The following is a 60,948-nucleotide window of genomic DNA, read 5'->3' as shown; positions in this document are numbered from 1 at the left end:
CATATCCCCACTATGAAAAATTCCGTATCCGCGAACCTAACGCTCAACATCTTCATACTTTTCCTCCAACTCTCTTTTAAAATTTGGAATATAAAATCCCTCGTGTAGATTACTAATCCTCCTGGATTCCTAACACATCCCGCGATAATTCTTATTTCTTTACAGTAGCTTACAAACCCTTTAATTTCAAAAACCTCTCCTCCCGCCCCACTATCTCATGACCACACACAAAATCTAAGAAATCTTCCCAGAACCGTACCTTCAACAAAAACCTGCCACAATAAACGTGGCCTTTGTCGAGCTAGTTCTCCCTTATGCCCGCTATCACTCTGCCAGCTCGCAGGTTGTATTACCGACTGATCCCTTCTCTCGGTGGCAAGTTAATGTCTGTCATTCGCGTGTGATCAGCTGTTCTCGCCCCTCTCGCGCCTGCGTAGACAGTAAATCTGACGTTGAGATACGTCACAACAAGAGGGGAAGTGACCGCTGAATTAATCGTACTTTGCTATTCTCCTACTAGCTTAAACTTAAGAACGCCGTTAAAAAATAGAGGTGATGAGTGCGAAATGGATGGATGTGTGAAGCTGTTCGTCAAAAGATGGCAGGATAGACTCCAAAAAGCGTGACCTTGCTTCACGACAGCGCGCGTCACCACAAGCAACAGCCCGGGTCCTTTCTGTCTGTCTATTAGTAGCTTAACAAAATAGGGGGTCATCGCAGCCTCCTTCCGGAGGTTTCTTAGTCTTGAAGCGTGCATTTATGAGTAGTGAGTGACTAGCCTACTGTCTATGCACAATTTCTACTCAATCCTGACTTGACTGCTAGAGCCATCTACCAGTTAACCAGGAGACTTTTTGGGCGAGAAATGGCCGCTAGAATTTTGCTTACGAAACATCTCGTAAGGTTCTTTTACACGCCGTAAATCTACGAAATGGGACCGGCCGCTTTACTTCCACCTCCGAAGGAAGTTGTGCTACGGATTTTTATCACCCTTAAAAATTAATCGACCTCTGAGCCATGCCTCGTGGCTCGGAGTGACATATCTCCCGCATCTCCGCGATCTTTGGAGCCGCTGGCTACGATGCCATTACGAGTCAGTGCGACGGGCAGTCTGTGTGTGTCCGCCGCCGGAGAGAGAGGGCCTGAAGACAGCATTTTCCTGCCTGTTGTGAGCTACGTCTAGTCTTGCGTTCGGTTTTGGATATGTCGAAAGTTGCTGGTCGGTATCCCAGGCAGAGTGAGTTTTGTTTGGCTGTTGGTTTCGTTACTTGACTTCACTCGGTATGTACTTTTTAATTTATACTTTTAATATATTTTGATTATTTGGAACTGCTTTTATATTATTTTGGTTTTAACCTCTGTAATCCTACGGCCGTACCACCTCCCGGTCTCTGGGTGTTGCCACGATCGCCGGTAGGGCGCACCTTGGGTCCAGTGGCGAGCACGCAAACCACTAGTCCACCGAGGGCGACCACGGGTTCCTCTAAACGCCGTTGTTGTTTTGTGTGAATGAGTGTTATAGGTGCAGTGACGACCTGGTTAAAGGTGTTCCGCCAGGATTTCTTTGTGAAGGGCCTCAGTGCGCTGGATCAAGTTGTTGGACGGGGTTGGTGAATACGTAAACCCCTGAGACCGTCTATCCAGACTCTGCTTTCCACGGTTTTTCTCAGTTACTCCTGACATGTCGGAATAGCACCTTAAATTAGGTAAAAACGAATTTCTCCAGAATCCCTTCTAGTATGTCGATGATTGTATTATTCGACGCGACTTAATATTACACTTGAATTTTTTTTAAAAAAAATAAGAACTAAGCGTAATTGCAATTCATTAAGGATACAGGCAGTTTAATATGATTTAAATTATATCTGTGGTATCGTTATGAAATAATTAATGGGGCTTTTTGTCGACATTCTCCACATTATCCTGACATGACACTGAGATATATTTCGATTTACAGGTCTGGCTGTTCCTTGTTAAATTGTAGGTGTCTTCGGTCAGATGTATTTCTCACATCCATGAAATAAATGGACGTGTCTGTCCTTTTTATCTTACTGTCTTTGAATTATTAAGATTCGGATACGTTTTTGTGAGGTGTATTGAATTTTTCATGTTTTTTCGCCGCAGAGTAGTTGTGGGTGAATATTTTACATATTTGCCCTCAGGGGGCAGTTTCGTATTCGTTTGTTTCCACAGATTCAGAATGCGCTGTTCCAACAATGGAACCTGCCCCACGTCACGTTGCTCATTCACTCCGTTCGTCCACGTGGCGGCCTTCACCGTCACAGCCATCGCTGTTGAGAGACAGCGGGAAATTGTCAATCCTCTGAGGTAGGAAACAGCCACATTCAATGTCTGAAAGTGCTTTAGGCTAGGGACCCACTGGCGCGACTAGTCGCTCGCGGTTTATTAACTCGCGACTTTCACAAGGCGACTACGCGCGGCAAGCACAGTATAACCGCGCCGCGTCAGTGGGTTTCGCACCTATAAAAAGCAATACAAATAACAGTCGTGCGCGACAACACTATTTTATAAGTTTATAAGAACCTTTAAAGTTGGAATCCGCGAAATGTAAATAAAAACTTAACTGTGAATTTTCGGTGGGTCCCTGACACCAAGGCAAGGCGCGTCCTCCAGTTACGGAGGTTAGCTGCGAATGTATTGAATAAGCAGTCGCGGACAGCCGATAAGGGATGGTCTTCTAATTTGGGGGTTGGGTGTAGGGCTAACAACCCTTCGCAGTAAAAATGTTACGAAAACAACATCAAAGCCTTGGATTAGGATGGATTTTATGGAATTACGACGTAGGCCGTGTTTTATAGAGCCTGAGAATTGGAACGTGGAACGTGAGGAGCCTATATAGAACAGGGGCGTGGGTTATATTAGCTATGGAAGTAGGGAAATGTAGTTTGAATGTTGTAGGAATGCAGGAGTTGGGTGGCCTGATTACACCATGGAAAAGAGAATAAGAACCACGGCCTGGGAACTGTTTTTTTTGGTGAAAAGAGGTCTTCAGCCGGCAGTTAAAAAATTTGAAATTAAAGAATTTATTAATGACTTAATCATTCGTGGTCGATGGTGTGACATTATTCTTTGAAATGTGCATGCACAAACTGAAGATCAGGATGAAAATGTAAAAGACATCTTTTTATGGAGAATTAGAGCGTTTATTTCTACAGTTTATTAGATACCGCATAAAAATTCAGCCAAAATTGATCGGGAGGATATTTCTAGACCAAATATAGAGAGTGAGAATTTACATGAATTTGGTAATGACAATGGGGTGAGGTGAGATTAGTGAACTTTGCCACATCCAAATATGTGATTGTCAAAATCACAAAATTCCCACAACATGATGTCCATAAACACATTTGGACTTCCAGTGACGTGATGACCCATAATCAAATTGATCACGTTCTAATCCATCGGAGGAGACAATAAAACATCGTAGACGTGCGATCTTATTTTATTATTTCTTTTAGTGTTCTGTCTGACGACAGGTCCATATGAACAGGATCCTTCCATCCTTTTCTCGGACTGGGACCTGTTCATATACGTTCTTGGCAGATGATCCAGAAGTGGTTTGCCATTGCCTTCTTCTGTGTGTGAATGGAGTAATTGTAGGTATGCCACGGAGGAAAACTCCGTGTTGCCTAGACCACGGCCTTGCCCAACACAAGGTATAAATTCGGGCACCGCCGGGAATCGAACACGAGACCCCAGGATTACAAGGACAGCGTTCTAACCGCTAGACCACCACATACGACGAAATAAGTTGGCACGTGTCTCTTCACATATTTGAAGTTCCTCATGCTTCCAGCGTTGGAAGAAGGAAACCTGTAGAATTTGCCTAAGAACGGACTCCATTGTACATTTTTCTTTTCATGGCGCTAAACCTTACAGATGTCTTATGTTAAACGAGTAGGGCACAAATTATAAAGTTTCGCATTGTGAAGTTTCTGCCATCATCGTGTAGTCGTTACCGAAACTGTTATCGCATTTAATTATGCGAATGGAGACCCCTTCTTGGCTCGTGCTTTTATCGGAGTTTTACAGTTAGCATTTCATATTCTTCTCCGATCTGTGCACCAAATTTCTGAGAAATTTCATTTAAATTCAACCCCCCCCCCCCTTCCGCAGAGAAAAATACGTTTCTGTGTCTCTCCGTGAACGAGTGTTTAATTCCTCCTACGTAATTCACTTACCTTATAATTACAAGGAACTGGAATATATCACAAAGCTGCTATTCATTTAATTGTATCTAATTTACATCGTGCTAATTCCTCTTACGATAAAATGGAATACCCCGACTAATTAATTTGTTTCAGCTAAAAAATACGAAGGTCCACAAAACAGGTAAATAATGTTTCATGCATTTAAATTATCAATAATATAGCTAGAATAACATTATTAGTAATACGCATACAATGAATTATTACACAAACATTCTGCTATCAGAACTCAAATTTTTTCAGAGTATTATTTGACATTTGTTGTACTTAAAATAATATTGAATACATTATTTCATTTGAGGTGTAGTTTTTTACTCGTCAATTAAACATTTAAGTTTCAGCCACATGAATAATTCACTATATTCATTTTTAACATTAGGCCTCCGTGGGGCAGAATCCTTGAGAGACTGACAGTGAGCTCAGCTAGTCAAGATATTCTTGGCTTTCAATGGAACGCTCCCTGTTCCAATGCAAGGCCCACAATCGATTTTAGCTTTCTCACAAGTACACCAGAACCCTCCCAATGGTCTCTTGCTTTTAGATTGTAACCCAGAAATTTTATATACATTTTCACCTGACACATTCGCCCGCCTGTCTGGCCCTCATTAATTATATTACCAAATAAAATATGGGGAAGTATTCAGGATTTTAAAGTTCTTCGCATATAAATGTCCCAATCGTTACGAAAGAATTTTATTTCAAGAACTGAAGTACCGGATGTATTCCCAGGGGTATTTTGAAGAAATTTAATTTAATTTGCAGATGTGGTTTTGGGGTTGGAAAGAAAACCGGTTAGTATTCCATGTTTTAACCACTTAACCTCCAAACTGCTAGCTTCGCGTTTCTGTGCGTAGGTTTACTTACAAGCAGGCCGCTTGGGAGCGTTGCTGTGGCAATGGGACACGTTCAAGGTCTTCGCCTGCTCTGTATTAAAACAATGGACAGCTTATCAAATATGACCGGCAAATGTAATCGATTGCTTGGTTATTAAACAACATTTTTTAAACAGCTAAAGTTACTTTCCGTTGAATGTAGGGACATTTGTAGCATATTTTAGGATAATATTTCAACATTTTCGAAATGAACTGAGTAAAACCTCGAACTAAATCAGGGCTACCAGAGTTCATAGAATACAAAAGAGTTGGCGATGAACATTGGTTTTATGACTTAGTTATGAGACTTAAGTTGGTACAGTAATCATCCGCATTCACAATTACGTTATTAGATCGCATTTTATTCATTAAAAATAGAAGACATTTTAAGGAATGACTTGCAGTGCACACATCGTATTTCTACTATTGAGCTGTAAACGCTGTCTCCGTATCACATTTTATATTATCATAAACAAAAATCTGTCACTAATCGTAATTTAACTAATTTTGCTTTGTTACAGAAGAGTTTCAAACGCGATCTCCGTCTTCGACTTGGTGTCTCCCGGTCGCTGGAGGCGTCGTCGTAGAAATTCACAGACCCGTGAACTAAGAGGGGCGTAGAGTGTCCTCATAGCTGCGTCATCACGCACAATACCCACTATTTCCATTGAAATATTGTACATATCTCGAATTTGATGTTTAGTGAAATAGGCTTTTGTATATATTTCTTTTTCCGTCAAAGATTTGTACACTCTGTGAAGTCGTCGTCGACTCTATAGATGTCACTTTGATCTGTTGGTAAAACGTAAACACATAAGTTAACTGACTTTCTTTTAGGCCCTTGCGCCGTGTGGTCCTTGCCCCCTCTATCATGAGAGCCCCATGATGAAGCAGGGTTTGCCCCTAAAACTTGGGTAAACTTGTACCGGACTACACGGCACATCCTAAATGTGCACACAGATTCAGACATGTTATTTATGTAAGTTGATGTATTTTATTTTTGAAATAAATGTGGTCATTCTTAGTGTCATTATGTCTAGCCTATTTGTGTTTTCCATTAATGATTTCTTTGTTTCGTATATTATTCCTTTTGCCTCGACCTTTCAATGGAATATAACCAAAATATGCAAAACTGCAGCTGTTGGTCTCCTGAAATCCTTCTAAACAACGGACTCTTTACATGTTACGTAAATGCCTACGAAAGTCTTTGGGTGTGGCATTTCCAGGATGTGGGAATCCCCAACTAGCCGTGAAAGTGTGTGGGGAATCCTCCACAATAAAGCCATCTCACAGACAGACACTACACCCACGAAAAGGTTATTGACCTCATAAATATAACGTCACTGATTCAGTTCTAAAGTTTAACGTTGTGTAATAATTTTACACGACGTTACACTGAAAGTACGTCTTTGTCGAAAATTTAACGTTTCGAAATTCTTTTTATTGGTCGTGTATAATGTTCTAAAGGTGAATTAATGTGGAATTAGAACTCAGATCTGCATGTCGAGATATTTTACAACTGAACATTCGAACTAAACTTTGACACACCTTAATCAGCTTATAAAAAGGATAACTGTCTTCTGAGTTTAGTAGTCTGGTGGAGGTTTATCGACGTTTCAGAGGTACTTCATACCTTCGTTATAAGCGCGAAAATACACTTGAAGCTTAGAAAAGAATTACCATAATATTACAGTTTACTGTTTTCAGGCAATCCATTAAATAAAGTTTAATCCAGGTTGTTGCATATATTTTCATAGTCTTTTTCCGTCGAAAGATTTCGCAAAGGTTTAATTGGCATTTCTTTTTCATTATGAACAGACATAACTGTTAGGAGAACCCATAATAGTTTTTGAGTGAGGCTTACATCTTTCTCAGCGGCGGTGATTTGCAAATGTAATAATGTGTTCTGTTCGTGAAAACAGAATTGTCATTTCGATAAACTTCTAGTGGAAGGTAGTTCCGATGGAAACCACACAAGTCCACGACATTCACGTAAAGAAATAAAAAGAAGGCATGCTAGGAAGCTATTCCTCTTTCGCTTTGTTTACTTTTAACAGCGAATAAACGGAAATAACATAATTTTTAATGCAGTTAGTTCACCAACATCTTTTACATCTAGAGTTACAAACTAAATAAATTTTTGGACTAATGTTGTTTTTACTGGCCCTCTCGAAATGTTGAAGAAACACTACGTAACTTATGGGAAAGTGTTTTTCCACTGCTAAGGTGGCCAATTTAAATCGTAGTGGGCCTTAGCGGGTTATTTACGGGACAGAGCCTAAATTGTCATCCAGAAGACAAATGACAAGAGTCCACGACTCATGTTGTTTCATTAGGAAACAGATGTCATAAAAGGCTGTTGAAGCGCAGTGAGGACATGGACTGATGTGGGAAAAGGTGTATTTATTTACATCTGGTGTTACCATGGTAGCAGTATCTCAGTTCTCTCTATAAGTTATCTCGTGTGATTTTGCAAATTGCATATTCAGTTCTATTCTACCGTTGCAGCCCAAAATTTCTTAGTCTCCTGTAATCTGACACTAAAAACACGAACATTTGACGACAAAGAGCGAATGACTGCACTCTAACGTAATCTACACGGGAATTCTCTTTTAGCCTATTTCGTTATTCGGTTGCTGCGTAATCATGTCCTTGTGAGGGCGTATCTGTTCTCACTGTGGCAGTTATCCCCATTTTGCATGCTCAGGGTCTTTTAAGGACTTCAACCCCCCCTCCCTCTTAGAGCGGATGAAAGTCACCATCGCAGCGTTGCTAGCTTCCCTGTACTGCACAGTCAGAGCTTCCTTGCGCATGCGCCTTAGTGGCCAGCGCAGCGACCTGCGCGAAAATATCAAAATATTTGATCTCGGACTTTGGCCGCCGACCGCTTCGCTGTAACCTAGGACAGCGCCACACAAACAGCCAGTTTGATATTTCCGCTTCACCCACGCAACTCGCACCGCTCGCATTTAATCGCTCACGTAGGACACCGGGTCAGTGCGACCTATTAAACACTGCTGAAGAGCTAATAGCAGAGAGGATAGCTGATTTCTGATCTACGTTTCCACCGCAGGCTGGAGATTAAACGTGCATGTGTGGTCTGAACAGAAGTGCAAACTGATCGGGTAGGCACGGGGCTATGTCAATACGTCACGCTTTACAGCGTTAGTCAGTGCCAAACATGTAGGCCTCTGTGGCTCTCAAAACAATGTCTCGTTTCTAAAAAGAGGAACTTCAAACGAAGCTTCTCGCCTGCACATCATGACGGTAAGCTCCTTTTGAAAATACATACAGATACATCAACATTTATGCAAATTGAGGTCATCTGTGTTATTAAGCAGGACGAGATGGGCTAATCCCTCGACCAAGGAGTCCTACCAAAATGTCTATAGATCAAGCCAACGAAAGGTTGGGACCCGCAGTGCTCAGGCACTTGAAGAACGGGTCGTTCCCAGTATCACATCATAACAGTAAATTTGCCCTATCCGAAACGTTGGATTTTAACTTTACAACTTGGACAAATCATCGGCGGAGAAGAACGTGTCGTTACCTTGAAATTGTTCTAGAAGAAGCACTTGAAATTACTGAGCCATGCGCGATTTGTTGTAACGCGGATCGCATCGTATATTCGGTAGCTCAGTTGCCAAATCTGTATTATTTCTGATTTTCGTTATCAAGCACTGCACACTCACGTAGTAGGTCACGTGACGCCCAGTCCTACCCTCGCTTATTTCCGGTTTCTCTAGCCACAAGGTTCGATGCGGTTGGAGCAAGAGGAACGTACTGTGTCGTGCGTCTTCTGTTTTCAATAACGAGACTTCTGTTTACGACGTAAGCAGGGTTTTAGCCTGTCAGAAGCCGTCTTTTCAATCGATCAGGTATGATGATTTGTTTATTATTGTTGACAAGTTTTCCGGACTTGGTTACGAGTGTGTAATACCGACCGGTATATTTTCAGCCTGTTTTCTCCTTTTGTACGAATAATTGCAAAAGGCATCAAAACAACAAAGGAATTAGTCTTTCATTTATTGAACGTCTTCTGGGTTATTGAGAGTCCAGTTTGCAAAAGGAGGAACAGATGAGTTTATAATATTAAAATATGCTTAGGAGATAATGTCATTTAACTTTGATCTAACACGCTAAATATACTGTGCAGACGTTGAGAAGTTATTACTTTACTTTATATAATATTAAACTATCACTTTTGGATGTAATTATTTAAGTCTGTTTCCTTGTTCGGAGTACAAAATGCGTACAATGAGGAGTATTTATTGCCTTAAAGGTACATCGGGTGATAAATACAAAGAAAGTACTTGCATTCTTCAGTTAGAATTCAGTCTCCATGTTCTTCGTCCGACAGTCAAATTCTTTGAATCCCATTATAATTGTTACAACACTGGCATTCTCTCTTCCGACTGATCGCCGGTGCCAGTTGGCTCGCCTGTGCACTCGTACCAGTAGCAGAAATTCCTTACTCCAAACACAAGGGAGCTCTGTCAGCTGCTATCAGACAGACGTCTCCACTTCACTGCACTGCGTTTATTATTAAACCCTCTCATCTCATTCGAATTCAAACATCGTGGATAGGCTACAGTATGTCACGTGGCTGCACCAGCGAGCACACTTCTTCCACCAAATTAGTTATCTAATCGTATGGCGGTACATATGAGTCGGAATAGCTAAGCCATTATTGTGACTAGCTACAGGCTGGACGACTGGGGTTCGAACCCCGACGAGGGCAGAGGATTTTTCGTCTAGCCTCTGCGCCCGTACCTGCTCTGGGGCCCACCCAGCCTCCTATCCGGAGGTAAATCGCGGCCGGGGCGTGATGCTGACCACTCACCCCCATCTAATGGTTAAAGGTTAAGAATGAGTAGGAGCTATACCACTCTCCCGCCAAGCGCCAACTTGGCGTGTAGCGGGACTGCTTTACTTTGTTATATTCAACCTGGGGTACGCGTACCCCCGGGGTTACGCGAAGAGATCTTAGGGGGTACGTGAAATTTAAATATATATATTATTTTATGATAAACATTGAATAATCAGGGCCAGATTTAGGGTTAGCCACAGGAGAACCGGGCGTGAGGACATTCGATTTGGGAGATTATATACTATGTATTACTTGAATTATACACCAACAACTTTGGGGGTACAAAGTTAAAGAGAAATTATATCTGGGGGTACGCGAACAAAAAAGGTTGAATACCACTATTATAGACGATCCGACAAAGAAGTCATTAGCCACTCGAGTGGTCAAGAACTCACCCGCTTGTCTTGGAACACCAAGGTTCAATATTTATGAACCCGCCACGGGTACCTAATCCAAGAAAAGTAATTGTAGTCTACAGCTTAATAATATTATTTAATGATTCGTGTTAATATTATCACCCAATCTACATCTAGGTGTTACAAGTGGCTTTCTCTGTTTTGGGATTTTTGACGAAAATTTTCTAATGTTTCCAATGTGTGCTACATGTTTCACCAATCTTATCCTTCTTGCTTTGACCACCAGGACATGCGTGAACCTTCTGTTCACGCAAATTTTTCCAGCCCCCATAACGCAAGATGTCTTCAGTCCGCTTGTAGCCTGTGGAACATTTGTACATATCACGAGCCTTTTATAAATTGGAATATGATGGCAAGGTAAATTCTGTACCTGTTCGCTTGCCCGAAATTCCGTAACGCAGAATCTACATTAAACATTTTCCGGGAGCACCTCTTAGTCCGCATTGGTCCACAATAAAATTAAACTCAAATATTACTTCAACTTATGTTCGTAAAATGTATCGTCGTACAAGATATACATGGAATTAAAGTTTGTAAATATTGTTTGGTGTAGTTGAAGTTTCTACAACAGCGCTGTGCTTGAGGGGTGAAGGGAAGTCACATGATATTCGGTCTTGTGGTCGAAACCATGAATCTGGGTCCTCCGGGACACGAAGCAGGAGTACGTATTGCTAGGCCGCGACTCTCGGGCTTAAATTTAGTGAAAATCTTTTCGAATTCGTGTTTAGGCTAAATAATTAAACGGAAAGAAGAAATTATTATTCTGTGCAGTGCAGTATTTTAATACCGAACAGCTACTCCAATCAAAATAATCTCATTCTTGGTCGAAGGCCCACGTCATCAGGGGCTCACGTGTCTTGCCCTGTCAACGGTCACCAGAAGAATCACCTTCCGGCATTTTGCGATTTCATTTCACAATTATTATCTTAATAACGTTTTCTTGCCGACTGCTGTTGAATCCGCACGATCAAAAACATTTCTTTCTTGTGCAGATTCGTTTACGAAATCCTCTAGACATTTTTCGATTTGGATATTATAATCTTATTATATAAGCATTAGCACCATCACTATTGTCAATGTCGATATTATCTCACTGAATACGAAGGATATCGGATGTTAATTTTTGTTTACACTATTTATAAAAATTTCCACATTGAATTTCCCCAGTTCTCAGCAGAAAGTTACGAGTGACCTATTCTTCAAAGCCGACCTCATATAGTGAACCCAAAACTCAAGCTAATAACAAGCAGAAATCATTATCGAAAGACAGCGTGCGTTCTCAAACGAACACTTGATTAATAGAGCATGAACTGAGGAGGATGATATTATTATTATTTAGTGTTTTGTCTGACGACAGGTCCATATGAACAGGATCCTTCCATCCTTTTCTCGGACTGGGACCTGTTCATATACGTTCTTGGCAGATGATCCAGAAGTGGTTTGCCATTGCCTTCTTCTGTGTGTGAATGGAGTAATTGTTGGGATGCCACGGAGGAAAACTCCGTGTTGCCTAGACCACGGCCTTGCCCAACACAAGTTATAAATTCCGGCACCGCCGGGAATCGAACCCGAGACCCCAGGATTCCAAGGCCAGCGTTTTAACCGCTATCTGTAGGTGTCTTAAATTTGTCGTAAGCTGAAAATTCAGGGACACGTAATATGTAGACACTTTTGTAGGAGAGACTAATGTGCACATGACTAATATTTTTTGCAAGACGAATTCCAGGTAAATATTATACATCATTCATGTGACATACGTGTTCAAATTAGAACTGCCCTGAACATGGCAACAAATTCCACAACTCATAAATAAAACTCGGAGGAAATGTACCGTTGTAGAATTTTAACTCCTAACGGACTGTTTACTTGATGAAGTTCCTGTCTCTTACTGTAGAAATAAATGAACAAAGAACTTTGAATATTGTAAATATGACTTGACAAGATAAAGTATGGTAGTTGACACAATATAACGATTTTGAACAGAAATTTCAATAACGCAGAACGAAAATTTTGGCGGTACTTGTAGATGAGGTGAACAATATTAAAATGGGGCATAAAGAAGTTCGTGAGGGTGTGAACTACGCTCAGAGTGGAGTCTACTGGCAAAGTGACGCCAACATATTAATGAACATTTGGGAATCCTGAAGGCGGTAAATATCTTGAACAGTCATGCGGCTATTAACTTCTAAATACGACGTGGGTGTAGAAGTCAGAATAATTGAATTAACGTAACCTAACATAATTTTTATATACAGTAATTGATGTTCAGTGTAATAACACTATTGGTAATGAATTTATGTCGGGAAAATATAAACGCTGTCCTAATTAGTGACAGTCAATTAACTGTAAGGTCTTTAGACGCTCAGTAGAAATGAAGAGTTCTGTTCCGAACAGATACTTTTGCCTTTCTTGAAATTGTCATCATGAAAATCAGATCATTTTTCATGTTTATTTATATCAGTTAAATTAATTAAATGCGCGTGCCAAAGGTAGGTTCTGGTGTCACTTGAATTTTAGCGTAAAGAGGAGGGTAATTAATTACTAAATCTGCTTAATCGAAGTGTTACAACGTACGAGTAGCAGTACGGTCTCTATAAACCCTGAAGCACAGACTTTGTCTCCGTTGAAATGCTAGCGTGAAAATTTTGAACGTGTTTAATTTCACACTTATTTCCGAACTAGGTTTATTAGCGGAAGTTGCAGAACACGAGATTTAATTAAATTTTCGCAGGTCAAAAAGTGAAATATAATTTCAGGTCTACTTGAGATGCCCAGATGTTTTCTCGGCCTGATTTACTACACGATGTTGTAATGCCCCTGAAGGAAAGAGCGATTCGAATATTGCAAACCGAACAGTCAGTAGCTTAAAGGGTCTAGGCTACGGTCTGGACGAACGGAGTTCGATATCCGGCAGAGATACTTTTTCTTCGCCGCAAATTCCAGACCGTTCAACCTCCTATCCCGTGGGTAACGATGTCTAGTGCTTGGGAGCAAATCAGCTGGGACTATGAGTCAATCACTCACCTCCATTTAAGGTCAATTTTAAAACGCTTACAGCAGACCTACGCCCCCTTGCTTAGTTAACATCCGGGGATAAATTTCCCTCACGATTGCACAGATGCTCACTGAAGCACAAAGCGTACTTGTCTGCTTAGCATCTGTCATCTGTGGTACTACACACAGTGAAACAAAGCAGAACCGGTTAGATGAAATGCATCATTAGCCAGCTTCATCCAGCCAAGCGTTATGCCGGCTACCACCTGGCTGGAGTAGGTTAACGACGCATTTTGACTCATCATGTCGTGACATTTTCGGTGTATGGAGTATCGATACCTCGAGCCGGATTCGAGTCCAAGCTCCTTTTAACGTAGCGGTTAAGACCGGAACGTTAGACAGTGTGATGGGCGCTGAAAATGGTGCTTCGTGACAAGTTTCTTAAAATAAATTGCAAAATAACAAATATTTTCCCCTCATTTTCAAACGGCACGACACTGAATAAATGTTGTTATAAAGTTCAGTTGTGCTTTCGAAGACTTGAAAGCAAATAATGAATAGGAGAAACAAGGAAGCCGTGAGTATAAAGTAGCCTGGCATTCTGAGGAAGGGACTCAGGTGGAAAGGAGAATATTTATTATTTATTTATTTTCTTCTACAAATTATTGAAGCAGGTTTGTTAACTATTTCGGTACTTAGCCTCAAAATTGATCGTCGGTAATCAACTGAATGACCCACACTGACGTATTTGTCAAATATAACGTTTCAGAGGTGTTTATATCACACAAGGAGAACACGGGCGTTTCGAAAGTGCGTTATTTACCGACGCAAGTTGTAAATATTTAACCTGCACACACACACACACACGAAACGTCAGCATCTACCTACAAGTACTCATGGTTTTACTGTCCAGAACAGCATCATCGTCACATGACACATATGTCAATATTGCAGACAATTAATTGAAAGGAAGCCATCTTTTTCATAATTTTACAGAATCAAATCGCCCATTCTTGTCAACGAGGATTGCAGTGTTGACACACTGAAACGGCTTTTCTTAATTTTGTGATCGGCGTAACCGAAAATATATGGCAGTAGTTGAACTTAATATTTCTATTATACCTGCATTTTCTTTGGGAAATATACATAATGAATTAATCGTAAGTCGAATGTTAACTAAGTACTGTGGTATCGAACTTTATCAAATACTCGTAAGCATTTCTTGTTTCATACATTTGAATGTTACTCAATTGTAAAATGCAGGTAAGTTGCAAAGGAGTTCATTGCAGTGTAAAATATCCTGCAAAATATAAATAACATAAATAACATAACAAATATAATAAAATAAAAATAACTGCAGATTAAAACCAATAAAAACAAATTGTTACGAATTAATAGGAACACGTGCTAATTTCCGGGAGTTTCGTTTGAATATCTTCTCTCGCTCTCCTTTATATGTTATGGGCCTTACGTAACAAAATACATTCATTTTGTGGTGGGTCGGTCACTGAAACGGATTAGTCAGTCATTACAAAGTAAAGTGCCTTTATAAAACAGCTACTAACTTGAATAGAATAGTAAATCATTTATTTGTTTTGATGGGTTGTTAAAATAATCAGAGAAACGCAGTTTACTTCAACACCTCTGTCATTATCAGTTAAACAAGAAGGAACTTACCTTCTTCATCAAAACCCTTTTACATTTACCAACGTGTTTATTTAAATGACATTAATTGAAAGAAACTTATGTACAAAATAAATGTCATATACGAATTCAATGAGGAACTTAGTACCGCGCGACGGACGTTTGTCGATTTGATACGAACTGACGTTGAACTGCTTTAATTTGTTGGTGGACAGAAAGGAGAAAACGCAGAAGAACTGGGGTATAAACGAAAATGAAGGGCGAACACAGGCAAAGAAGTCCACCATCAGTCGAGAAATAAGTTTCAAAAAATTGTGTCGTTGAGACTAAGCGATTCGAGCCAAAAAATGTTTTCTTCTGTGCTTAACCACCTCTGTGCAAGGTTCTCGCACACAAAAATCAGTCACCGTGGGCAAAATTACACCTGCATTTCAAATTAATTCAGGCGGCATATATGACAGGATAATATTAAAATAGTTCTTATAAAGCGAGGTGTTATGATATGGGTAGTATTCATATGTCTTTGGTTACAGTCAATCGGTGAGCTGTTGTGAGCATGCTAATGAACTTTTGGAAATTTTCTTATTAACTGAGCGACCATTAGCTTTTTAATGATTACTGAATATTTTGCATTAAAGCGAGAACTTTAGTGCATAAGTGGAATAGCCTTTATGGCGTGTGTGGCCTCGTAATTACTTGCAGAAGCCTTGTAATTTCATTTCGTCGTCAGTTTGCTCGTGGATCAGGTAACCTATTGAAACAGAATGAAGCTCTGAATATATTGATTAAGAGGTCACACGGGCTGGAAATTTGTCCACCAGCCTGGGATTTTGCGGGAGCTTTACAATAACTCACTACAAAACAAAAGTCAGTAGCAAAGCCTGAACAGAAGACGTAATTCGGCAGAACTAGTCGTAGATGGAAGGATGGATGGTGACAAACAGGATGTGGGCTGATGCGACTCAGGATGGGGTCCAGCGCTGTACAGTTTTAAGCATTGCACAAAACTCCTGATTTTCTTAATGGGGTGAGAATTTTTTGAGTCACTCAGCGGATGTTTATTTCGTCTGAAGTTGCTCTCGGAAACTCTTAAAGTTTTAGCGTAGGAACAAAAGGCAGGGAGATTGGAAGCTTTTCAAAAATCGATGCATGCTTTAATGAAAATGCAAGTCGGAGAGACAAAGGGGGGTCATACAATGAAGACGTTGAAGCTTTGGAACTCCATGTCCTGTTTGTAACTTGTAATTTGAAGATTTCCGTCTTCTGGGTTGTTGCGTTGTGTAGTCTGGTCGATGTTAACCAACGTTTCAGAGGTCATACTGCCTCCATCATCAGGGAGATGAGTCTGAAGATTTCTGTCTTCTGGGTTGTTGCGCTGTGTAGTCTGGTCGATGTTAACCAACGTTTCAGAGGTCATACTGCCTCCATCATCAGGGAGATGAGTCTGAAGATTTCTGTCTTCTGGGTTGTTGCGCTGTGTAGTCTGGTCGATGTTAACCAACGTTTCAGAGGTCATACTGCCTCCATCATCAGGGAGATGAGTCTGAAGATTTCTGTCTTCTGGGTTGTTGCGCTGTGTAGTCTGGTCGATGATTACCAACGTTTCAGAGGTCATACTGCCTCCATCATCAGGAAGATGAGTCTGAAGATTTCTGTCTTCTGGGTTGTTGCGCTGTGTAGTCTGGTCGATGTTAACCAACGTTTCGGAGGTCATACTGCCTCCATCATCAGGGAGATGAGTCTGAAGATTTCCGTCTTCTGGGTTGTTGCGTTGTGTAGTCTGGTCGATGTTAACCAACGTTTCGGAGGTCATACTGCCTCCATCATCAGGGAGGTGAGTCTGAAGATTTCTGTCTTGTGGGTTGTTGCGCCGTGTAGTATGGTAGATGTTTACCAACGTTTCAGAGGTCATACTGCCTCCATCATCAGGGAGATGAGTCTGAAAATTTCTGTCTTCTGGGTTGTTGCGCTGTGTAGTCTGGTCGATGATTACCAACGTTTCAGAGGTCATACTGCCTCCATCATCAGGGAGATGAGTCTGAAGATTTCTGTCTTGTGGGTTGTTGCGCTGTGTAGTCTGGTAGATGATTACCAACGTTTCAAAGGTCATACTGCCTCCATCATCAGGGAGATGAGTCTGAAGATTTCTGTCTTGTGGGTTGTTGCGCTGTGTAGTCTGGTCGATGATTACCAACGTTTCAGAGGTCATACTGCCTCCATCATCAGGGAGATGAGTCTGAAGATTTCTGTCTTGTGGGTTGTTGCGCTGTGTAGTCTGGTCGATGATTACCAACGTTTCAGAGGTCATACTGCCTCCATCATCAGGGAGATGAGTCTGAAGATTTCTGTCTTCTGGGTTGTTGCGCTGTGTAGTCTGGTCGATGATTACCAACGTTTCAGAGGTCATACTGCCTCCATCATCAGGGAGATGAGTCTGAAGATTTCTGTCTTGTGGGTTGTTGCGCCGTGTAGTATGGTAGATGTTTACCAACGTTTCAGAGGTCATACTGCCTCCATCATCAGGGAGATGAGTCTGAAGATTTCTGTCTTCTGGGTTGTTGCGCTGTGTAGTCTGGTCGATGTTAACCAACGTTTCAGAGGTCATACTGCCTCCATCATCAGGGAGATGAGTCTGAAGATTTCTGTCTTGTGGGTTGTTGCGCCGTGTAGTATGGTAGATGTTTACCAACGTTTCAGAGGTCATACTGCCTCCATCATCAGGGAGATGAGTCTGAAGATTTCTGTCTTCTGGGTTGTTGCGCTGTGTAGTCTGGTCGATGATTACCAACGTTTCAGAGGTCATACTGCCTCCATCATCAGGGAGATGAGTCTGAAGATTTCTGTCTTCTGGGTTGTTGCGCTGTGTAGTCTGGTCGATGATTACCAACGTTTCAGAGGTCATACTGCCTCCATCATCAGGGAGATGAGTCTGAAGATTTCTGTCTTCTGGGTTGTTGCGCTGTGTAGTCTGGTCGATGATTACCAACGTTTCAGAGGTCATACTGCCTCCATCATCAGGGAGATGAGTCTGAAGATTTCTGTCTTCTGGGTTGTTGCGCTGTGTAGTCTGGTCGATGATTACCAACGTTTCAGAGGTCATACTGCCTCCATCATCAGGGAGATGAGTCTGAAGATTTCTGTCTTGTGGGTTGTTGCGCCGTGTAGTATGGTAGATGTTTACCAATGTTTCAGAGGTCATACTGCCTCCATCATCAGGGAGATGAGTCTGAAGATTTCTGTCTTCTGGGTTGTTGCGCTGTATAGTCCGGTCGATGTTAACCGACGTTTCGGAGGTTATACTGCCTCCGTCATCAGGGCGATCAGTATGAAGATTTCTGTCTTCTGGGTTGTTGGGCTGTGTAGTCTGGTCGATGTTTACCAACGTTTCGGAGGTCATACTGCCTCCGTCATCAGGGCAATCGCCCTGATGACTGAGGCACAACAACCCAGAAGACAGAAATCTTCATACTCACCGCTATGAAAACCTCAAATCTTACAACTTGTAATTTTGTTCAATATTTTCTTGTTCCCCATGAACTGGAAATTTTATATCCCCTAACAAATACATTTAGACTGTTCACACGCTGTTTTCGTTAGACTCGGTTCAAGCTACAGATGATAATTAATAAGAAATCAGCCAAGTCTGCAGAGCGACGAAATCTGTAATTGTCCGCACAATCACGTGCCTTGGCGTGTTCATACAGCATGGAAATAATTACGTTTAGCAACCAAGAATTTTCCTTTACCCCTTTTAGAATATTATTCTAACCCAGACGTTTTCAACGCAGAGAAAACACGTGCACGAATATTTTAAATTAATCACATTAAAAAAGACGTACTTTTTAACTGGATTTTGTTCAGCTTGAAAATTTTCGTTTTGAAGGTAGTTTACAGAATAAAAGTAGTAAAAATCGAATATTAATTGAGTAGTCAAATAGATTATTGTACGACAACTTAGTTAACTGATATGAAGTGACTGAATGGTTATTAGACTATTTAATGATTAGTTATCAACTGTTGAGTGTGCGTATGCTTCGTCAATGATTAAGTGCTTATTACATTATTTTACGATGCCGTATCACCTGCATCAATTGAATATATTTTCTAGCTGATCAATCATCGACCATCTTGTAATTCGACGCCAGTCTGAAACACTAACAAGACGTTAAATAAAAATAAAATTGTTTTGGTGTAGGTAAGTGGTAGAATTAACGACCACTCTCTGTTGATTGTGTTCGTGAATTTAAGTTCAGTAACACCACGAAATTAAGAAGGAAGAAAGCAGTACAGGTTGTTTAGAAATGAAATCAACAGGAACTGCAAAGCACCAAAAGAGAAATGACTGAGAAAGTAGTGTGTAGAAGTTGAAAAAGAAATGCTTTTAAGTAAGATTGATGTAGTATACAGGAAGATCAAAAAGAATTTCGGAAAAATGAAAAGTAAGTGTGTTAACGTCAGAAGTGGGGATGGAAAACCACTGTTAAGCACAGAAGAAAGAGCAGATCGATGGAAAGAATACATTGAAGGCCTGTATCAGGGGGAAACATTGTCCAAGTGTGATTGAGGAAGTGATGGAGGTTGATATGGAGGAAATAGGGGATCCAGCACACGATATGAATTTGACAGAGCTCTGAAAGACTTAGGCTCAAACGAGGCAGTGGGAGTAGATGAGATACCTTCAGAATTATTGCAATCTATGGGGGATGAAGGAACTAGAAGGTTATTCAATCTGGTGCCCAAAATCTATGAGTCCGGAGAAATACCATCAGACTTCCAAAAGAGCATTAACTTCGCACTACCCAAGAAAGCGAGAGCAGACAAATGTGAGAACTACTGCACAATTAGCTTGATATCTCACGCATCAAAATTATTAACTAGAATAATACGAGGTGCGATCGGAAAGTTTCAAGACTGCGCGTATAAAAACCCGTACACTTATCTCAGGTATTAAATTCATCCATCACCCTCGAAGTAGTTCCCCTGGGAGTGAACACAACGATCCCAGCGCCGCTGCCAAGCCTGGAAGCATCCATGGAAATCTTTCTTTGTCAGCCTGTCAAGCACCATCTGCGATTCTGCCTGAATCTCTTGCCAAAGACTCGCCAAAACGGCTACGGAAACCTATGAAATGCTAAAGCAAGCATTTGGGGAGTCCGCAATGGGTCGTGCACAAACTTTTGTGTGGCATTCACGTTTTAAAAATGGCCGAACCTCTGTCGATGATGACGAGCGTTCTGGACGACTATCTTCGAGCACAACGCCCGAAAATGTTACGAAGATTCGGCAGGCCATTCACGAAGATCGACGTCGTACCATCAACGACTTGTGCGACATTGTCGGGATAGGCTATGGGACCTGTCAGCTGATTCTAAAGGAAGAATTCCACATGCGACGCATCATGACAACGCGCCAGCGCACACCGCCCTCAAAGTTCGGCAGTTTTTGGCCTCAAACACCATGGCCGTCATCCCGCACCCTCCTTATTCGCCGGATTTAGCTCCGTGTGACTTCTTCCTCTTCCCAAAGATGAAAATTCAGCTAAAGGGAAGGAGATTTGAGACGATAGAAGAGATTCAGGCAGAATCGCAGATGGTGCTTGACAGGCTGACAAAGAAAGATTTCCAGGGATGCTTGCAGGCTTGGCAGCGGCGCTGGGATCGTTGTGTTCACTCCCAGGGGAACTACTTCGAGGGTGATGGATGAATTTAATAACCGAGATAAGTGTACGGGTTTTTATAGGCGCAATTTGGAAACTTTCCGATCGCACCTCATATACAGAAGAATAGAAAGGAAAGTTGAAGAGGCAATAGATGAGGATCAGTTTGGTTTTAGAAAAAGTATGGGTACTCGAGAGGCAATTCTGACCTTACGTTTAATTATAGAAGGACGGATTAAGAAAAATAAAGATACAATTATGGTATTTGTAGACTTGGTGAAGGCTTTAGACAACGTAAAGTGGAATAAGATGTTTGAAATCTTGAGTAAGATAGGGCTGAAGTATAAAGATAGACGAGTTATTTACAATATACAGTGTGTCCGTAAAATAATGGTGGGGTAACAAACAGTCATAGTTTTGGAACAGAGCAAGATAGAAACATGAAATAAACGTTAAAATAAAGAGAAACTCTCCAAGTTTTCGATATATAAACAGGTTCTAGTGCTAGTGCATTCGTGCTGTGTTATAAGGTCAATAGATCATGATGGGGAATTTTTAGACAAGTTTATGTTCAGTGATGAGGCCACGTTTCATGTTTCGGGACGAGTCCATCTGCATAATGTTAAAATATGGGATAATGAACCTCCATGTGGCATTATGGAACATGAACGTGATAGCCCAAAAGTTAATGTGAGGTGCGCAATTGGGCGAGACAGAGTTATTGGCCCCTTCTTTTTTGCTGAACAAATTGTGACGGGAAAGAACTTCCTGGATACGTTAGAAGGGTATGCAGTGCCCCAAATACCGGAGAAGTTCATTCTCCAGTTAGATGGAGCACCTCCACATTCGTGCGGGATTACCTAAACCAAACATTTCCTCAGCGATGGGTCGGACGAGGAGGGTGGATAGCCTGGTTTCCACGCTCTCCAGATCTTACCCTTATGGATTTTTATTTGTGGGGTTATGTGAAGCAACAAGTGTTCTCTGTCCAAATAACAAATTTGGACCATTTCAAAGAACGGATCACTGAAACTGTTTCATCTATTACACCGGATGTGCTCGGTTGTGTATGACAAGAGCTCGAATATTGTCTTGATGTATGCAGGGCAACTAAAGGAGCGCATATCGAAATCTACTGAACAAGTAGGATTCTTGGAGAATTTCTCTTTATTTTGACGTTTATTTCATGTTTCTATCTTGCTCTGTTCCAAAACTATGACTGTTTGTTACCCCACCATTATTTTACGGACACACTGTATATAAGCATCAGGTGGCCAAAATAAAGCGGAGAATAGGAATAAAAGAGAAGTCTACTGATGTCAAACATTGACCTGAAATTAAGAAAGATTTTTCTGAAGTTATATGTTTGGAGCACAGCGCTATACGGAAGCGAAACATGGTCAGTAGGAAAGGCAGAAAGAAGGAGGGTAGAAGCATTTGAAATGTTGAAAATTAAGTGGACTGATAAAGTACGAAATGAGCTGATCTTTGACAGGATAGGCGAAGGAAGAAATCTATGGGAAAATCTTACGAGACGAAAAGATGGGATGGCGGGACACATTCCGAGGCACCCAGGATTGGTTAATTTGGTAATGGAAGGGGAAAATTATAAGGGGAATATGTGACGCAGATTTTTTAGGATGTGGGTTGCAAAAAATGTGGAAATGAAGAGATTGGCGCGAGATAGTCGAAAATGGAGGACCGCATCATTCAAGTCTAAAGACTGATGACAAACAAACAATAAAAACTGAGAAAAAGAACTAAAAGATGAAAGCAGAAGGTCCAAGGCCGGTTCGCTGCCATTCATGATTCAGACGCCTTTTGTCTGTCGCGGTTTGTCAGTAGACCGGCAATTACGTCTTTACGTTTGTGACAACTTAATGACAGTGGTTACGCGGTCTTATACTGAGATTAAGAATGCGTGGTGAGTTAACTCCCTTATATATATAATATTTATAATAATCGGCATTAATTTGTGAGTACGTCGACTAATACACATTTTCCTTGGCAAGTTGGCATGCGTAATATATATTTCTATAACTTTCAAACGTTTAACGCTCATAAAAGCAAAGTTTACATTGCTAACAACATGGACGATCAGAGTGAAGAACAGAATACATCCTTTTGTTGTTAAAACGTGGGCTACCGCGTCTACTGATCTTTGTTGGAATAAATGTATGATAAAATAGTCCCATTAAGAGTAATAAAAAGGCAGACACAATTACTTCTAATGCTGGGACTTGATTTTGTGAGAATAATCTTCCTAGCCATCTGTTATTTGTAATAATATAATAAAGTCGAGCGCTAGGAAGCTACAACCAAAGTCCTTTGCTGGTTATTGTTCTGTAAGTTCCAATTTCCCAGACATTTTACAAAGACCGTTCACGTGGAATTATTAAATTTTAGATATTATTATTTTCCAAGGCGAATGTCGTGCTCCAACATTTTAATGCTTACACAATAAGCTGTTCCGAATTGTATTCCAACCAATTGTATTACAAAGGTTCCAAAGCGGAGAGGCCGCAGGATTTATTCATTTTGTGCAGATTTCGAATGGCCCAGTTGTATTTTCATTACTAAAGTTCTCTTTCAGTAACCATTGCTTTTGAATTCAGATGTTATAAAGAAACCTTGCAGAAATGGTAAGTCAGTGTAATGATGCTACAGATTTCACATGGTTTTATTTTGTCCATATACGAGGTGCGATCGGAAAGTTTCCAGACTGCGCGTATAAAAACCCGTACACTTATCTCAGGTATTAAATTCATCCATCACCCTCGACGTAGTTCCCCTGGGAGTGAACACAACGATCCCAGCGCCGCTGCCAAGCCTGGAAGCATCCCTGGAAATCTTTCTTTGTCAGCCTGTCAAGCACCATCTGCAATTATGCCTGAATCTCTTCTATCGTCTCAAATCTCCTTCCCTTCAGCTGAATTTTCATATTTGGCAAGAGGAAGAAGTCACACGGAGCTAAGGATGGTGCGGGATGACGGCCATGGTGTTTGAGGCCAAAAACTGCCGAACTTTGAGGGCGGTGTGCGCTGGCGCGTTGTCATGATGCGTCGCATGTGGAGTTCTTCCTTTAGAATCAGCTGACAGATCCCATAGCCTATCCCAACAATGTCGCACAAGTCGTTGATGGTACGACGTCGATCTTCGTGAATGGCCTGCTGAATCTTCGTAACATTTTCGGGCGTTGTGCTCGAAGATGGTCGTCCAGAACGCTCGTCATCATCGACAGAGGTTCGGCCATTTTTAAAACGTGAATGCCACACAAAAGTTTGTGCACGACCCATTGCGGACTCCCCAAATGCTTGCTTTAGCATTTCATAGGTTTCCGTAGCCGTTTTGGCGAGTCTTTGGCAAAATTTGATGCACACGCCATTCCGAAATCGCAGGAGGGTCGGTGTAATGCACTACCAAAACGCCCGTAACTAAGCAACAAATGCTAATTCGATGATGCCGGCTGGCACACTGATTCACTATGAATGTAGGCCGCACCTCCTAGCGGCAGAAGCTCGTACTACATCCGGTTCGCCCTCTATTGACACAGTCTTGAAACTTTCCGATCGCACCTCGTATTTTGATTAAATTCTAAATTTATGTGTTTTCTTGCTATAGTGTTACCATATATTGTCTGACATTTCATGATCTCAAGGCGGCGACTATGAAGATGCCTGTCTTCTGTGTTATTGAAACTTTTCGTCTGATAGAAACTTACCGACGTATTGGCCGCAGACAGTTTTGCAGGTAAATTCTTACATATAGCCACGGTGGTCCAGCGGTTAGAACGCTGGCCTTGTAATCCTGGGGTCTCGGGGTCGATTCCCGGCGGTGCCCGAATTTATACCTTGTGTTGGGCAAGGCCGTGGTCTAGGCAACACGGAGTTTTCCTCCGGGGGCTTCCCCGGTTTCTCCGTGGCATCCCAACAATTACTCCATTCACACACAGAAGAAGGCAATGGCAAACCACTTCTACATCATCTGCCAAGAGCGTATATGAACAGGTCCCAGTCCGAGAAAAGGGTGGAAGGATCCTGTTCATATGGACCTGTCGTCAGACAGAACACTTAAAGAAATTTCTTACAAGAATAATATTGGAGCATTAAAAAGGTCCTTAAAGGAATAATTCTGCAACAGTTGAACTGGATATTGATAATGATCTTACTGAATAACGAGGGAAATGAAGTTTGGAACCCGTGACAGGATTTTGCGAACAAGACAATACAACCTCAGATTCCTCCAAAAGCCACAAATCTCTTCGCGACATTGGTGACTGTTGGACTTTCAGAAAGGAACATTGCCCGTGGATTTTGTCATAATAGAAAAAAAGTACTGTACTTGAACAAAAGCCAATAGCTCGCGGCAGATCTGATCAATTAATTTAAAGTTGATTCAACTGCACGTTGTCATTAACGAAACTAGTATTTCGAGTTATAAGTTAACTTACTCTTCAGTAGCAATACTTCGAATTCTTCGTTAATTTCACAGTGGCAGTTTTAATTTCACTGCATTGGGCATAGGCAACCACGAGAAGCTGTCGGTCAGTCCACTATGTCGAAATTTCCAGTGTCTTATGGTAACCAAAGTTTACAGTTTTATGAAAGGGACACCACAGGCCCGTATTCTGACTCGTGCCAGTTAAATCCAATCCATACAGCATTTAAAAAACACATTCAAATTATGTTTCCATATATGCCTAGGATTTCCATGCTGTGTTCCATTCTAATTTTACAAAAGAAAAATTGCCACAAGTCATTCTCATTGCGTCGAGTAGTTTTACGTCGTGAAGGAAACAGAAATTAATGGTTTCTAAAACAGTGGACGAAGGAAGTGTCCAAGACTACGCGTCAATTTTTTACCTTTTTGTCATTTGTTTCATCTGCCTGTGCATGATACATGACCGGCCTACCTCATTTTCCCAGATTTGTTTATCTCCTCACGATGCTAAATTCTCTTTTCTTGTTCTTTCTCAAAAGCACTCTCCTATTCTCAAACACATCCAACCTGTGTTCTTCTCTTCATGTGGGTCGCTACCTTTCATGTTGTCGGGCAGGCAGGAGTACACTGACCTAGACAAGACTTTGAGACTCGGTGTAAACCACCAGTTTTGAAAACTGATATTTTCATTATCAACGTTTGTTTTCGCCGTGTAAAACTGAAATATTTCCATTCTAACCTGTTAAAACAAAATGCTTAACTGTATTCACCACCTGTCGTACGTTCAGTAACCCAGTTTTTTGTCCACAAAGTTCATTTATGGGATCGTGGTTATTATTTTAAAAAGAATTAACAGTTTGATCTTTGTAATAGAAACGCGTTGGGTATTATTTAAAGTATAAATTTAAGTTCTAAATATTTTTAGTCGAGTCCTGGTCTTCAAAGGTTAAACAATCTGGTTTTTAAACTCATCACTTTGATGGTTTTCTATTTCGGAAATCATCTGCATCTATGCGCAGGAAGCAAATGATTTGTCTTTTCTTGTTCGTACTTTGTTCTTAACGATGGCTTTTTCTCTCGGTTGTTACTCCTTTTAATCTCGTAGAAAGTACTGATCAATGGTTCAGAAGAACCTACTGTTTCAGTTATCTGGGTATTTTCCCTGATGGTGGAAAAAGTCAGTTCCTCTGAAACGTCGATCACTTTCTCCGAGACAGCTCTCTTGATCTCGTGTGAAAATCCGAATTAGCACGACTCCGTTCATATTTTACGTATTTATAAAGATGACTTACGTTACGTTACTTACGTAATTAAAGTACATTTCTTTCAGTGACGTAAGTCTAATTGTGAAATGTTCTAGTCTATTGTGCCTCTCTGTTTAAGAATCGTCTCTAAAATTAATTCTAACCCCGTTATATCTCATTGTTTATATTTTATGGAAATATTCGGGACTGCTATTTTATAAATGTATGTTCCCAAAACCCGAAAGTGGTTTGTTTCAGAAGTCACACATAACCAGAACAATTAAAAATGCACAAAACTGTCGATGAAATAAATGTATAAGGATTGTTTGTTGTATAAAGTTGTTCCACGACGCTCGTTGCACGAAGATACGACGTAGTTTTGGGGCTTAAAAAGATCTACAAGAAGGTGTACAGGTTGGTGCTATCTGAAAATGTGTATACAGAGTTCTTCATAAATTTTCTGACGCTGGAAATGTTTTATTCAGAGAATATTTGACATTTTCCCTGATACGTTAATTTACCGGTGCCGGGGTAAAGGAATATAAGTCCTAAAAGTTCAATAAACGAGAATCATTTCCAGTTAAATTCACACAAATAATATTTATTTGTTTTTGTTAAAAAAAAATCACAGGTAGTATAAAATTGACACATTACCTTGAAGCTGTATATGGTGGTTTTGTTAAATTACACGTAATGCGAGACAATGCTGTAGAACAGACATATCCGATTACCTGACACTGGGAAATACACAAAGAGAGATTTGATGTAAGCAAGCTGTGCTACAGGCACTGTATTTCATTTGTTTGCGTGTACTTTGCCGTCAACAGCAGAAATTATAGAGCTCTTCATTGTGCAAATTTCTGTCTGTCCTCTCACTTCACTCCTCTTAGGTTTAAATATTCGGTCGAGCACGATGTTCTCAAACACCTCCAGTGGCTGCTCGCCTTTGACGTCAGTTCCCAAATTTTACGGCCTTAGAAATGAAGACTATGAACTGCGTAGTAACAGGTACTCCACCACGTATTATCAGGGTATCCAAATGAAAGATAAGTAGATGGTGAAGGCATGTAGCATGCACATAGGAAATAGTGTGCAAAAGTATTAATTGGACAAAGTAATGGGTTTTCTGGTTCCATAAAAGGTAGGAAATTTCTTAGCCAGCTGAGCGACCATTATTAACTCAAGGATTGTGTTTCATGTTTCTGTATATGTACATTATCACTTGTGTGTAGATGTGTTAGCGATGAGATGGACAAGACTGAAGAATCAGGAAGCTAAATCACAAAAGATGGACGAAGCAAAGAAGACATTAAAAGCTGATTAGCACAAGCGAAAAGAGCCTTCTTCAAAAAGAGAAGTCTACTAGTGTCAAACATTGACTTGGAATTAAGAAAGATTTTTCTGAAGTTATATGTTTGGAGCAAAGTTCTATACGAAAGCGAAACATGGTCAGTGGGAAAGGCAGAAAGAAGGAGGGTAGAAGCATTTGAAATGTTGAAAATTAAGTGGACTGATAAAGTACGAAATGAGCTGGTCTTTTACAGGATAGGCGAAGGAAGAAATCTATGGGAAAATCTTACGAGAAGAAGAGATGGGATGGCGGGACACATTCTGAGGCACACAGGATTGGTTAATTTGGTAATGGAAGGAACAGCTGGAGGGAAAAATTGTAAGGGGAGACAAAGATTGGAATTTTTGAGGATGTGGGCTGTAAAAAATATGTATAAATGAAGAGATTGGAGCAAGATAGGCGAAAATGGAGGATTGCACCAAACCAGTCGGAAGACTGATGACAAACAAACAAACAAACAAACAAACAAACAAACAAACAAACAACCTTAACTCTGTGTATGTTACGTATCTGCACGATTCTAACCAGAGTACCAGTTCGCAGTGGCCACTTGTTGCTCTCGGGCCACAATTTGTATGGATCTCTTTCAGCGTATATCGAAATTGCGTAATAATTAATGAGAAAATAAAATTGTAATTTATTCTTCGATCAGTTAATTAATAATGGAGTGATTAACTTATTGTCGTATGCATTGAGTTAGTTGGTAAGAACTTCTCTGTAGACGTTTCGAGAATCTGTAAGAAAAGGCACGTATATGACATTAAGACCAACGTCTGGCACTAAATATCATCTCAGCTACAGATTTTGATTTCAATTCTTCTCTGGCGCGCAGGAAATAACTCCCAAATATCTCTCTCTCGCTCTCACACACACACACAAAATTAACTTTACTTATGTTGAAAAGGCAACACTTGAGAAGTTTTTTGGGCGTAGAATTTCTCTTTCTCTTACTACGATCCTGTCCGTCTTTTGTTCAAACTCTTCTCTCCCCGAAAAGTATTTTAAACGATGCGCTCCAAATGAGCGCATAAACGCATGTAGGCTTCATATTTTCTTATTTTTGTTATAATATTTAATGTTGTTTAATTTCTCAGATTATATGGCGTCGAATGGAATGTTAGAATGATTAGTAAATATTCAAGAGGGAAGCATATGGAATAAAGCGGAATTGTCGTATTTAAGGTACTACATCGGCATTTGTCTGGAGGGACAGAGAAAAATCACGAAACGCCTCGATTTCAACGTTGAGATTTGAACTGGGAACCTTTCAAGGACGACTCTGGTGTGCTAGTGATTTGGTCGCTACGTTTGGTCTGTGAGTCTTCATGTAAAGTGCCCATTACTGTCCGATTTTAACCAAAATTGGGATGTGTTAACTACTCCTAAAAAAACTCCCCAATATCAAGTTTAATAAAAACTATTTAAATGTCGACAGACGGACTGACGTACGAACAAAGCGACGCGGCGAAGCTAAAAAAAGCACATTTTTACAGCTTTCTTGCTAACAGCAACAAAACGCAATTTGGTAATGTCGCCATTTTCAAAAATAAGATTAATTTACAGAGAGTTCGGAGTGTGGTGTACACTGTTATTTACCAGTTACGCTGACCACCATGTATTAAGCACGCACGTCCTTCGGACAATCAAAGCCTGGGATAACGGATCTGAATGCAGAGCATGTATGTATGTTCGTGTCCCTTGAGTGAAGCTGTTTCAAGTCCACATTAAACAAATTTTGCATATTCTAATTACGAACTATAATACACGTTTCAATAGAGAGAATTTATGCTCCGTGGGTCTCGGTAATTTCCATAATCATGAGCCTTTAACTTTTCAAATTTGGTACGCCATGAAAGTCTAAAACATTCTTCATTTGTGTTCTTATTAAAAAATCATTAGACATTACGCAACACAGCGAAAACCTTCACTTCTCACACGTTATTATCACAGGAATAAGAGTAACACGAAGATGTTTCCACTCTGACAAGTATCCATCTGTGGCTCGTGACATCGACTTGTGTTTCTAATACGAAACCATATTTGATAGGCAATGAAACAAGTCCATAAAATGACAAATAATTATGTTTATAATTCCTCGAACATCCTTAGATACTTTCTTCTACTTACTGAATGTAAAGCAGCGTTTATAGTATAATTTTTTCGTCCATTTACAACATTATTAAAATCATTATGTAGTAAATAATATATATTGTAACGTGGGTCGGGTTTGCGACCTTGGAATGTCAACCCTGATTTATTCACGTCAAATTAAATCACTTACAGTGGTCTGCACATACAGTCAACTCTCTACAACAATACACTCGAGTCTTTGTGCACACACACACACACACACACATTCTCTCGCACTGTCCATCGAGTCTATCTGGTCCCCGAGCTCCGCTCTTCACACTCTTCTCTTACACGTCGGCCCGTAGCACCCCACTGGACACACGCTGACTCCTCGGCCGCCCCGGTCCACGTACCCGGTGCCTGCTCACGCAGCCGACCGTCCATACTCGTCGTCGACCCCACTGGACTCTCGCTGGCTCCTCAGCCGCCCCGGTCCACGTACCCGGTGCTCGCTCACGTAGCCGACCGTCCATACTCGTCGTCGGCCCGTAGCACCCCACTGGACTCTCGCTGGCTCCTCAGCCGCCCCGGTCCACGTACCCGGTGCTCGCTCACGTAGCCGACCCGTCCTTACTCGGCGTCGGCCCGTAGCACCCCACTGGACACACGCTGGCTCCTCAGCCGCCCCGGTCCACGTACCCGGTGCTCGCTCACGTAGCCGACCCGTCCTTACTCGGCGTCGGCCCGTAGCACCCCACTGGACTCTGGCTGGCTCCTCAGCCGCCCCGGTCCACGTACCCGGTGCTCGCTCACGTAGCCGACCCGTCCTTACTCGGCGTCGGCCCGTAGCACCCCACTGGACTCTCGCTGGCTCCTCAGCCGCCCCGGTCCACGTACCCGGTGCTCGCTCACGTAGCCGACCCGTCCTTACTCGGCGCCACACCAGACCTCTCGTTGACTCCACTCACTCGCAACAGCATATCGCTTGCAACTCACTTCTACATCCTGACTCACACTCTCCTCAACAGTCTCCTCACAATCACTCTACTCTACAACACTCTCCCTTTCTTACTCTACTCTCAAAGCAACCAACCAACCAAAGAAGCTAACTGAGGGCAGAGGCCTGCGCAAGCGCAAGCATCGTCCCTACCTAGGTGAAACCATTCCTGCGCACGAGACGCATTGCTGGAAATGGTAAACGGTCGTAATATAAGAACGGAAATTTTGCTAACGCTAACGGGGTTTCGTCGTGGCGGGAGCCTCGACCATTCAAACTGGGATTTGTTGCTGCTGATGGGAGGTTATCCTGTCAGGCAAGTTGTCGAAGGAATTTGGTTGGTTGGGTCTCTGGGGTATGAACCCAGAGAGGGAGGGGCCGTTTCGGCTGAAGGCCTCTGCGGCATGGGGGGAAGATCACTTCAGCTGATGGCCTCCATGATCGGGGGGAAGGGTGGCGGGCCGTGCCCCTATTAAGTTATACCCTGGCATTCGCCTTACAACTGAGGAAAGCACGGAAAACCTCAGTCAGGGTAGCCGAGTAGTCTAACCACTCGTTGTGCTGACTTGGCCGTCTTTTGGGGATGGCTTCGGCTGGCCTGCTGAACATCAGTCGCCCTTGGTTGCCCTTGGGTGAACTCTGGCAGCCCTCATTCGGCACGAGTGTCTTCCGAGTTGCCGAACTAAGGGGTTCCCCACACCAGCTAACCTCGAGTCAAACCTCTCAGTTAGTGCTCTGATGTGGTCGGCAAAGAAAGGGACCCCCAGATCCTCATGTATTTGCCTGTTACTAACGTACCAGGGCGCGTTAGTAACAATTCGAAGACACTTGGATTGCAGAACTTGCAGCTTCTGGACGTGGCTGTGGGCAGCTGACCTCCAGATCGGGCATGCGTAATCCATTATGGGACGGATGAGCTGCTTATAGAGTAGTACACCGTTCCTGATTGACAGGCCACTTCTCCTATTGATAAGCGGGCCTAGCACACCTAATCGTTGCGCTGCCTTCTTTCCCACTTGGTTGACGTGCGCCGACCAAGTAAGCCCGGCGTCAAGGGTGACCCCCAGATACTGCGCTGTTTTGACCCATTGGATCGGCTGTCCGAGGAACTGCACTGCTCGGGGCTGTTGGATGCGTCTTCTCGCCGAAACGAAGAGAACCGCGGTGCTCTTCGAGACGTTGATAGCAATCCTCCAGGCCCTGAGCCAGAGCTCAAGTCTACTGAGGTAGGTCTCCAGATACCTGACGAGAAGCGTTGGGCTACGGGACGTGACTACTAGAGCCGTGTCGTCCGCGTATTGTGCTAACTCGACGTGGCGGGACGGTGTGGGTATGTCGTTGACATACAGACTGAAGAGCACAGGGGAGAGAATTCCGCCCTGCACAACTCCAGCCCGCATGGTACGACGTGTGGACGTGGCCGACTGGAAGGATGTCTGGAATGTCCGGTCAGCGAGGTAGGAAGAGATGGTTTTTACCAAGTACGACGGGAAGTTGAGGACGGTCAGTTTGTATAGGAGGCCTTGGACCCAGACTGTGTCGAAGGCTTTGGCCACGTCCAGGAAAACCGCGCCGGTTAGCCGCTTCTCATCAAGGTTTCTGTTGACCCTTTCGACGAGGCGAGCCAGCTGTAACGATGTGCTGTGTCTGGGTCGAAACCCAAACTGCTCGTCGCGCAGCAGCCCGCGTTCACTGACCTCGTGTAGGACCCTCGTTAGTAGGATTTTCTCGCAGAGTTTGCCGACCGTGTCGAGAAGACTGATGGGTCTATAGGAAGAAGGTAGCGTGGGGTCCTTCCCCGGCTTCAGTATGGACACCACTCGAGCGTGTTTCCATGCCGAGGGGAAGTGTTGCCTGCGAAGGACCGCGTTGAACACTTTCGTGAGAAAGGTTACCGCGCGTCGTGGAAGATGTTTCAGGACCCTGTTCGGTATACCGTTGGGGCCCGGAGCCTTGCCAAGCTTGAGTCCCTTGATGGCCTGGGCGACCTCCGATGGACTGGTTAATTTTGGTTCATTTACAGGGGCATACTCGTATGCTCGCATCGCCTCGTTAACCATGTCAATTGTAGTCAGGTCCGACGGGTAGTCTACCGGCTGGAACTGGACCTCAAGGCTGTCGGCTAGGGCTTCTGCCTTCTCGAGGTTCGAGAGAGCCAGTCCTCCCATCACTAAGAAGGGGGGCGACGGAGTGGGGACTCGCATCACACGCTTGGTCATTTTCCAAAGCGACTGGTCCTCGCAGTCCAAGGATTCGAGCGTGTCGCTCCACTGTTCGTTCCGCCACTCGTTGAGACGATAGGTCACCGATCTCTGGAGTCGATTGACCTGGGTCTTAAGAGCGGGGTCTCTTGTGACCTGCCATCGCCTCCTCAGCCGGTTCTTCAGGCGTATTTCATCTCGAATACTAGCGGGTAGAAGCGGTCGCCTGTCAATGCGGGGTCGAAGCTTGGGAGCGGACGCTGCTGTGGCTTCCAGGATAGCACTGGTCAGCTCCTCGACGCACTTGTCAATTTCTTCCTCGTCGTTTACCACGGGGTTCCCCGGTAGTCTGCTTTCGAGGCAAGCCTGGAATGCAGACCAGTCCATTCTCGCGAAGTCCGGGCGATCAGGCATGTTTTGAAAGGACGATCGGCACGTGGTGTCGACGAGGACGGGCAGGTGATCTGAGCTGAGTGCGGGGCAGACAGTCAGGTGCACCGGTAGGACGAAGTCCTTGATGAGGACAATATCAAGGACGTCAGGTGTGGCGTTGTGTGTGTAGGGAGCCGTGGTTGGAGAATCCGGCCCGTAGATGAAGCAGGAATTTCTGTTGGCGTAATCACGCAGGAATACAACAATGTCATTAAACAGACACAACAATGCCAGACACAATAATGTCTAACGCAACAATGGCTATAAACAAATAAAACAATGCCAAATACAACAATGCCAAATACAACAATGCCAAATACAACAATGTCTATAAACGGTTACAACAATGCCAGACGCGACAATGTCAATAAACAGACAACTAAACTGTTTATTGACATTGTTATGCTGCTCTCAAGGCAACACGTCACACTATTTTCACGAAACGTCAATTAATTTTATCTTAGCGCCTTGTAGGGTCTCGTAAACATTCTGATTTGTTACACGTAAACAAACACAGAAGCAAGCAGAATATGTTCTGTAACATAAATGACACACATGGCGATTGTGGAAAATTTAAAACAATCCAATCACTTAAAATTATTCATAGTCAGGACTTTTTCCAACGAATGTTCTTTAAAACCACGACGTTTCGGAGACTGGTTCTGTCTCCGTCTTCAAATGAGAGGTACTTACTCTGTTGGGTCCCGTAGTCTCTATGAGTGACAGAGACTAGCAACTATAAAATTAAAAGGTATCTAGTTTTGACTTTGAACTCGATTGATTGGTTATTAAGAACGGGCTAGGTGACGGCTTCATAATTACATTCAAGTTGTTTAACGCACGCTTTTCTGTTGTTGTCTGTTCTGTTTGTTTGTTTGTTTGTTTGTTATGTGTCTGTGATTGGTCGGAAGTTCCACAAGAGGCAGTGCAGGGAAGATCGTTTGCAGTGAAAGTTACAGGGTGTTACGCGAAGCCATTCTCACACAAGTAAAGGGGTTAAATTGTAACACCCTGTGCCACTTCGCGGGAAGATTTACTTTAAATGTTCTCCCATTACAATTGGTTTATGATTCCAGTTACAAAGATTACAGTGGAGAAAATAAATAGGTTGGTTGTCTAGCAGTCAATGTAACGACGCTGTATCACCTGCTGATGTTAAATATCAGCAAAAGATGAACTAGTCACGATGACTGGGTCGATACGATTATCTCGTTAAATTACTCGTGCGTAATTCGTTTGATCACTTGGCTGAACGACATGTCGAGTCGATATCAATACAGTATTTCTCGGTTAATCTTAAAGTATAAAAACAAATAATAACCGGAATTTGCTTCGATTATTTGGGACGCCATGCCGTTTAATCGGGACAGTGAGTGCTAGATGGTGTGCGTGTGGCGTGGAGGAGTCAGTGAGTCATCGCTGATTCACTCAGTAACGAACAGTGTAGCAATAAGCAGCAAGACTGCTTTGCTCACTGTGATCTTAAGCATTCAGGTTTGGAGATGCCAGGTACGACCGAAAATGACGCCATTTTGCAAGTGCAACACGTCAGAAACTACGAAGAGTTTGCATGCATCAACAATAGTCTTCAATGTTACAATGAAAATGAAGATTATGAGGACGGAGTTGTTGAACAAATTGCAGGAAAACACCAGAAGACATCACAAAACAAGGAAAGTGATGGGGATGACACACCTGAGCTTGAGCGATGACTAACCAGGATGCCAGGACATTTGTTGCTGGATTACGACGCTACTTTGTGCAGGAAGACGATGAAGACAATCCTATATCTGCACCAGATATTGTTCACTTGCAGTCAATGAAGAGAACACTGCAGGGTACACTCGGCAAATTCCTCCAACATCATTAATTGTTACGAACTACATACATGCGTGTTTATTGCATACGTTAAATGGAAATTGTTTTAGCTTAAATATTTTTGTCTGATCTGTACAATTTGTTCCAGAATTCGTATACAGTATTTTTGTTACTCAATAAATCATCTCAACAAACGAGAGTTTGTCTTTTGTTTTAAACATTTTTAACTTTTAACGTGGAACCTCGCATAATTGGGGCAGTCGCTTAACTGGGCCAAAGTGTTCTAGTCCCGATGTGTCCCAATTAATCGGAATCCACTGTATTCTTGTCAAGATTGAATTTATTAATCCCTTGTGTTCATGTGAGAACTGTTGCAACCAAACTAACATATGCTCTTTGTAAGTCTTTTTCTACCCACATGTACTGACATGTCGTATTTAACTTCCAGGTTTATTAACGTTGTCAAGTGCATAGCGCATATCAGTGTTCCGAAAAAATATTTTCGCCCGTAGCAGGCCCTAATTTGTCAAAGGCACATTACGGCAGACCACAACAATTTCGTCTCGCGAAAAAGGAGTACGAAACAACACGGTCGTAAATATGTTTCAACATAACATTTCTTCCGCTACAAGAATTCCGGTGTACGAAAACAAAATCGGCGCCATTTTTCCAACATCATGTGCTCACTTCGTGTCTCTATGTCACATTTTGGTAATTCTCGCATTGTTTTTCTTTAGACATAATGCTATTGCACACTTAATAGACTACAATATAGTGTAAACATAACTTTTATATGCACCGGGAAACCAAACATTCGTGTGACTCGCTTTATTGCGTTAATCTGGAACCTAATCCGCAATATCTCCGAGGTATCCCTATATAACACATGTTGAAAGACATTATCGATTGTACACTTGCGTGTATCTATATGCATCTAATATTATTATTATTATTATGGAAGATAAATCTTCTGTCCTTCGTGGAGGGCAGACGTGTTCGCTCCGTGCTCCGCTACCTGCTGTCTGTGGTATTCTGTGGTGTACTCTTTCCAGTGCGGATTTAGTCTTCCTTCAGCATCAGCTTTTATTTGCTGGCATGACTGCCAGCAAAGATACGTGTGACATTTGTAAGAAGTCGTTTTATGGGAAACAGACGTTTCTCCGTTGTAGTGGGCCTTGCTCTGCAAGATTTCATCTGTCGTGCCTGCGAGTGAGTGATGCAGAATATTCCTGCTACACTTTAAACGGCGAGTCTACCTATAAGTGCGACACTTGCGATAGGAAATTGCGTTCAGTGAGGTCCGAAAATACTCCTGTTCGCTCTCTTAGGTCCGTATCGGCCTCTGAAACTGGCGGAAAAATGGCGACCGCTGTTAAGGAAGCTGCTTCCCAGCGTAACGCCAATGACGCTCTGAGTGCGCAACTCGAGGCTGTTCGGATTAATGGTGTATACACCAACAGCAAAATCGAGAACCTAATTGAGATAGTTCTCAAGCTGACTGACGAAGTCGGCCAACTACGCAAGGAAAATGAATCGATTAAACTCATGATTGATACCATGCATATGGCGGCACAACCTAGGGATCCATCTGTGCAGGATTTGTTGCCTCGGCGGGACGTGACGTCATTGGAAGGTCCCAAGCTCAAGGCACCCAAATCCTACAAGGATGCGCTGTCGGGTAGTGTCTCTACTGCTATTGTGTCGCCTAAGACCACCATAAATGAAGTTCGTTCTGAGGGGACCGTTGTACCTGGACTTCCCGTTACTTCAGCTCGAGGTCCTGGGTCTGCCGACGATGGCTTTATAACTGTTACTAGGAAGAAGAGAGTTGAACCTCCTGGGTCGGCTAACTCTTCCAAGAAGGTGAGGCCCACAATGATTGGAGTGAGGAGCTCTTCTTCGCTGTCTGTCATAGCGAAAAGGGTGAGAATGAAGTCGCTGTTCGTCTCTCGCTTCTCCCCGGACGTCACTTCCGCAGATATAGAAGACTCACTTAAAGACCAATTAAAACTGACGTCGCTTACCTGCACCAGGTTAAAGACAAAATTTAACTCGTACGCGTCATTCCACATTTCAGTCGTAGAGGATGACTTCCATCTTGTAAACAATATCGGTGTCTGGCCTAGTGGGTGTTTAATTGCTCCTTCTTTCGGTCGTCTTACTCCTGAACAAATTTATTCCCCTCCGACTCTTTCATCTCGTCCGTCCTCCCCTGGTGCAGAGGTTTCAGCTCTAGGTGTCGCACCTTCAGATCAATTAGGTGCAAATGCCATTTCTGAGGAACCTCTGGAGGATGTGTCTACTTCACTCAGATAAATGGCTCTCACCGGTGATGTCAACACGGGTGGTTTTTCCATGTCTACTAGAAAACAGCATTTAAATTCTTTGGACATTTATTACCAAAACGTCAGAGGTCTCAGAACCAAGCAACTCGAATTCTACTATAGCGTCTGGTCCTCTGGTCATAGTATCTTATGTTTAACTGAGACATGGCTAAACGACTCGTGTTACGATCACAATTTATTTCCGGACGGTTACACTGTTTTCCGTTCTGACAGAATATGCACAAATAAGACGCGTGGAGGTGGAGTGTTAATAGCTTTATCCCCCGGAATACATGCCTGTAAACGCAGGCACGACTTAGAATCTTTCGAAGAATGTGTATGGGTTGAAATCCCCTCTTTTGATGGTCTAAATCTACTCATTGGCAACCATTACTTTCCGCCTGATGTTAAACCTGAAGTTGTTGCTAATTACTTTCGATTTCTAGAAAACAATTTGGACACAAAATTTTCGGGTTATTCTCATGGGTGATTTTAACACCCCTCGTTTTGACTGGAAGCGCGGTCTCCCTCTGGCTAAGTGCCATTATTATTCGAAACTCAGGGGAGATGCCATCTACACCTCCGCGTGTCTTCTCGACCTCAGACAATGCATGGAAACTGTTGGCAGCAGTGGTCTCCTAGACCTTGTATTTACGAACTTCAGTGAGTTGGGTACTAGCTTTATTGATACTTTTATTGTAAAGCCGGATGTTTACCACCCACCTTTTGTTATTAATGTCCCATTGTCCCTGGAAACAGGTATATGAAATTCCGAACTTTCCTACCGTAAATTTGCATCTGGGGATTACACCCTGTTGTATAGCATTCTCTCGAGTTATGACTGGTCATATATGTACAGTATCACCGCTGTCGATGATGCTGTCGCTAGCCTGAGCTCGGTTGTTTTAAATGCTATAGATAAGGCTGTTCCCCGCGGGTTTACAAGAAAATCAAAATTCCCCCACTGGTTTTCGAGTGCCTTACGGTACTACATCTGGAAGAAAGATTTCTTTTACAGACGTTTTAAAAAGAACAACTCTGATTATTTTTATAGTAAATTTTCCTTCTATCGCAAGCTAGTGAAGGCTACAATCAAGTCTGACAGGCATATTTGGTTGAAGTCGATTGACGACAATTTAAAGTCGCAACCCAAGCAATTTTGGAAATACGTGGCGTCACGTAGAAAAAGAAATTCCACCTGTACTCAGCTTGAGGTTAACGGAACTCATTTGGCTGAACCCCAGTCTGTTGCCGATGCATTTGCTAAGCATTTTCAGTCGGTCTACAGTACCTCTTTAGGCGTATCCCCTTCCCCTGTGGAGTCCTCTGACTTCTTGTCTTTAGCCCCTATCTCCGAATTGGACATTTGTAAAGCAATTCGTCGTCTGAGACCTTCCAAATCTGTCGGACTTGATGACATTCCTAGCTTTGTTATAAAGGGTTGTTCGGAGATCTTTGTTCCTGTTCTCAAGCACATCTTTAATCTAAGTTTAGCACAGAATTATTTCCCTATTTTATGGAAACAGGCAGCAGTAGTTCCTGTTTTTAAAAAAGGTAACTCGGCCACTGTTAGTAACTACCGACCCATTTCTATACTTAATACTTTTTCCAAATTATTTGAACTTGTTATTTATGGTCATATCTCACATTACATAAAGTCGAAATTAAATCCTTGTCAGCATGGTTTTACTAAATCTAAATCTACAGTTACTAATCTCGTAACTTATCTTGATTTTATTAACCCAATAGTTGGCTCCCAGGGTCAAGCTGATGCTGTTTATTTTGATCTTAGCAGTGCATTTGATCTTGTCCCTCATAATCTATTACTCAACAAGCTCAGTGCTTTTGGTTATGTACACTGGTTTCGTAGTTACTTAACCAACAGACAATCCCAGGTTAGCGTTTCTGGAACTCTTTCGTCTCCTTTTGTAGTCCTCTCTGGAGTTCCACAGGGATCTGTTTTGGGTCCTCTACTTTTCAACTTGTTTATTGATGACATATGCCAAGTAATTAATCATTCTAAATGCCTTCTTTTCGCTGATGATATCAAAATTTTTCGTGCCATTAAATCTCCCAACGACTGCAATCAACTTCAAACTGACATTGACTCGGTACAAGGTTGGTGCACTGCTAACTTCATGAAACTCAATATTAGTAAAACTACAGTAATTTCCTTCTCCAGGAAAACCACTACTTTGATCTTTGATTACAAACTTTTTCATTCCTCCATAACACGTACCGATACCATTAAAGACCTGGGAATATTTATCGACTCCAAGCTCCGATTTCACAACCATGTTGACCACATATTTTCACATTGTATTAAGTTGCTGGGTCTTGTTCGCACATTAACCTTTTCGTTCTCTTCTCTCGATTGCCTGTATATGTTATATGTAACCTTAGTTAGATCTAAGCTTGAGTACGCCTCGGTCGTTTGGAATTCTATTACGACTACTGATGCCAACAAACTGGAACGTATTCAGCAGAAGTTTGCAGCCCTTTGCTACTATCGTTTCCTCCCCCAAGTTCATTACAGCTACGCTGATGCTTTAGAGTATTTAAAACTCCATACCCTGCGTAAGAGAAGGCATTGCAGTGATGCACTGTGCCTTGCGCAGGTTTACCGCGGTTTTAAATGCTGTCCTTCCCTTCTGGAAGCTGTCGGTCTCCGCATCCCTGCTCGGAATCTGAGAGATTTTTCTATGTTCAGTTTTAGCCCCTTGTTCAAAAACAGTCCTTCTGCTAGATGCGCATCAGCTGCTAATGTTGTCTGCAGGGATTTGGACATATTCGAGACGAAAATTGTCACACTTAATCATATTCTATAATAGCATAATTTACTTAATTGATGCATGTTATTTTACAAATATCCTAATGTAGTTAGTAGTAATTTTTTGTGTACTTTCAGTGTCAATGTATTTTATATATTGCTTGTTTTACCTTTTATGTTTCACTGTATTTGTGAGTTTATCTCTGTGCTGTATCTGTAATTGGCCACCAGGCTGTTGATACAGCACACAAATAATAAAGAATTGAATTGAATTGAATTATTCGTGCTCTTTCCGACCTTATTATTTCGTTTATGTATTGCTTTCCGTGTGTTCATTTATCTAGCTTACATTTTAGCCTTGAATTTACAAATAATTATGCTGAAACCTGCGATTCATGCAAGATGGTTATAAAACTCTCTTCATTTCTCTTATCATTCGCGACATCCTGCAGCTAACAAAACTAACCAGACGCCATATCGCATCTCTGTCTAACTCGTTACACTGAACTTCATTTCCCACTCTGAGGGATCAGCACATTTCTAAGCTGTTAGAGGACGCAATCGAAAAAGTGACAATATTTGGAGTATAAGAGACAACTGAAAGAATTATAAAATATCTTAACCTGGGCTTTATAAATCATATTTCTTTACCTAATAATATAAGGCAATTGAAATGTTTGCGATGCACAGAATATGTAGCACGCATAGGAAATATGAGATAGTCATAAAATCTAAAGGAGAAAGACCACTTGGAATAATCATGCATAGATTGGAAGGTAAGATTAAAATGAAGATGGATGTCTTCTGAGATATTGGGTTGTAGGCAGGAAGGACCGCTGAAATATTATTTAGTAACTATCAGATTATCATCCATTGGTATCTATCAGTGCAACATCTCAGAAAGCTGTCTTCATATTTGTCGCCTTGAGAACCCTAAATCCCAAACAAATTAAAATGTGCTTCGGATGAATCAAATTTTGAGGAATAGAATGGATTGAATTGGCGCATATTGGGTCCAATGGCAGGATTTTATGAATGCAGCAATGAGTAATTTTCTGATCAGCCGAATGATTGTAAACATCGCAAGTAAGATCCTGAAATACGGTATTAGTTAGTTACTTGCTTCCGTAACGACTTGTGTGTGCAACTAATCAATTAATTATCCACTAGGTCGAGTAATCGAACAAGCATATCGCTATCCAGGTCGACCAGATCAGGTATAAAACTGCACCGTTGCCAAAACATCCACGACGTCATTCTCAGTACACTGTACGCCAGGTTTCAACGGTGGAATAGAGCAGTCGTTCCTTAAGGAAGTCAGGGAATCCCAGAGCCAAACGCTGCGTTCGAACTTCTCCTCAGCGGTTCCCAGATTCAGTGTAACAGAACTCGACCCTGAATCTCTCTACCAAGCCTGCGTGTATTCCTTCAACCACAGGGGGCCGCAGTGAGCCCGTTGTTGTCCAGGCACCAGCAGTAAGACTTCCAGAGAAACAGCTCATCGCACAGAAAGGTACGTAACTATTTGGTAAATTTGTTTCTTGTTTATCCTCAATTTATTTCTCTCTCTTACATCGTTCATGCCTTGCATAGCTCGTAAGGAAGGAACTTTACCCCCTTCTTCAATTTAAATATGTCTTGAGCACCTGTTTTATTGTGCGTTGTACATTAAATGTTTAGCCATCTCTTATTTCTGATTGATTCAACACTGAATCCAGATAAGGCTTCAGGTACTTGTTGAAGTTTCTAACTCCAGTTCGGCCTCCAGCAGCATGCGGCCCCCTTGTGTCTTGTGCTGTCTCCAGAATTCCAGTGGCCTCAGCCTACCTCAATCTCCTTAAAGACTTTTGACCGAAAACCGCCCACCCCATTAACATCGTTTTGCAAGAGCAAGTCGACAGAAGAGGCTCCGAGTGACAGCTATCATCAACAATCATAATTACCCATTATGAGGGTCAGAGGTAAAATTTCCCTTCAGGGCAGGAAAGGAAAGTTAATAAACATCAGGTCTGATAGAGATACAATGATTTAGATTGTAGCAGTATTAGCTGTTTAATTGTGTAAATTCTGCAGAAATATGTAAACTTGCCTGTATTGTACATGGTGATATTCTCCCTGCTGCTGAATTTAGTTATAATGAGTTTGTGTAACTTCATTAACATTATTCAGTGGTCATCTGCTCACGTGTATCGTAATTGTTCTGCTGGTAAAATGTTTTATGCCTGAATTGATTTAAGAGAAGACCGAATTGGCGTGAGAAAATTCTTTTCTGACACACATATATATATATATATTATATATATCAAAAGTGTGTCTGTGTGTCTTGTGGAAATGTACTTGAATGAAATAGGAACCTAATGAGTTAGGACGAAATTACATGTTCAGTTGTTGGGTTTTAAAAGCAGGAGCGCTGTATGTAAGTCTTCATTGTGACAGTATTTGGATTCAGAAACATAGAAAATTATGATTTCTATCTCAGTCTCCTTTAAAGAGATTTATGAACCAGCCTCAGATGCAAATCCATTGCCGTTAGTATCTTTGTAAATCCGTGTCTCGTGGAGTTCTTCGCTGGCCTCATACCACGAGACTGAGTCGTAAGATATTGTCCTTCATTATTTCTTGACATTTCTTCGAGTTATGAATTAATTAGTACTCCCGTGGATTGGTTCCCAGCGAGTGGAAGGGCAAGTCCAACATCAGTGTTGCTGCCTTCCGGCCTCTTGACACGCGATATGAGATGGTATTTCCCCAACCTCGATGGATGGGTATACCGCCATGACTACAATTTAAAAATAAGGAGCCATTTAAGTCTCCTTCGTGACAGGGATTAGAAACAACATGAGATAATTAGGATTTCAGTCGCACATTCCTTCCTTGAAAAGAGAGACCAGACAACATCAGATGCAAATACCTTACAATTGTCTACAAAAGGACCAGGAAATCACGCGGCCCCCCGAAACATGTTCTCTGGCCCAGGGGCGATGGACTCAACAGCGCCCATTACTTCGAAAATATCAAGTTAAAAATCAACCAAGCAAAATAAAACCCGACGTTAATTTTAAAGGAGGACAAATTAAATTGCAATTTTATCTTCACTCCTCATTATTTATAAATTTATTTCATTCTTATAGAGAAAACATTTAATATTAAGTATTTATTTCTTACATTTACGATGGAATCTGACCAAATTGAAGTAATTATCTTTTTATTTCAACTACCAAAAATGTGCAAATATGGACCGACAATGTTAAACTTTTACGTGAACACCTGCGTGCATAACAATGCAAGAAAAGTATTGGAATTTCTAACCCACACCTCAACAATCTTGGCTGAGAATGCCGTAAGGCTCTTTTCTCGTAACTTATGCATGCAGTATAATAGCCTGAATGAACCGTATTGCACTCTATTCTTTTAAATAAGAAACTAATTGTTACGTCAACTGTTTACTCGGCATTGTTGTATTACATTATCGCCGTCAACAATCCGCTTTCGTTATTGTGGAAAGAGCTTTGCTGTGAATCGCTTGTAGAAGAAGTGCGTCGTGGACTAGACAATTTTGTGCTGGTAAAATCCTTTTAGAATATCTCAAGTTCTTATCGTATATAAGAATTATTAAGAAATCTGTGATACTCCGTTTTAGTTTTGATTAAATTGATAATTGCCGGTGGACGTCGAGGTCTCTTACAATTGAACAAAGTTTGAGGTAAGGGATTCCTATTTATTATTATTGTTCATTACATTTAATGTTTTCATCTGCATTTGTGAACTCGTGTAAGAGAATTAGGCTTGTCTTTTTTTAACACATTTTCAAGTAATATCAGATTGACTTCTGTTTGTTCACGGCAACATTGATAGTAAAATAATAATCCTGTAGGAAATTATCATTTTAAAGGAATAAAACGTGTTTAGTGGCAACTTAATAAAAATATGTGGATGCTAAGAAGTGGGTTATATATTCTGAATAATAATTCTAACACTTTACATTTCTTGATACATCGACATTATTAAAGCGTTTTAGAGAACTGTGAATAATTTTTATTTCGGATTTACAAGCCTAATTATCGACGATTCTCTCTGCATCAGCAGATTAAATCCCGGGAATGTTTGCTGTTATTGAGTGCAAAGTATTTATGGGTGTAAAACTTGGTCTTTCACTTTGAGGGAGGAACTTAGACTGAGGGCCTCTGAGAACAGAGAGTTGAGGAAGATGTTTGGACCCAAATCGGGAGTGGGATAGATAATAGAGAAAATGCATGACGAGCTCCTCACACGATGTTGTTAGGGGGGGGTGGGCTGGGAGGGCTGTTTACAAGACCTGAAGGGAGGAGACTTCTGGGAAGACCTCGGCGTAGGTGGCAGGATAACATTAAGATGGATCTTAGGGAAATGGGACTCGATGGAGCGAATTGAATGCAACTGGTTCAGGATAGACCCCGGTGGCGGGCTTTTGTGCACACGATGATGAATCTTCTGGTTCAGTAAAGGAAGTGGGATGTTCTTTGACGAGTCGAGTACCAGTGGACTTTTCACAGAATGTCTTGCACATTGCAGTGTGTGAGTAGCGTGATTTAGGCCTGATCTGCGCATGCGTTAGAACAACTCAGAGCTTTTGTGACTGTTCCCAACTGTAATTCTCGCGTTCGTTTGATAAACTTAAATGACGTACTGTGCTCGTGGTTTATATAAATGTGTAACTTAGGCAGGAAAGTCCTTAGTCATTTAAGCTCTTACGCACTTTTAGTTCTACAGAGAGAGAAGAACTCGAAAATTCTATGCTTATGAAAAAACGTAGCATTCTTTTTCCAAAATTTATTTCTTAACTGTCTGGTTCAGCATCAAAGGTCACGCAATTTCAATGGCATATTCTTTTCGTAAATTTTTAAAATCGGTTCACCAGTGTAGAAGCATATAAGACTTTATAGATTACATTGATATTTTATAAGCAAGGTCTACATAGTTTACATATCATAAGATTTAAATTTATGCGAGTAATGACAAACACGCGGCATGACTTAATATTGCCTAAATCAGTCACATCTTCAGGGTGATTAAGTCGAGAAGAATGAGATGGGCGGGGCATGTGGAGTGCATGGATGGGGCGAGATGTGTGCACTGGGTATTTTTGGAAAGCCTGAGGAGAAGAGGCCGCTGGGGAGACCTAGATGTAGATGGGAGGATAATCTCAGGCGGGATCTACGGGAGAAAGGATGTTGAAGGAGACTGGATTTTGTTGGCCCAGGACAGGGTCCGGTATAGGGCTTTGGTTAATTCGGTGATGAAACTTCGTATTCCGTAAGCCGTCTAGTTAGATAGTTAGTTAGTTAGTTAGTTATATATCACATTTAGAGCTTTGTCATTTTGTGTCGGATCTCAACAGCCATTTCTATAACAAAGAAACAAACTGAATCTATGGAGCTGAAGACCTGCTTGAGAATCTAACAGTAGCCTACGTAATCAAATGCCTTGCCTTTTAAGAAACATAAAGTTTCATGTCCGTGTTTACAAGACCCCGCCTCTAAGCCACATCCACAAGCAGATGTAGAAAATCCACAACTTCATTCCCCACCTCCCTAAGATCCATTTTAGTATTATCCCAGCAACTTATAGGACTGTCAACTGACCTTTTCTTTTCAGGTCTTCCGATTAAAAAGTTCCACTTCTTGTATCTGCCATGTGTTCTACATGCCCCGCCCATCTCATCACTCTTGATCTGACAGCCTACAATTTATTAATTAGTGAAGAGATCTATAAATCTCCATATTACGCAGTTTTCGCCATTCCCTTGTCAGTAACTCTCTCGCAGGACCAAATAGTCTTCTCAGTATCGTGTTCCCTCTCAGTCACTCTCAGTTGATGTGCACACGCGTCGGTATGAAGAAAAATCTGTAACAGCGATGACTGTTTTTCAGGAGATGGACTCAAACCAAATTCTGACCGAAGCATCGATCAACCTGAATAAGCTGAGAGAGGAGAACCTCTTGTGTGACGCGGTGTTGAGGTCGGACGACGGCGGCGTCTTCCGAGTCCACAGAGTGATTCTGTCGATGCGCAGCGAATATTTCAGGTTTGTTTATTTACTGACGTGCTTTATTAACACGTGAAATAAGGACATGATAAAAGTCAATTCGTATGTGATATGTTTCATCCCCTTTGATGCAGAAACCTGTATTTTTATAAGGCTGATTGTCTTTTGTTATTTGTTCATTGTCATGAAATCACACGGCGGAGAGGAAGAAGAAGAAGAATATCTTCTGGGCGTTGCGCCGTAGAAACTGAGTGGCATTTCAGACGTACTTAATGCATTTTTTAATTGATGGAGGCAGAAGCACCTCTGAAACGTCCGATAATTTCTACGAGACAACATCCCAGAAGACGTGGGTGGTTTTTGTACTAATTCTTAAGTGCGGTTGTACCAAGGTGACAGTCAATCGATCTGGAGGGAGAAATAGAAACAATCCATTTCTAAAACGACTCCGTCTTAATACATAAAGATGACCGACAAGGTCCAGAAGAAATGCCCGGAACATTGAAAGCAGCTGTGAGTCGCTCTGTCTGAAGTATAATGAACTGTGGGAAGGAACTTCGCAGTAAATGTAAGACTTGAGGTTCTCACAGCGGTGAGTCTGAAGATTTCTGTCTTCTGGGTTGTTGCGTCGTGTAGTCTGGTCGATGTTAACCAACTTTTCAGAGGTCATACTGCCTCCATCATCAGGGCGATGAGTATGAAGATTTCTGTCTTCTGGGTTGTTGCGCTGTGTAGTCTGGTCGATGTTAACCAACGTTTCAGAGTTCATACTGCCTCCGTCATCAGGGCGATGAGTATGAAGATTTCTGTCTTCTGAGTTGTTGCGCTGTGTAGTCTGGTCGATGTTAACCGACGTTTCAGAGGTCATACTGCCTCTGTCATCAGGGCGATGAGTATGAAGATTTCTGTCTTCTGGGTTGTTGCGCTGTGTAGTCTGGTCGATGTTAACCGACGTTTCAGAGGTCATACTGCCTCTGTCATCAGGGCGATGAGTATGAAGATTTCTGTCTTCTGGGTTGTTGCGCTGTGTAGTCTGGTCGATGTAAACCGACGTTTCAGAGGTCATAATGCCTCCATCATCAGGGCGATGAGTATGAAAATTTCTGTCTTCTGGGTTGTTGCGCTGTGTAGTCTGGTTGATGTTAACCGACGTTTCAGAGGTCATACTGCCTCTGTTATCAGGACGATGAATATGAAGATTTCTGTCTTCTGGGTTGTTGCGCTGTGTAGTCTGGTAGATGTTAACCAACGTTTCAGAGGTCATACTGACTCCAACATCAGGGCGATGAGAATGAAGATTTTTGTCTTCTGGGTTGTTGCGCTGTGTAGTCTGGTAGATGTTAACCAACGTTTCAGAGGTTTTACTGCCTCCGTCATCAGGGCGATGAGTATGAAGATTTCTGTCTTCTGGGTTGTTGCGCCGTGTAGTCTGGTCGATGTTAACCAACGTTTCGGAGGTCATACTGCCTCCATCATCAGGGCGACTAAAAATATGAAGATTTCTGTCTTCTGGATTGTTGCGCTGTGTAGTCTGGTAGATGTTAACCAACGTTTCGGAGGTCATACTGCCTCCATGATTAGGGCGATTAAAATATGAAGACTTCTGTTTTGTGGGTTCTTGCGCTGTGTAGTCTGGTCGATGTTAACCAACGTTTCAGAGGTCATACTGCCTCCATCATCAGGGCGATTAAAATATGAAGATTTCCGTCTTCTGGCTTGTTGCGCTGTGTAGTCTGGTAGATGTTAACCAACGTTTCGGAGGTCATACTGCCTCCATGATTAGGGCGATTAAAATATGAAGACTTCTGTTTTGTGGGTTCTTGCGCTGTGTAGTCTGGTCGATGTTAACCAACGTTTCGGAGGTCATACTGCCTCCGTCATCAGGACGATGAATACATGTTTCATTGTCAGGAGAGAATCTTTCGAGAATTTGTGCATACTTTAATCTGCTTGTGTTTTAAATAAAGATGCCCTGGGTTCTCGAAATGAGAAATGAATTATAAGCGTGAGCCATTGTTTCTGTTTTCCAAGAGACGTATCTCACGTCTTGTTACGAGCTTTGCCTCTCTTTCAGTTTTCAGACAATCAAAACTTTCCGTTTGTCTTGCGCTGCAAATCCCTTAATTAGTAATAGGAAAATGTTTTCTGGTTGGTGATGACTTTTTATAGTCCGCGTAGAAACATCGGCTTTTCTTTCAAGTGGTTTATTGTCGGGAAAATGTTTTTACAGGGCAAATAGATTTCATATTACGAACTGATGAATCAGTGGAATATACAGCACGCGATGTATGTTGAAATATTTGCGTTGGCTTTAAAATTTCTGTAGTAGTTGTTATAACCTCAGATATCTCTTGAAGGAGTCAAGGTTATGTAAGAAACGAGGTGACATTCTCTAGTTCAAATGTTCGCTGCTCGCTTTCCGATTTTTAAGTTATTTTCTTTTAAGACTACGCAAACACTTCACCCACACGCAGTTAATCCGGTCCCATTCGGACTCATTCTGGGAGTTTTTGAAGTATTCCGATCACAAGAATTCATCCACCACATTGACGAAAGGATATTTTTATTTGGCTGCGTGAGTCATACAAACTTAGAGTTTATGCGCATGACTTGTAATTTTCTGCTCGACGTTTCTCCAAATGGACGTTTCAGGACCCTCTTCACGACAAAACTGCACACCGGTGAGGAGACTGATGTTCTCCTCCACGGAGTCAGCTCAGACATGATGACCCAGATACTGGATTATGCTTATTTTCGCGAGGTGGACATCCGCTCCAACAACGCGCGTCAGCTGTTCCTGGCGGCTGATTACTTTTGTATTCCGAACGTTACTAAGGTCTGCTACGACTTCCTCAAGGACGAGATAAACGTCGACAAGTGTATCGGCATCATGCAGTTCGCAAGGTAATTTATGTTCATTTATCATTTGCTGTTTCGCCAGCTTTCGTCGCTGGAGCGAATCAGCTTTCCTCAAGAGCAGTCGAGTGCCGGGTCGGAGATTAAAGCCTCTGACTGAGGACTGGGAAATTTATAAAGCGTTGTAGGTCAGGGTTGTTGGCGGGTTATTATTAACGACCCTGAAATTTAAATGAACTGATTTAACTGCGTATGTTTTGAGCGTCATTATGACAAGCAGATGAATAATTTCACCATATGGAACGTTAATCGCGATCTATTGCGGAGTCATAATCAAATCCACTCGACTTCCTATCCTTCTTTCTTTCTTCTTTCTTTCTTTCTCTGCTGAACTCCTTGCTCTTACATAATCCTCCCGATATCAAAATGAACATTCAGCCCCACATCCTTCTGCATACAGCAAAACCTCTGTTGACCGAGCCTCGATTATCCGATTCCCGCATTAAGCGACCGAATTTCAACCAGATCGGTTGCGATCGGTTTCCACCGGCGAGAGTGGTTCAAACTATGTCCACGCAATACAGTTCATTGATCTAACCTCGCCCCAGATTTTGCTGATTATTATGAACACTTCAGGACATTTGTAGAATTGTTTATTATCGGGCAAAGACAAAGACCAACCCGCTGGTCCCCGTAGAAGCTGAACTCTAACTCCTTCTTGTTCAGGACAACATAGCAAGGAAATCGACTGACATCGGCAGAATCACACCAGAACCTCCAGTTCATGCGATGGACAGAATGACTGATAAATTCACGTTTTTAGTACAAGAACTCCCTCGAACAACGCTCACGAGTGAGTTTGTCGTCGGCTTGTGCGTGCGGCACGCCCGCATCATTCGCTAGCGACTAAAATCTGTATTGAGTATCAACTTATTTGTTCAATTCCATGACAACGTTCCCCTTTCCCCCGCTCATCCGACCCGTGGTTCCCCCATTTAGTCCGGTTACACGAGTTTTCACGGGATTAACACACACAGTTACCAAAACGTCGTTTCGCCAAGGTTAAGGCCAGAATTCAAAATTCTACACTCCTCATCTCACTGCCTTCTTCACTTGCGTACGCCATGCCCTTGTTTCAACCTACAACCTTATCGCGAGGACCAACGGGCATTGCCTGGGTACCTTCAGAGCCGAGAGCTTTCTATTTTGGATCGGTTAAACGGAGCGTCTCTCAGCGTTGCCTCTCCACGTGTCTGTTCTCAGAATTGCTTATTCGGGCTTCAAAGGGCTAAGGTAAAAACTGCAGGCGAAATACTGTGGTGTGCAAATGCTTGAGAATCCAGTTCTTGCTGCAGTGTTTAATTGTGCCAGACTCCGAATCTGAGTCGGCTCTTACCTCGCTGTCGCAGGTTACACTTCATCGCCGACCTTGGGACTCGCGCTAGTCGCTTCGTTCTGCGCCACTTCGTGGAACTGTCTCATCAGAGCAAAGAACTGCTGGAACTGCCTGTAGAGGGGCTGCAAGCGATAATCGAGGACGAGGAACTGAACGTGAGGGACGAGAGAGTTGTGTGGCGGTGCATTCTCCGGTGGATCAACCACGACCCGGACAACAGGAAAGGTCACATCGCGGGCCTTTTGAAGGGCGTCAGACTTGGACGACTTGATGCAAAGTATTTCAAGGAGACGGTCAGTATGCCCCTGAAATCGTGGAAGTTTATGGGAAGTGAAGCCCGCGTTTTCAATTCCATATTCACATGTGTTCGTAACTAATTAATGCAAATTGTGAACCTTTTTCTTCGTCACGTGTAAGCCCGTCTGTCTGTCTGTCCGCAGTTCCAGCTCGAGAACGTCTAGACGGATGTTTATTAGATTTAATATTGATTAGCTTTAACAGAATCTGTTGACATATTCCAATTCTGGTTAAAATCTTACAATAACAACGTGTAAAACTACACAATTATTTTAATGCCTTCTACTGTGCAAAATTTGCTGCGTAAGAAATCCCCAGATTAACTTAGTTGCCATGGTTAAAATAACTTCCTGTGGAATGCCACTGGTAACACGCTCGCATACGCGTGTGTATGTGCAAAACAAATATTCGATTCGTCCTTTTATGCAGAAATGTTGTTCGAGTTAATAATCGTCTTTTATTTATCGTCTCTAATTTTGAGAGTCCGACTGCGCTACAATCTTTGATTGAAGTCTCAGCTTTCATTAAGATCCATTACGTGTTTCAGTTCAACTACAGCATTTCACCGTTAACTGCATTCAAACGCCCACACAGCTTGAATAGGAAAATCCTCCAATAGATAAATCACGTCTTCCGGCGCAGCGTTCTACATAACCAAAGATCCTATTGCCATAAGAAGCTTATCTTAGCTGCTCTAATAATTTCAAGTATCTCCAACGATGAACACTTAGCATGATAATCTTCAGCTGATTGACCATATAGAGACAACAGATATCCGAAACGTTCAACAAGATAGATTCGTTTTACATCCAAGAAAAAATTTCCCGAGGGGCTTCAAATTCATAGACAGCTTTAACATTCAAATATTTTAAACGTAATCTCACGAAGCAGCCTTACAACTTAAGATATTCCTTCTTCCATTTCATCATGCTCTTTAACCCGAGAGGAAAAAATGTTCTATTCAAGGTCAAATGCCCTGTGATTTCAGACACTCGCCTCTTAAGAATACTTGTGAAACAATCGCACGGATTCATGAAAATGTTAACTGCTTCAAGTGTCTTTACAGTTTAGCATTCGTGTCTACTAGTTTCCAACACTTAAAGAGAACCACCTGATGATGACTAATTAAGGTCGAAACATGCAATGGCTCGTAATAGACATTGAGCCCATAATCACACGCTGTTGTGTTGACGGACCTTCCACCCCAACCATCAATATGCAGAAGGTTGCCTCACTTGAAATTCGAAGCAACTAATTGTCATAATTTTCTTTGATGCTACGTAATTTTGACAATTAATTAAAGTTATAGAATCAAAAAGAATGTGCATCTCGTACGGGAGAGACGAGAAATAAATTACAATTTTGAATGTAACTCAAAATGCAGCCATTACTGAAGGATTTAACTTTCAGTTGAAACACATTTCAATACTTTTCTCTAAGTTCGATTTAACCTTGATTTCGCTTCTCTCCACACCCTGTGCATTTGTTAAGAGCGTCGTTACATAAACCAAAATGCATATTTTCCTGTATATACCACAGTCTATTTCGGCGATTCCCCAACCAAATTATGTGTGAATTTCATGTGTGCTCTGCAATTGAACATGGCATCCCTTCCTAAAAGTTCATAAGGTCCACATTGAACTGTTCAACAGGTGTCAAAGCACCCGTACGTGACGGAAAATGAGGCGTGCAGACACGTGATGTCAGAGACGCTCGCGTTTCTGCACGACTCAGAAATGATGATGGAAGGAGACAAGGACTTCGTGACCCCAAGGATTGCCTACCCGCGAATCCCACAGGACATTCTGTTTGCTATTGGTGGGTGTCGAGACGGAGAGCCGTCAGATGTGATCGAAGCGTACGACGCACTTGCTGACCGGTGGAGTGTTGTGAGTTGCACGCATTTCTACTCTTACCGCTGCTTGTTAAATGACGCCTCCGAGAAAAACTACTTTTCCTCCTTTTTGTTTATTTTTACTAAGTAATCGTTTATTTAAGCTTAATCACAAGCAGCTCTTAGCCTCTTTATTTCGTGATCTTTTATTTCCATTGCACTGAACACTTTTTTAAGATAAGCTTCAAAGACATGAATTAAAACGTGACAGTGGAACGACGGTTCCGGGGATTTTGACGTAAATACGTCTATACCGAAAGGAAGTTTATATATTGGCTTTATTCTAAATATTTCCTTTATACATTCTTACAATTGAGTAAAGTTTGATTAAGACTTTGCTTATTTAACTTGAATTAGTTACGCTTCAGATGGGTCTGTGGTAGCTGAATGTAATGTAATGTTTTATAGGTAACAACAATGCCGAGTAAACAGATAAGGATTCCTAGGTAACATAACAAAGAAGTTACACTTTTTCGTTTCCCTTTTTCGTTCCAATTTTTTGCCGAATGACCCTTCCTCATAGACGTATTTACGTCAAAATAATAAATAAATAAATTACACAAATGCTAAGTCTCGTATACAATATAAGTTCTAATAGGAATCGACGAAGGATGTGAAGTTTTCCTTAAATACCGCTTACAATAAGCGTCCTACTTCACCTGTCATGGCAACCTGTCTGCTGATTTTAGACATCGTTGATCGTCAGTGGATTTCAACGTAATGAATGAAGCACTGATCGGTGTGGATGTTGGCCATCTGCGTGGTAACGCCTCATGAATTAGAAGGCTTTGGGGTGGGGTGGCGGACCTACTGCCTCCAGCTTTGCGTCGATAAAACCCCAAACACCAACATCTGTCTTTGTCATCGCACGAACCTGAAATGTCAGCTGTTGATCAGAAATTAATTCTACGTTTGTCTGTCGAACTTGACGAGAGCTTCTCTTCGGGTCTTCCTGTTTCCACCTTCGCTCCAAGTTAATTTCTTACGGTCTTTGTCGAGTGCCTCCCTCCACGGTGTAGCAATTTCGGTTCTCTGTTGGGGGTTGTACCTCTGCTCCGGTTGTTGGTCGCCTGAACTCTAATGTAAGGACTTCACTTCAATAGACCGAATGACCCAAAGAAACATAAAGCCATAACCTGTCGTTCCTGCAGGTGGAGGGGGTCGACTCGATCGGTCCGCGAGTCAACCATTGCACGGCAGTGGTCGGTTTCGTCATTTACGTCATCGGTGGTCGTGATGACAGGACACAATTAAGCTCATGTTTCTGCTTCAACGCTGTTAAGAAGACATGCCGCGAGGTGGCGCCTATGCACGAATGCAGGTAAGACGCAGCTTGGTAACTAAGGAACTCCTTGGAGCAGAGTCCTTCTTCAAAATGCTGATAGTCGCTCTCTTAGTCAAGATATAAATCTGGGCAGGGGCTGTAAAATTGAACCACTCACACACAGGAGCATCGAGCAAAGTGTGAATAGGTCGGAGGACTTTTGCGACAATTTTGGTTTTAAGAATGCGATTTGATTGTTAGTTCATTTGAATTGTGACATAACAATGACGAGCGAACAATTGGGTTCTGCGAGAGGAAATGCATCTGAATCAGCAATAAATGAGCATAGCAGACAGCGTACTTTTGTTCGTTTCAGAACCGCTTTAATGGTGGCAGTTCTGCGAGGTGCAGTGTACGCCATGGGCGGTAAAGTTAGAGAGCATTATCTCAGAACGGCTGAAAGATACGACTGCAAGGCGAACAAGTGGTCGAGGATCGCTCCCATGAACAAAGAGCGATCCTATGGAAGTGCGGCTGTACTGAATGGTACGTAAATCCAGTGAAATAGAAATTTGTGAATTAGTGCAGAAGGCGAGGCGTCTGTCTGTCTGTCTGTCCGCGTGTGAAAACGCAAGAACGGTTGAAGGAATCGCAGGATTTGAGGTTCTCACGATGTCTAATACGAAGATGGCTGTCGTTTGGCTTCTGCCGACGTTTCAGAAGAACTCTATGCCTTCATCTTCAAGGCGTTCCTCTTCGCTCTTGATCGTTGTTTCCCTCACTCCATCGTCCCATATTCTTTTATTATCTCGTCTTTTATCCGTGCTACGGACTTCGTTATTTCACAGACTGCAACGGCTTGAAGTTCTGAGTGCGTGATGGTTTCTTCTGCTCTCGTAAGCTGTCCCTGTGCGTCGTCTTCTGTCTTTTTAGTGTACACTCGGAGTGAATGCAATCAACCCTCAAACTATCAAAATGGCTCTCAAATAATGCAGATGTAATATGTTTTTGAGACAGTTAATAATCTCATGTAAATAGCGCATTGTATTATAAATGTAGAGCACCTTTTAGCAGCTCGTACCGTACATCTCTGGTACAAAATTTAATAAAATTCGTTTCACAGAAGATTTCAATTATGCATTAATTTAATCACTTTATGCTGTTTATGTTAAATTTTATCAGTTAAACTCGTCTTCTTTGACACGCTGATTGTCTGGTCTCGAAACAAAGAAACAGATGAACAGTGCAGTTTCTGTGACTCGAAGGGGGACTTAATAGATTTTCAAATTTAAGTAGGGATTGTCCCATGTCTGTGCTCTGCATGGACCAGTTTAATTATAGCTAATTTGTTTTTGCAGACAAAATATACGTCGCTGGAGGATATTATTATTTCAATGACTTAAACTCGGTGGAAGTTTATGACCCGGACACCAACCGATGGACTTTCGTCGCACCAATGCTTTCTCGACGTGACTATTTTACTTGCGTCTCGTTCCACGGCTGTCTGTACGCCCTAGGTGAGAACTCTGGACATTCTGAGTGATGCTCCTCTATCCTCCTGACAGAACTTGATATTGTGAAATGTTTTCCTGGTTTTCTTTGAGTGACTGAGATTTTATGAACAGCATTTTTCTCCTGTCATTACAGAGTTAGTTTGTCAGTAATTTTAACCGCGATTCGTGGTTTCGATTACATTCTCCACAAAGAACACTTAACTAACTAACTAACTAACTAACATCGCGTAATCTCTTATGGTATCTCAACTAACGTAAGCCCCATTTTTCACAGAGTCCCAGGTTTAAAGGTAAATATTTCGTTCTTGTAGCAAGGAAATTTCAGTTTGCCATTCTGTTATCCCGAAAAAGCCGATGGTTTAAAGCAGTCCCTTCGCAGTCTTTGATATTCGTCACTTGTTTGTGTAACGCCATCTTGTGTTGATAATTAAGGCTACTTTCTCACGCAGTTTCATGAAGTAGACAACAGATGTCAGGCGCAATTTCCTGATGCTACAAGTACGAAAATAAAATTTTAGCTGTTCCTGGTACTAAAACTGACAATGCAAGAGGGAATGAATTTTCTTTGTTGTATTTAATTCATTCGTTCCTTTTACGGAGTCACCAATTTTAAGAGCGTAAATCAGTTTGTAAGACGGTCGGAGTGTGAAGCATCGAAGTAACTGGAAATACAAACATCTAGAAATTTTTAACTGGTAATCTTGAAGAGAAGATACCACTTGTGATACATTGGAGTAAAATGAAGGATAATATTAAAATGTTTTAAGTAACTAGAGTATTTGAGATGAGGTCAACTACCGACTTTTGTGAATAAGGTAATGAATCATGTGGCTCCATAAAGGCCAAACATTTCGTGGCCAGGTGATAGAGTAATAAATATCAAGAAGGGCCCCGCTGAGTGGGGTTAGAAAAAATTCCCTTTGGCAGCTTTTTTTATATCCTGTGACCTTTTACGGAATGTGTGTGTGTGTGCAGGAGGACACGTCGTAAAATCAACCCAGCTCTGTACCGAAAAGTACGACCCTACAGAAGACACGTGGACCGAGATCCGTGCCATGAACTTCTATTACCATGAACTCCACGCAGAAGTGATGGACGACACGATCTTCGTCATCAGTTATTCTCCTAAGTTGACTAAATTAGAATCCCACGTCGCATATTTCAATGACAAGGAAAAGCAATGGTTTGTTTCTTTGTTTCATTGTTCAGGACTGTATAATCACAAACTCTTACTTTCGAAAAGCTCTAGGAAGTAAAATGTTTCCGGTCAATGTATCCGCGATCTTGCGGATGCAGCGTCTTGTAGTGTCGTAGAAACTGACCGACGTTTCAGAGGTTCTTACTGCTTACCCAGGGACTCGAATAAACGGCGAAAGATGTCTGAGAGGAAAGGGGTAAAATGAAAGGAGGCAATGCGATGTTGCAGTCAAGCTGATTGGTTAAAGCAGAGGGCGAATGACTAGGAATGCTAATCAGACGTAAGCTGTGACCAAGTTTCTTTGATCAGTGGCACTCTCTCGGGCAGGAAGTGTCTGGCGTTCAGCAAATCAGCATCGCCATAATCTTCCGCTTTCATCGAAGTGTTAGGCCAGTTTCAGGTTTAACGATGCCTACCGTCACATGTTCCCATTTCTGATGGACGTTTATTTTAAAATGGCTGCCTCTTGGCGTGTTTGACAATGCAGTCTCCTGCCATCTGTTGACGGAGTTAGTAAGCAGCTCCAAAAACATCTCAGAATACAAATTTCTTCATAAGTGTTTGAAGAAGAGCCAGAAATCCCACAGAAATTCATTTTATTTTGGCTTTTGTCTGTCTTACGTGTAGCAGAACCTCTCCAGATCTATTTTTGGTGGGACAAAGTATTTTTGAAAATATTTTGCTAAAAGAGGGAAATATTGTTAAGGGCTCATGTCTCAAACAAGACACGTTTATCTCTCCAAAGAAAGCGTGTGATTAAATTTATTATTCTGACCGAAGTCAATGGCTTAATGAAGTGTACCAAACGTAGTTAGCGCAGAACACAATTCATTTGACAGCGTTTTAAAATAGTCGTAATATCTCCCTCCACTTTGATGTAATAAAATGTATTACGTTATGATAGCACGTTGGCCGTTGTTCTATGCGCATGAGCAAAAGAAAGATCACGTGGGAACTGTTCTGAAATATGGTGTGGCAATCGTGCATTGAATTCCGATTGGGGGAACTTTTGTTAAGGTTTTCTGGAAACAAAATACAAGCAACGACATTTCGGTGGAAGCTGTGCCCTTAGCTTCAAGCAGTTTCCCATTCTACACAAAGACATAGCCAGCCCATCAAACGTGGATATTTTTAGGTCAACACATTTTACGACTCTCAAAGAAAATTCTTTTATTCTTATTCTACATTGAAATCTCTGATATTTTAGAACTCCATACATATTTTCTGTAATTTTGTCACAGAAATGTGATAAAAATTGACTTGAGTGTAGATAATACTGATGGAAGATGGAAGATTGTTTGTTTTCACTTTTAACATTTCAAATTGCAGGCACGAGGTGGCAGGCATGAATGTTTGTAGATCCGGGATGTCGACTTGTGTCATCGAGAACCTACCGAATGCAAGCGATTACGCCTACAAACACAGAGACAAATTAATGGAGGAGAAATGCAAGAAAAAGAGGATGACAAAAGCAAAAAAGGATGAGGAGAAACGCAAAAATGAAGGAGAAATGCAAGAAAATGTTGGTTTGGAAAATAACCGTCCTTCCACACACACTCGTCCTTCTGCTGATGTAGCCACGGGTTCAACCCCAGTAGCTAGGCTGGCGCTGGTGTGGTTACAACGTTTCTTACTTTGGTGCGCGGAAAGGGTTAAAGGTTTTCTCAGGATACCTTGACATAGGGTCAGTCGGTGGGCGAGGACTTCCGACTCTCAGGGATTACACGGAGAGGTCTTAATTGGAGTAGCGCTCGCGAGAGGGCAGCGACGTCGCTGAGCTGTTGCAATTCTTGACGACACAGTTGTTGTTGTTGTTGTTGTTGTTGAAATCACTCAATTTATTCACGAATTGAGACACGCTGGTGCAAAGACACAATTATGTTGATATTCAGGCATTGCAATGAATCGGCTGTTTATGTACGACTTGAAGTCCAACACAACACAAGCGCGCTATCACAGTAACTGGTCTTAAATTTTGAATTGAATGCGGCGATCCGATTCGTCCCCCCAAATCACCCCAAAACGTCGGAAACGCTCCGAAAAGCCACATTCGAATTTCATTGGTCCCAATCGCAGTGAGGCGTCTGTTCTAGGAAAAACGTCATTCTATATGTGGATAGGCTTAAGTTTTCGCCTCGTAAACAACTTTTACGAGGCGAAAGCTTTGTGAGTGTCACGGAAGGTCTCGAGGAAAGACGTTCAAGAGACTGGTTGTCGCTACTCTCTTCAAATTTAATACATTAATCAATGCCAAAATTCATAAAATCAATCACATTTGGAGGAAGTAAGGCGTTCCAAATATAATCTCTTCGCGCCTCCTTCGTTTGTATAAACCAAAGCCTGGTTTACCCCTCATCTCAAGTTTCAGCTCGTTCGGGAATCGAACTACGAACTTGGACTGACACAGGAAAATAATTAGTTTGCAGTCGATTACAACCACGACGAACACATTAATTTTAATTAAGTACCTTCGAAAATAATGTAGAAAACTGAGAATTTATGTAAGAGTTAAAAAAATAAATAAAAAGAGAAATATTGTTTGCAGCAAAGAAGGAAAAATTATTTCTCCTCGTTATTTTCTGCTCAAGAAGTCTTATTGAAATTAATTATTTTAAAGACGTTTAATTTTGTCTAAAATATTACCATTCATCAACACACAGCAGTTTCTCTTTACGTCTTGTATTAAATGAATCCACTTGTGGCGACATGTTTCGAGTTACGAAACCGTCTTCAGGTGAAGATTAAATGTTTTGCTTCATGAACGTCATTTAGAAAATCGTCATTTGGAAGCCATCACACTGAGAATTTTGTATCGATTTCTGATCTGCGTGTGATATTTTAAAAAAATTGCACAAGTACATTTTGCTGAGTTGCCCCGATATACTGGGTAATTGTGCGATGTTCCTTTGGGAAGTACCAACCTTTTCAAATGTCGTGAAGAAACAGACGATGGTTTCAGTTAACAGATGTATTTATTTATTCATGGTATTTTGTAAGGTACATTTATGTATTTTGATGAATAAGTACAAAATATTACCACAAAATACACAAAACTAGGAACTTGAATTTAGTTAAGGCACAGACAGAGTAACAGAAGAATGTGACAGCTGAAATCAAATGGGGAACTCAAGGCATATCCAGGAGTCTCAGCACAAGTAAATCTGTGTAACCTTCTTCATTTTAATCTCATTCGTAATAAAGGAATCGATTGAAGATTGTTCTTGTGCTTTCGCCCTTAAACGCTGCCTTACTCAGTAGCGTCGAGGCCATTTGATCAAATTAGCAACTGCTCGGCTAAACTACAGTTCGTATCCTGACGCGGGGAGTCCATGGCACATCGAGTCCCTGCCAGGGATACGACACGGTCGGGCCTTACCCCCGGGGGAGGACCCACTGGATAGGAGGCCGGGTGGGCCCCAGAGGCTAGACGAAAAATCCTCTGCCCCTGTCGGCGATCATTATTAAAAATATTACTAACCACTTCTTGCGATATTTAGATGATTGTACAATGAACTTCTTAATTTCTGACTTTCTCTGTGTCTTATTAGCAATGTACAGTGAATTCATTGGTAAGTTCAAGGCAACTGTCACTTTCAGACTCACCACCAGACGACGTGTGGCTCCACAAAACAGTAGAATCAGCTTTCCTGTGTCTTCGCATTTCATACTAGAAGCCGGGAAGTGAGCGCATTGCACTTTGAACTATTCCGCATATTTTAATGATCTCGTAACAGACAGACGATAAAGTCACTGAAACGTCCATGTGTCGCCATTCTTGCCAAAAGTATTTCCCGCTTATCACCGAACAGAAGGCTCGCTATTTTGTTCCTAATGGCTGCCACCCGTCCTTGTTCTGCGCCAGATGATTCCACGTAAGACCTTATTTATTTACGCTCCATTTTAATATTATACCGCAATCTGCGTCTAGCCGTACCAGGGAACTGGTTCTCGTTGCGAGTATAACACCGCCAGCCAATCGCCTGATACGTGAGTCGAGCCAACTTAATAAATTGTGACGCGTGTTAATTGGGGGCGTGGCACCAGGCCGAGGTTCGTTCCCTCAGAAGCTCATCCGGCCTTTCGACTGCTGATCGACGCGACGTTCTGGTTTACAATTCCCCTCACCTTCTCGTAGAAACGACCGACAAACTTCCACCTCGTCAGCCGAAATGCGCC

At 41.9% G+C, this 60,948-nt stretch overlaps 1 protein-coding gene and 1 long non-coding RNA gene across 4 annotated transcripts; both read left to right on the top strand.

Annotated features, from left to right (window-relative positions):
• The first annotated feature begins 694 nt into the window (after nt 1-694).
• On the top strand, nt 695-6,131 carry LOC147874509 (uncharacterized). The gene is made up of 2 exons (XR_015534202.1): nt 695-2,328; nt 5,623-6,131. It is a non-coding gene; the product is annotated as an uncharacterized LOC147874509 (long non-coding RNA).
• Nucleotides 6,132-7,929: 1,798 nt separating this feature from the next.
• Nucleotides 7,930-59,433, top strand: LOC147874508 (kelch-like protein 10). 3 transcript variants are annotated; one of them, XM_087345255.1, is made up of 11 exons: nt 7,930-8,368; nt 41,499-41,841; nt 46,238-46,392; nt 49,006-49,257; nt 50,619-50,898; nt 52,555-52,791; nt 53,948-54,117; nt 54,437-54,606; nt 55,419-55,577; nt 56,550-56,757; nt 58,102-59,433. In XM_087345255.1, exons 3-11 carry the CDS (start codon nt 46,241-46,243, stop codon nt 58,448-58,450), a joined length of 1,977 nt encoding a protein of 658 aa, XP_087201381.1. In that variant the 5' UTR covers nt 7,930-8,368; nt 41,499-41,841; nt 46,238-46,240; the 3' UTR covers nt 58,451-59,433. The 3 variants fall into 3 exon arrangements, with proteins under 3 accessions (XP_087201381.1, XP_087201379.1, XP_087201380.1); XM_087345253.1 differs by lacking the exon at nt 7,930-8,368 and adding an exon at nt 8,850-8,979; XM_087345254.1 differs by lacking the exons at nt 7,930-8,368; nt 41,499-41,841 and adding an exon at nt 43,842-44,031.
• Nucleotides 59,434-60,948: the final 1,515 nt, after the last annotated feature.

This window comes from Zootermopsis nevadensis, unplaced genomic scaffold (genome assembly GCF_977971745.1).
Source record: "Zootermopsis nevadensis isolate Lab colony 2312 unplaced genomic scaffold, Znev_1.0 Znev_ptg000008l, whole genome shotgun sequence".
NCBI lineage: Eukaryota > Metazoa > Arthropoda > Insecta > Blattodea > Termopsidae > Zootermopsis > Zootermopsis nevadensis.
Note: the sequence above shows the minus strand (reverse complement) of the source record. Positions and strands in the feature narration are given on the sequence as shown.

Excerpts from the sequence above, each read along its gene's own strand:
- LOC147874508 (XM_087345255.1), top strand. The coding sequence starts at position 46,241 with ATGGACTCAAACCAAATTCTGACCGAAGCATCGATCAACCTGAATAAG. Across the intron at positions 50,899-52,554 it reads CAAAGTATTTCAAGGAGACG|GTGTCAAAGCACCCGTACGT; the intron begins GTCAGTATGCCC and ends ACTGTTCAACAG. Across the intron at positions 54,118-54,436 it reads GCGCCTATGCACGAATGCAG|AACCGCTTTAATGGTGGCAG; the intron begins GTAAGACGCAGC and ends TGTTCGTTTCAG.